Raw genomic sequence first — 72089 nt, forward strand, 5'->3', positions numbered from 1 at the left:
TGATGCTATCGCTTGCTCTATTTATTTACCTTATTTTAGGATATCTTATTGTTGTTTTACCTGTTCCAATTTTGACAACCAATTAAGCCAATTTAGACCAATCACAGCATGAATAGGTCTAAACAGACTACTAATCCCAATTAACATCTGATCAGGATCTATTAGATGTCAATCGAAAAAGACAGTGAAAACAATAGAATGATGACCACTTCGTACAATGCATACATTCATCTTCCAACAGTGCAAAGGGTGTCTCTCTCATTTTTGGCCTTTAGGATCAAGTGACAAACAGCCAAATCTGTTATAACATATGTATGGTCAAATCTGACTGATATCTAGCTGATCAGACCATGTTTCAACACTTTTTATTTTTCAGCTAATTAATACAATAACCTATTGTTTGCCGCACAGGAAAAAAGTGATAAACCAACAACTTGACTATTTGGGGCAGGGGAGTTGTTATGTCCTAGCACCAGGGTCCAAGCCTTTAGTGCAAGCCCTTAACACTTTTCAATTATTATTAATAATTTGAACTGATCGATAATATTTTATTTAATTTACTTATACAGTTCCACAACTCCAATTTCAGAAGAACTCTTTTATTAGTGTCACTTGTATCTTTCATACATGATAAGAGAAACTATGGATGCATGAAATTTGTTGCAGGCCTTCGTCCATGGGTATTTTTGTGCTAAATTTTATTCATGCAAAATACAAATTAAATAACAGCCTACATAACTTTATGTGTAAATCTAAAAGCAAAGTACATCTCCTAAATATAGGTTTATTTAATTTATATGTTTCGTCTTCCTATAACAACATTAAATGTATGCATGCAGCCATCCTGTGGCCCTTACAGTATTTGTTAAGTCTTTTATATACAGTATTCCTAAATTCTCTGAAAAATAGTGTTGGAAGGTTGAAAATGTTTTTTCTTTATGTGTCAGCAAATTTTAGTCCCCAGCCAACTCTGCCAGCTTTCTATTAATGATGCAACTGTCATTTAAAGCTATTTGTACATTTTGTAAATATATATATATATGTGTGTGTGTGTGTGTGTGTGTGTGTGTGTGTGTGTGTGTGTGTGTGTGATCAGCTTTCCATGTTTCCATGTACCGATAAGATGAGTCATGAATTAATGTTCTGCGAGGCTCTTAGCACAGAATTAAGTGGTTGGCTCACTTTGCAATCTATCAATACATGATGACACATCTAACAAATTAATCTTACGATTTTGCTGATTCAGACTTAATTGGGTAGATATTAAAATACATGTGGACTTCCAATCACCAGCTACTATCACTATGTATGTTAAACATATGATGAGAATTTTAACAGAGAAACAATCAGCCAATGACTGCAATCTAAGGCTGGGTACACACTACAGGGCTTTCAGTCGATTATCGAGCCAATCACCCGATAAACGACTGTTTGGCCAGATATTGCATTAGTGTGCACCCTGCAGTGATGAGCGATTATTGTTCCAAAGCTTATTATATCGTTTCATTTGATTTTTAAACCAAACTAAAAATCTTATTTAACAATATCATTCCAATTCTGCAGTGTGTATACACTCAAAACCAGATCTCTATGGAGTTTACAGAGTCATGATCTTTTCAGCTGATGGTTATGACAGATGAAGAGCACATATCTGAAGATAAATTGTATAAAATGTAGTGTGTACACATATTGATTGGGACTTTTTTTTATCAATTATCGATAAAATTGTTATATATATAACACATCAGAAGGAAATTTCTGTAGTGTGTACCCAGCCTAAATGTGTATGGACAAAAATTGTTCATACTGCTCAGTCCCTGAGTGATCTGGTTGCTTTGTGGTTGAGTCATGTATATTGTCCAATTGGAAGCAGATCTAATTGATTGCCAAGCAGGCCAATGTGAACATGCATAATTGACTTAAGTCAGTTTTTGAAGATGATTCTCCCATGCAAAATATAAATATATCAGAATATAAATATATATTAGCGCTGGAACTAATTTGGTTATTTATTAACAATATGATGTCATTTTATTTTAGTGATTACCTAAAGATGATAGACTTTCTTCTGTTTCTATACCTCCTGCAACCCTCTGCTGCTATTCCTGTAAGTCACCTAACATTCTTATAATTATTATTACTAAAATAAATGAGCCTTGTATTTTGTATCTATAAAACAAATCAATATACTCTTCCAGATGCAGTTTCCATTCAGAGGCAGTAACAGTGAAGAGGTAAGAATATTCCATTCAACAGTAAAAAATCAGTATAATTACATGATGCACCTACTCATGCTGCATTACCTCATATTGTTAATAATAATGAATAATAATATAATATTCATGCTGCAATTTTCAGGGAGCACCTTATGGATCATACAACCATCTAAATTTACAGGTAAGAGAAAGCACCCTAATTAAAAATAAACATTGGGACTGCACAAAAGTCATGCCCGGTTATATTAAGTCTCCTTTGCAAATCGTAAGAAATGCGGCACAGCACTGTTTCTTTATTTGTGAACGTGTGCCTATATGTCTGGAAAATTAAATGTAATATCACTTTAAAGAAAATGTTAGCTTTAAGTGATATGGTTCATGTACGACCAGCCCGAGAGTTTGACAACAATTCTCTTCCTCACCGTCCTTCTTCCACCCCCTGCCAAAACTCCATCCCTCACTGATAAGGAAATGATTACGTGAAATGGTTTTGAGATGCCACAAGCAACCAATCAGTTGCGGTCGCCTATCACTGATCACCATGAAAAACAAGAAATCGGTCTTTACATTGAGTATGTGTAATGTAGTAAGATGATGTTAAAGAAAAAACATTTAATTAATTTAAGGAAACAAAGAAATATGATGAACATATGTGCTGCCAACCTAAATCTCCAGGTGATAAATATTGGAAAACGCTGCAACCTGTTCCATAAGAAGCCATATTTCTTTGGTGATAAATATCAGAGACACCTGTCAGAATAAACAATGCTGGTACTACTACCATGATGTCACAGATAAATCATCATCATCATTTATTTATATAGCGCCAGAAGATTCTGTAATGCTTTACAATTGGGAGCAAACAGTAATAAAACAATACTGAGTAATTCATACGTACAGAGAGGTAAGAGGGCCCTGCGTGCAAGCTTACAATCTATAAATACAAAAATAATAATTTTTTTACTTTAGCTTTACACAAATGAATGAAATACCATAACATATTTCTTATATTATAACACCTTTCTTATTTTTTATAATGTGCAAGTAAATATTGGATTATGTTGAAAGCATCTTAAAAACAGCTAAAATGCAAAGCAAAAGAGTTGCATAGGTACATTCCTTGGAGTATTATAAATAGCTCCAGACATACTATGCTTTATCACTAGGGAAGTGGAAAAAGAGAAAAGGTGAAGAAGATGAAAGAATAGGGAAAAAAAATTGAAAATAGGGAAGGAACGTTTAATTCTACAGTAACTCATTACAGGAAAATGCAGTAAATGCATGTCCATTAAATATAATAGCAAATAGTGGGTATTAATTCCCATAACCTTTTTGATTAATGTATTTTAATTAAGCAATACTCATAAATTACTATATCAGGATTCTATAAAATAAATGCCATTTATTGTGGGTAGTCTGTCAATCACATATGACATTTTTAGTCAATAAAACTTTACCAACAGTTGTCATACTTGTAATTAATGATTGACTGGCTGTCATTACTTGTTACAATTTCTTAGATGCCTCATGCTGGTTCTATGTACGGATATGGTCTTCCACATTACTCACAGATGATACAGCTGCAGCAAGCGTTATCAAGACAGCCTTTTCCATGGCAGCCACAGGGCAAAGCCCAGACTCAGCAGAATAATAAAGAGGTCATTTCCCCACAAGTGCCACGGTACCCGATCATACCACAACTCCCACAGCAACCATCTATTGCAGTGCAGCAGCCACAACCAAACTATCAACCTGTAACAAAACAACCTCTACAGCTACCTCCAATACCTGATCCGCAGATACCACAGGTACACATTCAATGTTGCATGTTGAATGTTCTTTTTATATGTGTAATTCAACAAATAAATAGTAATTGTGCATTACAATGTGGTGAAATATTTGGTGAAAGGTGTCCTTTATAAGTTTTAGCATATTTTCACTAAGAATCAGTAAAATGCACACTTGACCAGGGGTGCCCAAAATTGAACATACTGCAAATTGAATTATATATATGTTCAGAGTACACGTGACTAGCTCAGGTTCTATATCCCTGGACTCTGCGGGTGGAAAGTTGGAAAAACGGACCTTATACATGCAAATTTGAAAGTGGACAGTGGGACATTGTCAGTGGTGCATCAATATAGTTCATAGCATAGTTAGTATAATCATGGTCACTAGACAATCTCTTGATAAAATCCACTCTTTCTTGAATGTCTCCTGACCCAAACTTCTCAGTTGCAATAAAATTTGACATAATATCAATGTTGTTACCCAGGAGCTGACATTTCATGCATTGAGAAAAATCACTCTCATTCTTGTCTTATCTATTGTCACATGTAGCAGCTGTCTCTCTCCTGCTTTGTCACTGTCAGGTCTCATATCCTTCACTATAATTTCTCTTTTCCCTTATTCTCTGTCATGTTATGAGACCCCATGCTCTGTTCATTATATTGGGCACCTGTCACCATGACTATTCACAGCTGATTTAGCAATTTTGGGCTTGGTGCGCTATCAGTCCCAGCAAGACCATATATGCACTCAATGTTCTTTCTGCTTGGCTCTCACTTGTCTCTCCCTTGAAACTCTGTCTAGCATATCTAGGCAAATGTTAGCTCTCCTCACAAAATATTTAATCTCAAGCCTATCTCGATGGTCTTCAGCTTGGACTCGACTTGGACACTTGTTATGCACTTGCCCTTAGAAAAGCCCTTATGCAACATGGTCAGCACTATTTTAATGAGATCCCATCTTGGATCTCTGTTTAGAACTTGCCCTTATTCAAGATGGCCAGGACTGTTTCATGAGATTACATCTTGGATCTCATTTCCTGTTTCGGCCTATAAATGACACTTTGTGACTGAAGCCTTTGCTTGTGTAATGTGTTGGAATCTTAACTAGATTTTTTCACTAAACCTTGCTCACCTTTGTGATCATGATTGCACTTGTTTGATATTTTCACAGGTCCTTTCTCTGCCCTGTGATTATAGATTTTATTTATCAGATACTTTAGATTTGGCTTATTAAATAAATCCTATTTACTTTTGAACTTCCTGGCTACTGCACTTCCAACTGTGATCCCAGTAGTGTGACAACACTGATCATTCTGTTGTTAACCTTGCAGACCTCAGTTAAAGTTAGATAGTTAGACTACTTGAATGCCGATCTTTGTCTATTAACGAGGGTCTCTGTTCTCTCCACATACATGTTCCTCACAGCAATATATCAATTTCCCCTCTGTCACAAAGACCCAGCCTGTCCCAGATACAGCAATCTGAACAGCTGGCTGTGACTGCGTCACTTTAGTCACTTAGCAATGAATACACCTTTTCTGCCACCATGAAGGATTTATTATAGTGTCCTTACGTTCACCAAAACCACTTATTAATGTTTCAAACTTAAATCACATACACATGTAGCATGATCCTCCCTGGGCTTCGTAAATTCACAAAGAATTACGGAGAACACATTAGAATGAATTTATTTAATCTGAAAAAATTTCCAAGGCTTATTTACAAAAAGTAATAACAAGGGCATACAATATGTTTCACAAAAGAGTTTCAGAAACTAAAATAGGAAATAAAATCAGAGTACTACTTATGAGGTAGACTAGCTGTGTTTGAGGGAACACAATTGAAAAGGGTGAGACATTTCAGTCTTGATAGACCCCTCATGAAATGCACAATCTGATGTCTAAGGCAGAAGATTTTAAACCATTTCTTGTTGGATCTTCATCCCCCACCTTAGGAATTTAGCTGTCAAAAAAGATAGATTGATCTCCCAAATGTCACAGGGCATTCGACGTGAGCTGAGATCGGAATGTCCACAGGACCTTGAAGTCTCACCTCTGCTCGTTGTTTGGCTTGGCTAAGTCTAACTCCTCTGCATACACAAACTACTCAGAGATTTATCTGGGCCTGGCTACTTTCACAAGACCATTGGCACTTGCCTAGGTCAGACTCAGGTCAGTTAACAAAATACATGTGAAAGGTTACATAAAATATTCACAGTGTTATACATAAATTCATCAGAAAATAACAATCAGTCATTAGATATACTACATTTCGTCACACCCTCTATATACTAAAGCACGTAAACATATAATTCAACAACACTGGTTGTAGTAAAAATATGGTTTTATTATGCTGGATGCAGGGAACATCACAAGACTATATGCAAAATTATAATTCTATACATAATCATGAATCTTTCATATGCAGACTGGAACATAAATGAATACATAGAACACAGCAGCATGCATCAGCCAATATAGCTGTGGGTAGAAACAAGTTCATATACAGGATAATGAGCATGGCAAGGATCTTTAGTATGCAGACTGGAACACAGGGAAGCAACTTGATGCCAGAGTGATTCAATTGCAAAACTTCTGGTGAATCATCTAGTGCTGGATTCAAGGACTAAAGATATTGAATTCATAGGTTTTCAGTGGTAGCAATAATACTTATCAAACAACAATGTGATTCAGAAGCAAAGTCAAAACTTAAGGTTAACCTTGTAGTACTGGATTTAATGATTACAGGTATTGCATTTCCCATGGTTTCAGCAGCTGCAAGACACTGATCAGATAATCTAGCAAGTGTGGATTGTCTGAATGAGGCTTTTAGAACAACTCCCAATTAGCTTGATGACATCATCGCTCGCCTGTAGCCATGAGCCCATATCTGTCTGCTAATACTGCAACAGTAGAAGACTTGTATGTCACTGACAGGTTTCTATAGTAAGAATCTCTTAACACTTAGCACTTTTTACTGCCTTGACGACTAGTCGGCTTCTCAGTTAACCCTTCTCCTGCTGAATCCCTGGCTTATCTGCATCAACTGATCTACTGTGTACCGACCCGGCTTGTCAATTAACCCTTCTCCAGCTGAATCCCTGGCTTATCTGCATCAACTGATCTACTGTGTACCGACCCGGCTTGTCAGTTAACCCTTCTCCTGCTTATTACCTGGCTCATCCAAATCGGCTGATCCACTGTGTACCGACCCGGCTTGTCAGTTAACCCTTCTCCTGCTGAATCCCTGGCTTATCTGCACCAACTGATCTACTGTGTACCGACCCGGCTTGTCAATTAACCCTTCTGCTGAGTCCCTGGCTTGTCTGCATCGACTGATCTGCTGTGTGCCTACCCGGCTTGTCGGTTGACCCTTCTCCAGCTGAATCCCTGGCTTATCTGCACCAACTGATCTACTGTGTACCGACCCGGCTTGTCAATTAACCCTTCTCCTGCTGAATCCCTGGCTTATCTGCATCAACTGATCTACTGTGTACCGACCCGACTTGTCAGTTAACCCTTCTCCTGCTTATTACCTGGCTCATCCAAATCGGCTGATCCACTGTGTACCGACCCGGCTTGTCAGTTAACCCTTCTCCTGCTGAATCCCTGGCTTATCTGCACCAACTGATCTACTGTGTACCGACCGGCTTGTCAATTAACCCTTCTCCTGCTGAGTCCCTGGCTTGTCTGCATCGACTGATCTGCTGTGTGCCTACCCGGCTTGTCGGTTGACCCTTCTCCTGCTGAATCCCTGCCTTAACTGCAACAACTGCATATAAACATTATTTTATATGCCATTATTTTGTTTTTCCTGATTGTACATTTACAAGTAACTACTTTTTACCTGTTATTATTCTACTATTTATATGCCTTTATCTTGTTTTTCCTGATTTTATATTTACCAGCATTTACTTTTACCTGTTATTATTCTTGCCTATTTCCATTGTCCTTATTACCTCTCCTTCTGTTATTCCTTGCCTTCCACGCCCTAATTGGTTATTGTCCTCCATCTTGCTATTGTCTCCCTGATTATTCTTACCTGTTATCCGCTGTACTTATTATCTTACTGTTCTGCTATCATTCTTACCTGTTTTCATTGTCCTTATTATCTCACTGTACTGTTGTTCCATGCCCTCCACGCACTAATTCGTTATTGTCTTCCACCTTGTCATTGTCTTCCTGCCATTGTTCTTACCTGTTTTTCACTGTCCCCACTATCTCACTGTTCTGTTACTCTCTCTCCCTACTATGCCTCCCCGCTCTCACTCCATACCCATACTCTCCCCCCGCCCTACCTCTCCCGTTCCTCCCTGCCCTCCCCCGCGCGCTGCTCATCGTTGACTGCTATCCACGACCTCTTTCTATCCAACTCCTTTAACCTTCTTGCCGTTACTGAAACCTGGCTCTCCGATTCTGATACTACTTCCCCCGCTGCCCTCTCCTATGGTGGCCTCTCCTTCACCCACTCCGCCAGGCCTGGTGCCCGCCCAGGCGGTGGAGTGGGCCTCCTCCTCTCCTCCACCTGTACTTTTCGTGTCATTCCCCCTGAACCCTCCCTCTCCTTCTCCTCCTTTGAAGCTCACTCCATCCGCCTCTTCTACCCCATCCACCTCCGCGTCATTGTCATCTACCGCCCCCCTGGCCCCACCTCCCTCTTCCTTGACAACTTTGCTAGCTGGCTTCCTCACCACCTCTCCTCCGATCTCCCCTCGATCATTCTCAGTGACTTTAACATCCCCATCGACAACCCCACCTACCCTGCTTCCAGCAAATTGCTCACCCTCTCTTCCTCCCTTGGTCTCACCCAATCGACTTCCTTCTCTACCCACTGCCTTGGTCACTCCCTTGATCTTGTCTTTCCTACCTATGTAGTCTCTCCGACTTCTCCATCTCTCCCTTTCCTCTATCCGACCACAATCTCCTCTCCTCCTCTCTCTCTTCTCCTGCTCCCCTCCCCCTGTCCAAACCTACTCTGTCCATACGCAACCTCAAAGCTCTTGACCCTGCCTCTCTGTCCTCCTCTCTCGATACCCTCCTTTCTCCCCTTTCCTCCCAGGCCTGCCCCAACCAGGCGGTCTCCCTCTACAATCACACCCTCACCTCCGCTCTGGACGCGGTCGCCCCTGCCCATTCCGTCCACCCCCACTGCTCCAAACCCCAACCCTGGCACTCCAATTTACCCGCTTCCTCCAAAAATGCTCCCGTACGTCACTGGAGAAAATCCCGCTCCCTGGCTGACTTCCTCCACTTTAAATTCATCCTTTCATCCTACAGCTCTGCCCTCTCACTCGCTAAACAATCTTTCTTTAAATCCCTCATCTCTTCCCAGTCCTCTAACCCCCGCCGCCTCTTTGCCACCTTCAGCACTCTCCTGGCCCCCTCCCCTCCCCTCCCCGCCCCCTCCCTCCTCCCTGACTGCCTCCGATTTCACCTCCTTCTTCTCCTCTAAAATCAAGGCCATCCGACTTGAAATCTCCTCCTCCACTCTCTCTTCCACCCCTCCCACTCTTCCGTCCTCCCCCCCCAACCACCTTCCCCTCCACTCCTTCCGCCCCACCACCGGCAAGGAAATCCACTCTCTCATTTCACCCCCCCCCGACTACCTGTCCCCTGGATCCCATCCCCTCCCACCTTCTTTGCTCCCTTTCCCCCACCACCTGCTCCCACCTCACTCACCTCTTTAATCTCTCCCTCTCCACTGGCATCTTCCCCTCCTCCTTCAAACATGCTCTCGTATCCCCCATTCTTAAGAAACCTAATCTCGACCCCACTTCTCTCTCGAACTATCGCCCCATATCTCTTCCCCCCTTTGCCTCCAAAATTCTCGAGAGGCTCGTCTGCAGCCGTCTCACCTCCTACCTTTCTGAACACTCCCTCCTTGATCCTCTCCAGTCTGGTTCCCGCCCCCTCCACTCCACTGAAGCCCCCTCCACTCCACTGAAACTGCCCTGGCTAAAGTCACCAATGACCTCCTCTCTGCTAAAGCCAGGGGCCACTTCTCCCTTCTCATCCTCCTTGACCTCTCTGCAGCCTTCGACACCATTGACCACCCCCTACTCCTTCACACCCTCCAGTCTTTCGGCCTCTCCGGCCCAGTCCTGTCCTGGTTCACCTCTTACCTTACTCACCGATCCTTCTCTGTCACCATCTCTGGGTCTCTCTCCCCCCCGTCCACCCTTCCAGTCGGGGTCCCTCAGGGCTCTGTTCTGGGACCCTTACTCTTCTCTCTATACACCTCCTCCCTGGGTGAACTCATCAGCTCCTTCGGCTTCAGCTACCACCTGACGACACTCAACTATACTTCTCCTCTCCTGATCTCTCTCCCTCCCTCCTCTCTAGGGTGTCCGCCTGCCTCTCTGCCATCTCCTCCTGTATGTCCTCTCAATTCCTCAAACTTAACCTTGCCAAAACTGACCTCATAGTTTTTCCTCCCTCTCATACCTCATCCCCTTCTGACCTCTCCATCACTGTCGACAACACCTCTATCTCCCCTGTCCCCCAACTTCGCTGCCTTGGTGTCATCCTCGACTCCTCTCTCTCCTTTGGCCCCCACATCCTCTCTCTTGCTAAATCCTGCCACTTCCAGCTGCGTAACATCGCTCGCATCCGGCCCTTCCTCTCCCAAGATGCCACCAAATGCCTTATCCACTCTCTGATCATCTCCCGCCTGGACTACTGCAACCTCCTCCTCACTGGTCTCCCCCACTCTCATCTCGCTCCCCTTTAATCTGTTCTTAACGCTGCCGCTAGTCTTATTTTCCTTTCTCGCTGCTCCTCTTCTGTCTCCCCCCTCTACCTAGCCCTTCACTGGCTCCCATTCCCCTTCAGAATCCTCTTTAAGCTCCTCACACTCACCTACAAGGCCCTCGCCAACTCCACTGCACCCTACATCTCCACCCTCCTCTCTATTCATGCTCCATCCCGCCCTCTCCGTTCTGCCTCTGACCGTCGCCTCTCTTCCCCCCTTATAACCTCCTCCCATGCGCGTATCCAAGACTTCGCCCGCGCTGCCCCTCTCCACTGGAACAAGCTCCCACCCTCCATCAGAACTTCCCCTAATCTATCCAGTTTCAAACAGGCCCTAAAAACTCACCTTTTTCTTAAAGCCTTTCTGTCTCCCACTTAACTTCCTACCTTATCTTCTGCCTCCGTCCCCCTACTCTCTCTCTCTCCCCTGCGTCTCTCTGTCTGTCCACCTCTCCCCTTAGATTGTACGCTCTTCTGAGCAGGGCCATCTCTCCTCCTGTTTCCACCATTTCTAACTCTGCTCTCCAGCTACTTAGCCCTCCTCTTTGAGGGTCCTCCACCCCACGTCCACTTTCGCTCCCTCCTCCTCCCTGGGGGTCTCCCTGTCTTCCGCGCCCTCCTTCTTGGGCCCCGTCGTTTGCGGATCCTCCCTCCCCCTTCCCCGCCCTCTCTAGCTGTGCATTGAGCTTATTGAGTTACTGTGCTTACTGTTTACTGTACTGTGCTGTCTCCCATTGTATTGTAATTTGTTTGTCCCTGTACGGCGCTACGGACACCTTGTGGCGCCTTATAAATAAAAATTAATAATAATAATAATAAATAGTCAAGGCAACATGTACTGCGGTTCGCAACGCCTTGGACGTTACATGAAATGAAGTGAATATAGCTGTTTGTATAGATCCATGTAGGTTTGAGCACCAATCAATATGGAATAAAGTCATTGTGTTTCAAAAAAGGACATGCATGCAGTGGACATTAATTGTTTTTAAGAAAGGGGACTGACCACCCACCCTTTATCATTATAATCTCTTGAAAAACACATTAATAGAGATACAGATTATTTTTTCGACAATATATATTTTTGTTAAAGGCGCATGCATGAGTATGCTGTCGTTTCTAAATCTATTTGTTAATTCTTGTATATCTATTCAGTAGTATTTAAATCTAGTTTTTTATTATAAGTTATGTTTCAGATATCGATATTTGTTTATATCAAGTTTTTTAATAATTATTTTATTTGTGTAATAAAAAAATCTTTTTAATGCATAGAAGCACACGATTTTCATCATATCTCTGAAGATTCTTTCTAGTTTTTGGCACACCATTCTTATTATTTCAGGTTTTGTTTCCATGTAGGGATTGGCACCCTTAAGATAGGTAGCGACAATAGGTCCTTATATTATATAGTGTGAGCGCCTGAGAGATCATTTTTATTTACAGAATCAAAGATCAGGTGGCTACTGCTGGCAGCCTAACAAGGTATTTTATATTGAATAAGAACCCTGACACACGTTAGGCCAACTGTATTTTTAAAAAACATTTTTTTTTAAATGATTTATTTCTACCTAAAGGCAGCAGAAAATTGACAGATCATCTTATTATTTACTGGATGGAGTGTCCTTTCAACAATTAGGCAGGGTTGTCTACTAAATAAATAGTAATTTCACTAATTGATAAGTCTAAAACACAAATTTATTTTATGTGTTTTTTTCTGCAGATGTTTCTTCCGTTTCTAAATCCAGGAAACCCATTCTGGCCGCAGGTGTGTTGCAATAATAAAATGTTTGATTTGTGGAAGATTAACAAAAGGTCTCAGTAAGGAGGATACTCTATGAATACCGTTGCACTGATTAAATTCCAGCCTGAGATGTCATTCCCACTACTTACGAAACAGTCATTGTGAGAGATCATGTGGATTGCAAATAATTCTGAATGCTTAATTAGTTTTAACAAATGTGGGTTTGCAATTCCTATAAGTATCGTAATCAACTGAGTCATGCATTTGGGATATTATATATTTGGCATATTTGATGGAAAGCTAAATCGCTAAAGTTTCTTAATAAGTGTATATTAATAATATAGGTAAATGCATGCATATACGTTAGATTGTAAGAGCAATAGAACCAAAAAAGTGTCATTGCTATACTTACTATTTGATGAAAATATTATCTTCTTTGTTGGCTGGTGCCAATATGAGCAGAAAATAAATTATTAATTAGAAAAATTAAAATCCAACTTTCACAGATTTGAGATATTTCTTCAGGAATGTGTATGGATCCCATCTAAAGATGGTGTAAAGTGATTATCAACAGACACTTAATATTAGACAATGTATTTTTTAGATAAAAGCAAAAAGAGAAAAAAATAAAAATTGGATTAAAATCACATCCAAATCTCTTAAAGACTAATCACTTTATTCTAGACAATACAGTACAATGTTACATCTGAGGTTTAGAAGTTTGTGTGAATACAGTTCTGATTCATTGTCTTTACATGCACTCATTGTGCCAATATGCACACATCAATGATGGTGAACAAAAGGAACTAATATTCCTTTGGTTTCAACCACAAAAGTTTGGGTGTGTTCATCTGCTCACATGAGAAATCCCCATATTAACAAAATTGAAAATGCTTTATTCTCTGTTCGCGATGTGTTCTGTTGCAGCCAGGTGTGGATAGATCACCTAATTAATGTTACATTAGTTCACTGTGTGAGCAACAAATGAAACCCACATGTATTGATTCAAGTGCGAATAGGATCTTAAACCATGTACTGTCCCTGCTAGATATTACTATGAACTGATAACAAGTTCATTTATAATACTACTTTATTCGCTTTAATAAACATTTTTGACACCTAAATGGAAGATAATGGCTTTACTGAAGTGAGCAAACAACGGGTCATAGATACCTTGTGGTTTTTTTTAATTAATTGAATACAATTCCAGTCATCAGTAGCAATGATTTTCTTTAAATACTTGTAGATCGATAAAGCAAACTTTTTGATTACTATTAAATGAGCCTTCAAAATTTCAAATTTTCAACAGGGCAATTACTTTGGATACTTCGGAGTTGGAGGCAGACCACCCTATAATTCTGAGGAGGCCAATGAAGATGAAGAAGCGGCTAAAGAGAAAGAGCCACCAGCAGCAGAGCCTCCAGTTACTGAGTCCAGCAACACAACAGTTGACACTAATTCAACAACAGTGGACCATGGTCTAGGAAACAGTACAGCACAGAATGAGAGTTTTGTTGGAGAAAATCCACAAAGTACCAATGTTAGGTTAGATAGTCAAAACATATATTCAGCAGGTATGCCTATGACACCTTCTATCCATGGGAGACATGTAAACATATCACCAGGTGCAGCAAAGCCATCAAACCACTTCATAAGGTCACCACAGCATCAGAATATTTTGAGAAACCAACACCAGAAGTATTATACTGTTAACAGAGTTTTTACAGGGCGTGGAGACCATGCCAATGGCATTCATCCCCGTGATCACTTTGTAAATACATCCCCTCCTGTGCATCATCTACCATCTGAGAAAAGGTTCTTTACTGGAGAACACACTTCTTATGGAGACAAATTCTCAGGAAGAGCACCTATGCAAGGAGAAAGTGAAGTAAGAGGAATATTACACAGTCCTAAACTAAGTATCACAAGAAATGGTGATCAACAATACAATGGGAATAATTTGGTAAACCAAAGAGATTTCTCAAAACACCTGGAGAATGGCCAACAAAGAGAACATCCAATTTGGCTGGGAAATAAAAATAATGTGCCCAACCGCAATGTTATCATTGTCCAACCAGAACGAAATGAATATTTTACAGAGTATTCCAGACATCCTCTTGTTGAAGTAAAGAAGCAAAACATTCCCAGGGGTATCTTTTCAAGACATCACAATAGTCAATTTCAACCAAAACAAAGTGAGACAGTGCAAAAAAGTAATCTTTATGAAAATAGAGGTACTACTGTAAGCCAGAACAGCAATATACTTTTAAAAAATGACAACCCCTATAAACAAAGTGGAACATTTGACACAGGCAGTACGTGGAGCAACAGACACATTTCAACACAAATCGACAGAGGAGATACTGGACCACTGCAAGAGACTATTTATTTAGTAAGTAATTTACCTTCAGATAGTGCAGCAGTATATACTCATCACAACCCAAAACAAAATCAATTTGAACATCCTTCAGAGCAACAAGGAAGTCCAGACTACTCAGTGGGTCAAAGAAAAAATATTTCTCCAGAAAATGACCTTCATGGTAAAACTAGTACTTTACCTCATTCAGAAAATCAAAACTGGCAAGGCAATGATTTTACAACAACTCAATTTGACAATTTTCAACTCCAGCCATACAGTTGGGTAGGTACTTCAAGGAATATACAAGCCCCTTTAGCAGAACAAAATAAGAGAAAAGCATACATCAACAATGATAGATATCAAAACAGTCAAAGAGAATTCTTGCTAATTTCTAAACCTGGGCCTCTAAAAACCCAAGAGCAACTGCAGTTTTCTACTAATGGACCTTTATATCAGTTTAAGGAAATGTCTCCAGGTTCCCAGAAACCAATTAGTAGTTTGGATCATACTGCGTACTATCCAGAATATGAAACTGACTCACCAAACCTAAATAAAAATACACAGTACAGTGCAAGCAGAACATTCGACCCAACTGAAGGTGCTCAGTACACCCATGGAGATGAGCTGCATCTTGGACAAAAAAGTCCCATCCACTTGCAACTATCACCCTTCCCTGAAACACAACCTTGGAGCTACAATCCAGAGGAGATTCCATCAGAGCAGAATGAACATGCAAACTTTGGTAGCTATCCTTCCGGTATGAGAGGCCAGTCCCCCTATCAGAGAGAGGTGATAACGGACTATGGAGGTTCTCAACTTTATACTTGTACTTTACCCTTTGCAGAGTATGATTCTGGAAGAGGACTGTCTGACTCTCTACTATACGTTTGTTGTAAACTCAGTCATGTAGAACAGGGAAGACCATCTGGGGCTGTAGACAGTACCCATGAATTCAGACTAACTTTAAAGGAATATAATGATTGGGTGCCATATCAGGACAGAACACACAGACAACACACAAGAAATGTGATAGACCCCCCAAATATTGGGTACAACCAACGAAGCAACAGTGTTATGCCAAACTGCAATGTTTCAAACATCAATGACAATACAATGACATCTGGAAGAGAACATTTAGAGGGTATACCCTGTGCAAAAAAAGCATGTGATACGAAAAACTTAGAATACCCATATCAGGGTTTTGATGTTGTTGCTACAACACCATGCCAGGCTAGGGGAGATGCAGATAATTTTCTACCCCCTAAACAGGAAGTATTGAGCTCACAGAAGAAAATCTTAGTTGGTAGTGATAAAGCAGAAATACTACCAATAAATGTCCAGGAAGATGGGTCAATTCATGGGGGGGTGGAGAATGACGTGAGAGTGAAAAAGGGTACTGGAAAATTATTGCGAGTACTGACATGTCCCCAAGTGCAAATGCATGCATCTGATCTACCAGCAAGCTTAGACAGAAATAAACCAAATGCGTTTTCCTTAAAACATGAGATTCCCAATGGACAGCCAGGTGTGGACACACAGGATGGTTCTATGGTGTTGCACCAACCCCCAGGGAATGATCCTGAGAGTAGTCCGCCAGACTGCTTAATTCTTAACAAATAATATCTGCAAAAGATAGTGTTATTTACACACAAGATTTTGCAATAAAAGTAATACAACTAATGGTCTAGTCCGAGTGAATACTGTCAAGCTTATTATCAGTCTGACACATGAGAATAGTTCTCACAATAAATAAATAAAACAGGAGGAAAAAAATATAAAATAAAATTGAAGTGTGCAATACTTGATAAATGTATTAGGATTTACAGTATAACTTGTAATGATACAACAGTAAAAGTTGAGTATGAATAAGCGTATTTATTGTAGATTCAAATTGATAAAATCAGAAATACATATACAGTACATATTTCAGTCAAATATGGTAAGATCGGACAAAACACTTTTCACCGCACCAAGCTTAACCCCAAATAGATTTATTTAGGAAATCTTCTCATCTCATCATGGGGAGGTGCTCCTACACAATATAGGCATACTGCTTAAAAAAGGGAAAAATGGGGAAAGGATGTGAGAGATGTGTATAAAGGGCACTCTTTTATATCACGATATAGATTAGGTTTCTGTTAAGAATAATATCTTTATTAAATTAATTCAATTAGCGAAATATTAAAAACACTGAATGAATGAACATTTTGATTAAGCATGACAGCATATTTTTGGAACAGTATACTAGAGAAATAACAGTACTGGGGGAAAAATTAAAACAACATGAGAATTTAGATAGCTTCCAAAAAGCATATGTGAAATTTAAAGATAATTTGGATCAATTTGAAAAAACTTTGGAGGATAAAAAACGTGTTAAATTCATCAGGGATCGTAATGACTATTTAAACAATACAGTCTTTAGATGGCATTTGAAAAGACCAATTAATAAGTCGGTCTCCTTTACCAGTGCCTCCGAGGTGGATTCATCCGAAGGGGAGGCTGGTGAACCCTCTACATTAACTAGAGAAGACCCCACATTGAGGAGGGATTTTTTAGGGTTACGTATAAGAGATCGAGAAATCAACAACACCACAAAGCGAGAAAGATACGCAGGGGGGGGAAGAAACATAGACAAAAAGAGGAAAGCTATGGAAAAACAAGAGACCCCCTACACCACACGGAGGAACTACAGGAGAACGAGATATTAGATGATGAATTGAGAATCATCAATCTCACAGATAAATACCTTAGTTCTACCCACATTAAATTATTGAGTAAAGGTTTGTCTTTTTCCCCTTCACAGCCTTTTGATAGGTTTGGATGGGAGAGAGATCTTATGCTCTTCTCTAGAAAGCTTCTCTTGAAGAAATTCTTCTCGAATCGCTCCAGTAATATAGACAATCCTACTGGATTACAGCCGGACGTAACTAGTCACATTTTTAACACGGAAGAAGAAATGAATGCACTTTAGATATTGGAAGAACTCGATAATGATAATCAATCCTCCACTACACAATTTGAAGTTCCGAGGTTCAAGAAAAAATCTACATTCTTACCAGATGTAGCTATCTGTCCACAAATTAAGATCTTTAGAGAGCTGGTCTCAAAAGATCTAGATCAACTCCTTCTCAAATCGTCTAGAAATAGACAATACAAAAGCAATATCAGTAAGGCTGAGAGAACAACATTAAGGGAAATTCAAATGTGGAAAGACACTATTATAAAACCCTCGGATAAGGGAGGGAATATTGTCCTCTGGCCTAAGGCGCAGTATTTGAAGGAAGTCTATCGACAGTTAAATGACCCAAACTGCTATCAATGCCTTATATTTAATCCAGCAGCCAATTACTTATCATCGTATAATAGACTCATTAAACACACTTATGACGAAGGAGTCATTACTAAAGAGGATTATGAATTTTTGGAGGTTTTACATCCCAAAACACCAGTCTTTTATATTTTACCTAAAGTCCACAAGAACGAACGGAATCCCCCAGGGAGACCGATTGTATCGGGAATAAATAGTTTTACTGAGAAAGCTAGTGTTTTTGTGGACCTTCACCTACGCAAACATGTATTAAGCCTAGACTCTTATGTGAGAGACACGCTTGATGTACTATCTAAAGTAAGTAATATCACGGTTACCGCATCTACTAAGCTGGCCTCTTTAGACGTCGAATCTCTATATTCAAATATAATACATAAACAAGGAATTAAAGCGGTACGCTATTTCTTAGAAATGGAAAAACATGAGAATTTTAATGACTTTCTAATACTACTGTTGCAATTTATACTAACGAAAAACTACTTCCTGTTTGAGGAAAATTTTTTCCTTCAAATACGTGGGATGGCAATGGGGACAACATGTGCCCCAATGTACGCAAACCTATTCCTAGGATGGTGGGAGAGGGAACATGTCTTTAATTCCCAAAATGAAGAATATACACAACATATCATCTTATGGCTGCGCTACATCGATGATGTCTTTATGTTATGGGATAGACATGATTCCCTCTTCCATGAATTCATTACATGTCTCAATAAGAACGATTTGAACTTAAAATTAACCTCTGAGATTAATGACACTAAGATCAATTTCCTGGATCTCACCATTGCTAAAACTGAGGATGGTAAACTTAGTACAGCTATGTATAGGAAAAAAACTGCAACTAATAGTCTGCTTCACTTCACCAGTTCCCATTTTCCCCCAGTTATCAAGGGGGTTCCCAAAGGGGAACTGTTAAGAGTTAAAAGAAACTGCTCTGATGTAGGGGGTCTACAAACATAGATCCAATGAATTGAAACAGAGATTGCTCAACAGGGGCTATGGCAGACGCACCATTAGGCAAGCTGAAAAGGTGGTTATAGCAAGAGATAGAGAGTCTCTCATACATATTCCACCAAAAACTAGGCAACAAACAGCATGTGTACAGACAAGGATGATAGGCACCTTCTGCACAGAGTGGAAAGACATCAATAGGATCTTTCAAAAACACTGGCATGTTTTGATGTTGGACGAAGATTTGAGAAACACCTTACAAGATAGAGTATCCATCACATGGAGGCCCTCAAAAAATCTGAGAGACAATTTGGTACACAGCCATTTTCAAACACAACGAAAACCAATATCAGACAGACCGAAAGGCTGTTTTATGTGTGGAACATGTAAGGCCTGTAGATACATTGTGCAGACAAAAGAATATACGGATAAATTCTCCAAGATTTGGAGGATCGATCAGTTCCTGAATTGCAATACATGTAATGTGATATACTGTTTAATTTGCACATGCAAACTACGGTATATAGGGATGACCAGTAAAAAGGAGGATCCTTGAACATGTTGGTAACATTAGGAATGCTGGCAAGGATAAGATCAATATGAGGCCATTATCTACAGTAGCCACACACTTTTATAAATTTCATAATAGCGATCCAAGATTTTTGACGGCTTTTGCTATGGAACAAGTTAACTTAGGTCTCAGAGGAGGAGATATACATACAGAGCTCCTCAAACATGAGACTAAGAAAATATTTCTCATGGGAAGTCTAATCCCTCACGGCCTTAATGACAATAGCAACTATATGGTCTTTACCTAATTGACTTATATATATCTAACCTAACAATGTAACGATACATCATAGATATCTCAACCCACATAAAAATCTTTTACTATTATACATAATATATAAAAGTAACTATAGGCGCCTTACCTAACTGATTGCCTTGTGTATGGTGAATCAGTAATAATGCACTGATGATATTTTAGCTTATTTTACAGCACACAACTTTATAACTCACTAAGATAACAAATTCAGATATGACTATAACAATGGTGAGTAATGGAAATTCTAAATGATCCCACTGGATATAGGTGAATGGCTATTTGATATTATATAATGTGGGAATATAATCTATGTCCTCATAAGGGTCAATCCCAAAGGAGGAGGATAATGGGCATAGAATCACAAGGATAATAGGTTTGTGCTATCCGAAACAATAGAATAACAGGTACAAGCATAGGGAGATTATAGGTTAATTTTATTATGATTATAACACATAAGTCATTTATATACATTTTGAGTATTTGGATGATCACGGTGTACTATTACCTATGACAGGTATAATAGTTATTATCACTAGCTTATATAGCTATTTAGCTAGATTTAAACCTCACTTTTAGTTTTCGGGTTATTTTGGTTTAGAATTTATTACTTTTATAGAGATTAATATTATAGTTTCACGTATATATATGGTATTGATGGTACAATACCTCATAAAGTTTACAACAGTCACGTGGTTTATTTTTTAGATATATGAAGAATCATCATTATACTCAGACCACACTATTGCATACATTACTTATGTATATAAGCTCACTTCTGGGCCCAGGGGTAATATCCTGTAGGATCCTACTGAACGCTAATTATTTTCATTTATTGTCAGCTTTCTCACCTTGCACGTATTCACTTTGATAATTATTTAGGTCTTCTATAGTCAGTTTATATATCTATACTCTCCTGTTAGAAAGATGGATTAAAGCTTGAACGCTATACTCAACATGTAGACCTTGGGGTCTTTATATGTGTGCATGTATTTTGGGAGACAAGTAAAAATAGTGTACTAAATACATTATTTACCATACTTACCACAGAGATTCTAGGCTCTCAATATACATGTGTTCGCATTTCAAAAGGTAGATGATATTAGCATATCAAATGCATCATTTATTATATCCGTTATAGAATAGATGTGTAGGTATTATGAGAGATACCAGTTCATTGTTAGACGGTAACTATAGTTACCCTTTCAGAACGAGGCCAGTCTGGGGCTCGTTTCTGAGCTGGGTCACGTGATAGGAAGAACCGTTTTTGATTGGCTCTAGTGTGAACGGAGCTTCAATTGGGAATAGATGCTATGTCATTTAGGGCCGTGGCCACACGCTTAAATACCCTATCGTTGCCCCACATCGGGTTGCCTTGACAAAGCTCTTAGCGAAACGCACGTTTGCGTTAGCTGAGCTCACTGTTCGTACACATTCAATGCATATTTTATTTTAAACCTACTAAAGCCCTACTCCTAGATATTAGCGGGGTAACGTAGCATACTATCTCAGATAGACGGAGACAGACCAACAGGATAGAACAGCGACCTATACTACCATTTATTATCGAATAGATAGTTAATGAGCCTGCTATAGATCAGAGAGTACTCACACAGTTCATTAGCTCCATAGTAATGGATAGACCCAACTAGGTAGTTCCTTTAGATTTTAGAGCGAGTCCTCAGTGCTATACTAGACAATAACATTATACCAGATAAATATCCAGCATTAAGTCTAATATAACACATTTCTCAGTTAATCTGAGAGAGATGACGACAACATTTAGATATCCACGCCGTAATGAGCTCCTAGCATAGCTGCAGACAGGCTTATAATAGCAAATCTAATAGCGGCACAGCTGAAGGAGAAAGGGACAGAGTTTAGGAGGCGTGTCTGACATCAAGACACTGAATGAATTGTGTGTGTGTTACCCAATTATATAAGACAAATACTAGGCTCAGAGGTTATTACAGCACTCAATTTTACTAGCCCCAAGGGGTCACGCTTTATACTATCCAAGTCTGTCAGAAAGAGATTAGAATAATAACTAGCGTCTCACGCTATCTGATACTCTATATTACAGTGCACATCCAATAGCAGATGAACTGCAGGATAATTGATATTATCTGGTAGATGATGCCTGATATTTAACCACCTATACACTATAAGATAGAGGAGAGTGGTGGTGAACATACATGATAGTATATGGAATTACCAGCCTATTGGGTTAATCTGTGGCACACCAACAGGAGATAATATAAGGCTCTGAGAGGATGTACACAGAGGAGTAGGACGATATTCATAGTGTCTTATTGTCCATATAAACAAGTTTACCTGAACTAAGGGTTTGACTCAACATTCAATAAGACATTTAGAATTATGTTAATTGAGAATAGTAGGTGTACATAGTGAACGTGATAATTTTACCATATCTAAGCGCTATTATCTATAATTACTAGAACAAGTGAGACAGCACATTAGTATTTTTACTACTTCTTAACAGTTTGTTCATTTTGTGTAATCGGTTATTATGTTCATTCATTCAGTGTTTTTAATATTTCGTTAATTTAATTAATTTAATAAAGATATTATTCTTAACAGAATCCTAATCTATATCGTGATATAAAAGAGTGCCTTTTATACAAATATGGTAAGATACAGCCAGTGTGCTTTGTGAATTTCCATCAGCAACTCTGTAAATGAATATCCCTTGTAGTACATTAATAAATTAGTAGATTTTATGTTGTCCCATATGCATACTAACTAACAGTAGTAAAAAAAAAATATTTGGCACTGAATTAATGGTCATTCCGTGAATATTCACCAATTGAGCACATATTAGTTAAATTAAAATAGCAGTAGTAGCATTGATACTAGACCTAGTAAAGTCACTCTTTCGCATTAATATTTACCATATGCTGTGTGTAACTAAGCTGAATAATATACATGGAGAAACTTAGGTGTTTAAGTGGTTACTAAATCTGTCCATCATGCTCTCTTTTACACCTACACCAGTATTCTTCTCAGCTGTATACCCATCACATGATTCCTGTAAAATGAATGAGATAATTATTGTCACTAGCTGGTGTGTCATCTCTGAGTGGTTTCATTGTATAAGTCTTTCACAAGTACTGCACACAAACTTCCAGGAAGGTAACATGCCGTATGCCATGTTTGTCACTCTAATAGTTCAATCCAAAAACAACACCTCTAAAAATAGGTGCTGATCTTGTGGACTGTGTCCAAGGCAAACTTGTGATTGTAAAGAGGGTATGGTGGTTCCATCTTTGAATATTTATATTTCTTTTACTATACAAATATCCATATCATCTATAAAATAAATGGTACAAATATAGATATTGTTCCTGCTCGGTAAAGTCTGCAAATCACACTGCCTAGCAAAGAAGAGACAAAGCAAGAAGCAGTGCATCAGTCCTTTCCCCACAACCTATTTATGTACTCCAAGGACCAGAGAATTTTAAAGCAGTGTCAAGTCCAAAGCTAATATCAATAGAAGGAGGACATCAAGGTATAAAAATTGAATGTGATCCCGGTGCTGAGAGCCAGAGATGGAGCCTGACACTGGCTGAGACACCATGGTGAGCGCGGGCTGCCGGCTCTGGGGAGATATTTAACTTACAGATAAAAGTTGCTCTTATAAAGAGAGAGCTCTGTACATTATGATGCTGCTATTACCTGCCTGTGTATTTGTTAAGTGTTGAAATAAAAATCACGTTTATACCACGGTGGCTCAGTGGTTAGCATTGCTGCCTCACAGCACTTGGGTCATGAGTTAGATTTCAGACCATGGCCTTATCTATGTGGAGTTTGTATGTTCTTCCCGTATTTGCATGGGTTTCCTCCGGGGGCTTCGGTTTCCTCCTACACTCCAAAAACATACTGGTAGGTTAACTGCTGACAAAATTAACCCTAATCTGTGAGTCTGCATTAGGAATTGACCTTAGTCTCTCTCGGGGTGTGTGTGTGTGTGTGTGTGTGTGTAAGGAATATAGACTGTAAACTCTAATGGGGCTGGGACTGATGTGAGTGAGTGCTCTGTACAGCGCTGCAGAATTAGTGGTGCTAAATAAATAGCTGATGATGATGATGAAAATCAGAATCCAAAAGAGGCAAAGAGAGCTAAAGTTCATTAAACAGACAGAGTCAATCACAAGAGTCCACTCAAGACTAATTGCATCCAGGTATATGCAGAAGGCATAGATGGAATGACAGGCATTGCACTATATAAGCACATGGCACCTAACTTGTTGCATTACATAAAGCCCTGTTGTTACACTCCAGTAAGGAGTTCAGAAGCACACTCATGCTTGCCTATGTCTCACATGCATTCATGAAAGCTCCTCAGACACTCAGGGTGATAAAATGCAACCAATGTACACATATTACAACAGAAATATATGCAGCCCAAGTATTTCTGGTCTGAAAAGGTGTTCCAGAGAATTGGAATTTACACCATTCAGTGCCCCTTTTCTTGCATTTGCTTATATATGTAACAACATTATTCAATTATTATTATTATTATTATTATTATTATTATAACAAACTACTCGCATTTCCAGGATATTTATATGTAGCTTTCATTCATGTTGACTCCTGGAAACTCATTACATTTGTGAGTTCAAATGTGCCCCCCCAGCCCTTAGGTATAGAATAAGCCATTCTGGTTTTGAGATGGATGTTGCCTAGCTTATCCTTATGGGTTCCTTCCACCAATTGAAAGACTGTAGCTCTATTCTGATGCTGCTGAGTCCTCAGGGGGTCCCAGAAACAGGTAAGTTGGAGGGGATGAGCAGAGTAAATAATGTTGTCGTCTGTGGCGTCACATAGTATGGAGTGGGTAAGCGAGGTCTGCCAGCTTTTAGGCTTCTGGACTCAAATTGTATAAAACTTTTTATATAGAATTTTCTGCCCTGGACAACAGACTCTGGGAGCTGATTTCCCTCCGAGTGATTGGAGATTAACTGGCCCAAATCTTCTTTCTTTACCTCTAGTACCACAAAAAGAATGCCTAGACACATTAGTCCCTAAATATCTGAAGTACTGCCTACCAGGCTGATAACTTCATACTTGTATAAACTGTAGGCAAGTTGACATTGATCTCTTGGTGTCTTGTGGCAAATAGTGTGACTTCCTTCCAGTTACTTAATTGACCATGGAATCTAGATTATCTCCAAACAATAAAGAGCCTTTAAATAGAAGCATGAACAATTTACTTTTTGTATAAGGATAAGCTGACTAAGGCATTAGCCAGAGCACACTCCTAGCCATCCCTGTTAAAGCTATAGCTCTTGTGATAACGTAACCATATGTAAGGAAGCTTTAAATAGGAAATCAATACCATTCTTCATAGTTTACAGAACTCTTAATAAAAATTATCCATTAATTTTGCCCCAGGTATCTTTATATAAAGCTTCCAATCAAATCCTAAAAGCTCTAGAAACAGACACTTCTCTTATTTCAGACTATCAGGCGCCGTCCCCGCTGTTCCTCTATGAAGCGTGGACAGCCGCCTGATAGTTCTGTTCGGGGGCGTCCTGCTGCTAAACAACTGGCACACAGCGTCCTCTTCCTTGGAGATGAATATGAGGTGTAAATATACTTGGAGGTTCACTCTCTTCGTGGCAAGACCCAGTTCCTTGTACAATAGAAGGTCTACGGCCCAGAGGAAAGATCTTGCATAGGCGAAGTTGACCTCCATGCTCCTCATCTCCTTGCTGAGTTCCTGGATAAGACCAATCATTCTTTGGGGAAGAGAAGGGGAGGGGGTACTGTTGGCGCCGTCCACGCTGTTCCTCTATGAAGCAGGGACGGCTGCCTCATAGTTCCTGCCGGTGGCGTCCTGCTGCTGTTACCGGGACCGTGCATGCCGAACAGTGTGTTGTCTCCCGGGTGCTCGGGCTCGGCATATTGCGGATCGGGTGGACAGATTGTTGGGAGGGGCTGGGAATGACCCAGCGGTTTTGGTGCATGTTGGCACCAATGACCGAGTTAGAGGAAGAAGGGGTGTCCTAAAGAATGATTTCAGGGACATAGGTCGCAAACTTAAGGCAAGGACATCCAAGGTAGTATTTTCGGAAATACTACCTGTGCCACGCGCTAGTCCAGGGAGGCAGCGGGAGATTAGGGAGGTTAATGCGTGGCTAAAAGATTGGTGTAAGAAGGAGGGTTTTGGATTCTTAGAGCACTGGGCTGATTTCTCGGTCAGATGCCATCTTTATTGTCGTGATGGATTGCACCTGAATGAGGGTGCTGCAGTGCTAGGGGAGAGGATGGTTAGAAGGTTGGAGGAGATTTTAAACTAGGCTCCGGGGGGAGGGGCAAGCAAGTATTTATGGGATAGACATTGAGAGTAGTAAGGAGGAATTTAACAAGAGTAAAGTGAGTGGAGAGGGGGGAAAGGGAAGCATAGCCGATAAGGAGTGGCCCTTTTTAAAGCAAAAAGAAATACCTAAGGGAGGCAATAGACTTAAGTGTATGCTTGCAAATGCAAGAAGCCTGACAGGTAAAATGGGGGAGTTAGAACTAGTAGCAATGAATGAGCAGTATGATATTATAGGTATTACTGAGACCTGGTGGGATGATACACATGACTGGGCAGTCAACTTGGAAGGCTATTCTCTCTTCAGGAGGGATAGGATAAATAAAAGGGGAGGAGGAGTATGTCTTTATATTAAGCCAGAATTAAAACCAAGTATTCAGGAAGTTATATACGAGAATATTGGTGATAATATAGAGGCATTGTGGGTGGAAATATCCAGCGGAGGAAAAAGTTCAGAGAAGTTTCTGATAGGGATATGCTATAAACCGCCAGATATTAGTACGATTGAGGAAGCCCAACTTCTACAGCAAATTGAAAAGGCTACACAACTAGGTCAAATTTTAATTATGGGGGATTTTAATTATCCGGACATTGATTGGAGTACTGAGACCTGCGGTACAGATAGGGGAAATAGGTTTCTGAGCACGCTAAAAGACCATTACATGTCCCAATTAGTTGAGAAACCAACTAGGAACCGGACTATACTGGACCTAGTAATAACAAACAATGTAGACGTAATATCAAATATTCAAGTAAAGGAGCACTTGGGAAACAGTGATCATAATATGGTCTCATTTGAAATTAGTTTCCAGAAACAACAGTATAAGGGATCAACTAGGACTTTAAACTTTAAAAAGGCAAATTTTAATATGCTAAAGGAGTCTATAAAGAGCATAGACTGGGACAAAGCCTTTGAAGGACAAAATACGGAAGAAATGTGGGCTGTCTTTAAAATGTTGTTGGAAACATACACGTATAAGTTCATTCCTATGGGAAATAAATGTAAAAGAATTAAGTCTAAACCAATGTGGCTAAATAAAAAGGTAAGGGAAGAAATGCAAAGGAAGAAGCGTGCATTTAAATTGTTTAAGTCTGAAGGGTCAGAGGAGTCCTTCCATAGGTACAAGGAATGTAATAAAACATGCAAAAAGGAAATTAGATTGGCTAAATTAGAAAATGAAAGGCACGTTGCAAAAGAAAGTAAGACAAACCCCAAAAAGTTTTTTAAGTATATAAATGGCAAAAGGATTAAAAAAGATAATATAGGACCCCTAAGAAGTGAGATGGATGAATTGATAAATGATACTAAGGAAAAAGCAGAGATATTAAACACGTTCTTTTCTTCAGAATTTACCAGAGAGGAACAAATAGCAGGAGTAATACATAAAAATGGAAATGAAACCATGCCATTAATTAATACTTGGTTGTGAGAGGAAGAAGTCCAAAGGCGACTGAAGAATATTAAGATAAATAAAGCTCCAGGTCCAGATGGCATACACCCAAGGGTCCTTATGGAGTTAAACTCGAAAATAGCTAGACCGCTATTCTTAATTTTCAGAGATTCAATCTCATCAGGTTCAGTACCAAGGGATTGGCGAATAGCAGATGTGGTGCCGTTGTTTAAAAAGGGGACGAGATCACAACCAGAGAATTATAGACCTGTAAGCCTGACATCAATAGTGAGGAAACTACTGGAAGGTATTTTAAGGGACAGTATTCAGGATTACTTGGTACGCAATAAAATTATTAGTGGGAATCAACATGGATTTGTGAGGGATAGGTCATGTCAAACTAATCTAATTAGTTTCTACGAGGAAGTTAGTGGGAACTTAGACCAGGGCAGGACAGTAGATGTGGTCTACTTAGATTTTGCAAAGGCCTTTGATACAGTGCCACACAAGAGGTTGGTTTACAAAATAAGGGAACTGGGTCTAGAAATAAAAATTTGTACTTGGATCGAAAACTGGTTAGAGAATAGGGAACAGAGAGTTGTGATAAATGGAACATTTTCTAATTGGTCAAAAGTATTTAGTGGAGTACCTCAAGGTTCCGTGCTGGGACTACTCCTTTTTAATATATTTATTAATGACCTTGGTGATGGTTTAGAGAGTAAAGTTTCTATTTTTGCAGATGACACTAAACTCTGTAAGGTAATAAAATCAGAGCAAGATGTAGCTTCTCTACAGAGGGACTTAAATAAACTGGAGGATTGGGCGGCTAAATGGAATATGAGGTTTAACACAGATAAATGTAAGGTTATACATTCAGGAATCAAAAACAAGAACGCAATCTATAAATTAAATGGAATTAATTTGGGAGAATCTATAATGGAAAAGGATTTGGGAGTGCTCGTAGACAGTAGACTTAGCAATAGTGCTCAATGTCAAGCAGCAGCTGCAAGGGCAAACAAAGTATTGGCATGCATAAAAAGGGGCTTAGATGCAAGGGAAGACAGTGTAATTATGCCACTGTATAAATCGTTGGTAAGACCTCATCTTGAATATGCAGTACAGTTCTGGGCACCACTCTATAAAAAAGATAATTTGGAACTAGAAAGGGTTCAAAGAAGGGTGACAAAATTGATAAAGGGTATGGAGTCTTTAAGTTATGAGGAAAGGTTAGCCAGTTTAGGCATGTTTACTTTAGAAAAGAGGCGTCTAAGGGGAGATATGATTACTATGTACAAATACATTAGGGGTCAATACAGAGAGCTTTCATGGGAACTTTTTACCCCAAGGACCATACACAAGACACGTGGTCATCCCCTAAGGTTAGAGGAGAGGAAATTTCACAACCAGCAAAGGAAGGGGTTCTTTACAGTAAGGGCAGTCAAGATATGGAATTCATTGCCAGGGAAGGTTGTGATGGCAGATTCAATAGATATGTTTAAGAAAGGGTTACACAAATTTTTAGGGGAAAGGTGTATCGACCGTTAATTTAAAATAAAGGATAGTAGTGGATATAGAGTAAAAATTGGATTGCAATATTGAGTCTGGGGGGATTTTCAAAATTGAAACAGATGGGCGGTTGCTTACTCTGGATTTATTTCAAATATAAGTGCAGGATCGCAGGAAATCCAAAAAAGGGTTGAACTTGATGGACTGGTGTCTTTTTTCAACCTCATCAACTATGTAACTGGCACGCAACGTCCCCAGCCGTCCTCGCACCATCGGATGCATGCCCACTGACATGTTCCGTTGCTAGGCAACGGGACGCTTCCTTGTTTCCGTGGTCAGCGTGTCTGACCACCCTTCTTCTCCTCCTATCGCGGCTTGGCTGCCTATATTTAAACCCTGCTCTGGCACCATTAGGGTGCCAGAGTATCAGTATCTGTTTTCCCGCATTGTTGTATGTTCTTGCTCCTGTATAGTTCTGACCCGGCTTCCCCTGACTCTTCTAGATTGTTCCTATTGCCTCTGTTATGACCCCGGCTTGTCAACCTTTCTTCTGGATTCTGCTATTAGTCCTATTCTTGTGACCTCGACCTGTTTGACTTTTCTGTGGATCTCTATTCGGTACCTCCTGTTCCAGTTTGGATTTTGACCCAGACCGTTCTGACCACTCTCAATCACTATTCTGGTAACTGTCTAGAAGGACCACGACCTGTGTACTCTGTGCAGCTAAGCCCAAACCTCCTTGTGGGGGTCCCTGGTGAATACCAGGGGTACGTTAGACTCTGCACCTCCTGGTTCAGTGGCGCTAATACCAGTTAGTGGTTTCTGAGCATCTTTAGTCCACAGCACTCTACAAAGCCTAACACAGACTTAACTGCAGTCCCTACAAAGATATGTTATCTCTTAAAACACTTTTCAATCTTCCTATCCATGGAGTCTTTTAAGGGACGGCCATCCTCCAGTGGAATGACAGTTCTTGCTGAGAAGATTAGCTACCACTGCATAAACTTTCATAATAAAGTTCTATTTTTCTGCCCCACTATCTAAAAAGAGGATACATTCTTTCAATCATTTTAGGGTTTAACTGATATTTGTCTGATTGTTTCCATTCTTTACTACTAAGATAACCTTGCACAAAAAACATTCTGCATTTGTGGTGACTTTCCTCAAAGAAAGCATCCTGTAATGTTCTATGGCTGGTAAATCTTGAATTCCCATCACTTTATTAATCTGTTTCAGTAATATTTTAACTACATCTAAATTTAAAAATCCTTAATGCTCCCATCTTCACTGTCTGAGGATCAATTCTCTACTTCCATAGATTCCCCTACATACATTCACAGAGGAGAGGGAAGGTCCAAAAAGTTGGCAAGTATGACATTTACATACATAATGTCTATCTCAATAGTATAATTACATAGATGCAATGATATGTAGCCAGGTTATACTGTCATGTCTTTATATTATGAACATGCAAACGTGATAACTGGATGCATACAAACATAACAGCTGTAGACATTTTTAGCGTATATCATGCATTCAGTTATTATTACATAGCTTCTAATACAAAAATAATTAACATATGTATGTGTAGTTAATGTATTTGTGGATATTTGAGTAAGAACCCCTGTCCACTAACCCCACCCTCAACCTTTGTGTTCTTCTGTACCAAATTGGAACATGAATTGTTGGCCACCCTATCTCCTATTTGGGAGTCTCCGGGACGTTCCAAGAAACTAGGCATGCAGGATTTGCTTGGGTTTTGGGGCCAAGCAGTGATGTGGCCTGACAAGAAAGGTCAATACTATAAACTGGACTGTGTAACTTATGAGGGTATTTTTTGTGTTTTGGTTTCGTATTGTGAACAGAAAGAAACCTTTGTGTTGCAATTTTACATGTCTAGACTGTCCACAATGAATCTATTCTTTCTCACAAAATGAAATGAGTCTTTCAATATTCACAGAATTTTGCAATCACTAAGACAATAATCCCATTTACGTACTATAAATCGTATCCTGCTGGTATATATAAACTCACTTAAACGCATTAATTGTTAACAGTCTCTGACAATCATTTGCCTTTGCACAGAGGTAAGGTAAGGTAAGGCTGCAGTGTCAAACTGCTGAACCGGAATTTTTACATTTCACTACCTCTGTACTCATTTTATGTTCTACAACATGTGTGTTCATATATATATATATATATATATATATAAATACATATATGTATACATATATATATACGTATGTATGTATGTATATAAATATATATATATATATATATATATATATATATATATATATATATATATTTACGTACTGTAGCTACTTTGAGCCCTGAGTCCTTCTTGACCAGACTAAATTTCACCTTTTTCATGTGCATCAGTTTATATGTGAACAACTTTTTTCTTTGTCTACTCACATGAGTTTATATTCTTTTTTGGGAGACAGATATGGCTTACATTTGGTAGCAAATTGAAACAAATATCTTCTTATTTTATAAGGAAAAGCAGGCAAATGGCAAATATAGGAATTAAAGTACAGTTTTCCACGATTGTTCTCCTGGCTACTGTACTGTTATTAGTACAACCCCCTAAATTTACCAAAGGCGTGTACTGTGTTCCAGGTCGGATTTTGTTATAGGGCCAAGAGAACATTTCAGTTTTAAACGTTCCTCCCTCACAGATCATAAACCACATCGACACAAAGATGCAAAGCACACAGTGGACAGAGAGAAATTGGGGAGCATGAATTTGTCGGTTTAATATATCATATGTTCTGAGTGACAATTACATATTACTGCATGAGTGCATGACAACCATGAGAAATGCATACTTGTAATGCAGAATGGATTGATGCAATTTGGATGAGCTGCAAATGTGGTTTGGTTAATCTTTTTATTTTTTACTTTTTATAAAACTTTGGCCAAAGAGGAGAAACTTGGTCTAGCAAGCTATTGAGCAATGTTAAATAACTAATAATAACACTGACCTATTGCTAGGGAGAGGAAAAAGACATACATTGTGTCTCTCCTCTCGCTTGAAAAAGATTCTGCATTGGAAAACACAGTGCTCATACATTCATACATTGTGCTATGTTATTCAGACCTTGTAACAGGGAACTGCCAGAAAGTATATATATATATATATATATATATATATATATATATATATATATATATATATATATCATACTTGCCTACTTTTAGAGGCAGCTGTCCGGGAGGGGGTCAGTCAAAGGGGGAGTGTGGCCACGCGTGTTCCACCGTTAGGCTCCACCCCCTGTCAATCTTAGGCAATCGCAGCAGGGGGCAGGGCCACGATTGCCCCCCCCCCCCGCTATCTTCAAAGGCTGCGACTTCTGGATCCGGGATTTTTGCCTGCTCTCTCGGGAGTCCGGGAGAACTCCCAAAAATTCGGGAGTCTCCCGGATATTCCAGGAGAGTAGGCAACTATGATATATATATATATATATATATATATATATATATATATATAAATAGTGGCTGCATGGCTAGGGGATTGGCAAATAAGGTATATGTTCTGGGGAACACATTTCAGGGATCAGCATAGAAACATATTTAAGTCAATTTTATTAAGATTTTTTTCTCAATAAAATTGCACAGTAAGGGGTGTTGCATTTAGGGGTAGCATGGGCATGACCTTACTCACTGGTGTTAAAAAATTTATTTGTACAATGACCGATACCCGCTTGCACCTGCAGTCAGAAGCAGCAGCAGGATGGCAGCATCTTTTGGGTGCCCTCCATTGACAACCCCCCTGACTGTAAGAACAAGTCGTGCATGTCAAATGTGATCGTATTTGACATGTGGGGTCACTGGTGTTTTTGTAATGCTTTAGAGTAACCTGCCAAAGAGGACACAATTGTTAAGTTAGGGCATATTCACTTGCAATGCATAGGGCAGAGTCAACTCTACATACACCCTTTTTATGAGCATAATCTCTGGCAAACAGATTTATGATTTGCTCAATGCATGCCAGGGTTTCTGAATCATCACTCACCACTATCTCTGTTCATAAATACGCACAATTAAGTTGATTTTGGAAGTTTGCAAATAAATTTATGTGTTGTCTTTAACAGGATTATAAGATGAAGCTGCTGTTTATTTTTGCTCTTTTCTTGGTGGCAGTTGATTGTTTTCCCGTAAGTATATTTCAGCATTTACAATGATTCAGCACATTAGGAATTATATCTAGTTATTTTGTATATTTTTTTCTTTTGCTCTAATGTTACACAAACAATAGCTATTTCTGAACCATACAATGACCTTAATCACAATGGATGCACAAGAAAAAAAAATGTAACCCACAACAATCAGGCTTTTGAATTTCTATACTGTACTAGAAAATAACAAATTGCTTGGTATGAGTTACAGCCATTTTCCTTTGTACCAGTTTTCTTACATTTTCTCAAAATAAATATAATATTGTAGAGGTTTTGTTGCTGAACACAAGAGAATCCATGAATATGTATAACTGAATCTAGGTTCAAAATTTATGGAAGAGCTGATTCATATTCAGTCTTTGATAGTTCAGACACTAGGGGCACTGTTTGTATTTCAACTTACCTTGCCCGTAGGAGACGGCAGTCCCCAAATGTAATCACTTTCTAAGTGACTTTTGAAAAGATAATTTACTGGTATTATATAAAATCTAAATATCAAAGCAGATCAAACACTAATTCCAACACATGCAAATCACTGAACCCCAGATCTCCTACAATACACTTTTGTACTCATTGAAGTTCTCCATTTGCACCCCTGATAGTTTCTCCTCCCACCAAACTCTCAATACTTGCTGAACTCAAACCAGAGCACCCGGAGGAAACCCACGCAAACACGGGGAGAACATACACTCCACACAGATAAGGCCATAGTCAGGAATCAAACTCATGACCCCAGTGCTGTGAGGCAGAAGTGCTAACCACTAAGCCACTGTGCTGCCCCAATATCAAATTCAAGTGGATTTAATAAAATAGGGCATCAGCCAACTTGTGTGCTCACTGCCTGAAGGTAAATATGGAGCGTCTGTGATCCATTAATTATGCCTGCCTACTCAATGACTAGACCTGCCCAAACTGGCCAAAGGGCCATAGTTCTTCTGAATGATGGGGCCAAATGACTGTTTGCCATATATGTTGCTAGCTTAACAGCAAACCTGACCTGATATTTGTGTTTGTTACTCTATGGACGCTTTGATCCTACATATTTCTGAAAGAGTTATCCTCATTTTGCTGGGCAGTTCCATTTAAGTCCTGAAGATTTAATCTTTAAAATTTTAAATTACATACATTATTTTTACATTATAAATTACACATTGTTTTCTTTTTCACATGTGGAATACGTAACAAACGGTCAATTTCATATGCACAATGTGTTCTTACTTACATTCATTTGAAACATACTAATACTATAGTTATTTTAACAAGATATGTTATACTCACTCATATTGTTTTCCTTTTTCATATTGTAGAAAAGAAAAGCTGATCCACAACATGAATATAAATATCTACATAAAAAGGTATAATGCTTACTTGTGAGCAATTTCATTTCTCTCTTAAGGAATTCCAGGGATGTCATATACATGTCAGCCTTTTGAATCAATGCTCTGTCTAATAGACTTTGAAAGCATGATATAGGCCAGTTCTGTGACAGGAACCCACCTTGAGGCTGTTTTGCTCTTGTTTGAGCTCATCATTGCAGGATAGGGCTTCTTGCTAAGCACATGAAGTGCTATAGAAGCAGTCTCACAATCTATGTAAATAGTTTCAAACTTGGGAAAAACAAGCATGTTTGGAGTAATGAGTTCTAGGTATCCCATTTGTGCTTAGTTTTGCTGAAAACTCTCCAACAGGATTGGATATTATCATGATTTGCTAGGATGATTGGCGTGATCAAGTGACCATCCCACCATGTGTCAATCCCATAATTCCAGCTTAACCCCACACATACAATTGAGCTCCAAATGTTTTATGCACTAGTGCCCAGTGAAAAAGGCATTCATGTCATTTGCTTCAGAATGAAATTGCTGTTTCACAAACGCTAAGGTCATCAAGAAAAAATCCATCCAATCATACAAACCAGTAACATAGTGCATCAAGTAAATATGGATACATAACTTTTGCTGGCAGGATGCAAAACATATATGTGTGCTAACATGTACCTTTGTGTGAGTCTATTTATATACAATGCTCTTCCCTGTTATTGTCTGTAAATATATATTATTTTCTTCTAGCACAATCCCAGAGATGGCAATTTCAACATATGGCGATACTGTGTAAGTTATCCACAATATATTATTCAATGTAGCTTGTGAATGAATGTTTGCATAATTCAGCAGAAAACACAGTCATTAAAAAGATATATAACCAAATTTAAAAATATATTTTTTTTTTATTTCAGAAAAAGACTCCAAAATTGAGCACAACTACCAAAACACCTACTACAATACTGAGAACAACTGTTCAGCCTACTCAGCAAACAACAATTCAACCAGAAATAGCAGTGACTTACATAAACACACATACGGCGGAGGACTTGTCTACACTAAATTATGATGTCACGGCAAGAGGAGACAATTGAACTTTCAACAATTTACTTTTTATATTGTGTCATTAAATGAGCACCATGGGAATGTCTACTGCTGTGTGACATCTTCACATATATATTTCTTACTCAAACAAAAAAAAAAACAACAACAAATATTGCATTAAAATCTATTAAAAAAAAAAAGTCTGGATTACATTTTATACTGCAGTATTTATTGACATGTAAAATGTGAAATCAATTTCTTTAGACCACTTTATCATCAATATGTTTAGCCACAGTGCGCAAACAAAAATATTAGAATCTCAAAGAGTACCAAACATACACAGTGATTGAAACTAAGGGTGTGCACCGGCCACTTTTGGTGTTTTGGGTTCTGATTAGCTTGAGGTTTTGGGTTCTGATTTGTTTTGCCAAAACACCCCACGAAAGGTTTTGGTTCTGATTTCGGGTTTTGGGTTCTGATTTTTTTTTAAAAAAAAGCATAAAAAGTGCTAAAATCCATTATTTTGGTTTTTTTTTCACTCCTACACTATTATTAACCTCAATAACATTCATTTCCACTAATTTCCAGTCTATTCTGAACACCTCACAATATTGTTTTTAGTCCAAAAGGTTGCACCGAGGTAGCTGGATGACTAAGCTAAGCGACACAAGTGGGCGGCACAAACACGTGGCCCAACAACTGGCAGGATCAGTGAACTTATATAGCAGTACCGCTGGACTTATACGGCAGGATCAGTGCCTTGCTTTCAGTCTCCTAGGTAACGCAAATAATCCGGTGAGGCTACTTGGTGGGAACAGTTATAATTGAATTGGGAATATTAAGTAAAACTCTATTTTTCTCCTAAAAGTCATGTTCTTCCTAGACTAATGTGGCCTTTTACCTAATGCAAAAATAAGATATCAATGTCACATATGCTGATTAAAAATGTATAACATCTTTTCTAAAAGCCTGCGTGACTGCGGGAAGATGAATTAGTCCGGTATACTTATGTCAGTAGAAATAGAGTAATTATAAAGAAAGAAGCGCTTTCCCTATGGATGCAATCGGGGCTGCCTCACATTACAATATAATCACCAAAGGTTTCATAAACTGTAATGCTAGAGATTAGTAGCAATATCCAAGCTACCAAAATTTCATGAAATGTTTGTTGTATATATAAATATATCTCAGGCCCCACACAATGCACTCAAAATGACCATAAACAAAAAGACAAATAGTTGTCAAATACATTATTTATTCTAAAATAGATTGAAATGTATATCGCCACTTGAAATTGAATTCATTAGTATGAATTGTAGGAAGATGATCATCCAAAAAAGTGGTAAAGATTTTTAAAAATAAAAAGTTAAAAAGTAAACAATGTTCAAAAAATATGAAAAACTCTGCAGTGTGAGTACTCACGTATCCTGTAGTTGTTTATTAGATGTTTATCCGATACTTGATAGAATTCATTCAGATCTCCTTATCCGGACACTTATTGTATGTATCTTCCGGCTGAGCCACGCTGAAGATACTGAGTGATGTATTAGTTTGAACTTCCTGGTTTGTGCGAACGCATATGCGTTCCAATATGCGAACTTCCGGTTTCGCCGATTCTTAATATTATTTGTAGATGTTCTTCATAGCCTTTTTTCTTTATATAAAGGGCTGTCAATTGGATTTCCCGTAATATACTTATAGAATGGCCATTTCGATTGTCACTTCAATTTAAGAATAGTGTTTGGAACGCAGCAGGTATTGCAGTTCTCAAACTTCCGGTCTAGCGGTCTAACGCCACGGCTTCCAGAATGTATAGATCTTCTACATTCTGGAAGCCGTGGCGTTAGACCGCTAGACCGGAAGTTTGAGAACTGCGAGATCCGATGGCTTGATGATGAGGTTTTGCCTCGTTCTGAGGTTCGTGATCGGCGGGAACCCCCGAACAGTGCTCGGATCGGCACTGTTCGGGGGGGTTCTGATTTGCTAATTCCGGACCCGCTCATCTCTAATTGAAACCCAAGATGAGTTGACACTTACAAACCCTAAGATGGACTATAGGCATTAAAAAGTGTCAGTTCCTATTTCCACTCCCTTTCTTATGTGATAAAAGATAACAAGGGACAGTTTGTATAGCATCCTGATCGCCAACACGTGTTTTGATTTCAATATGTTGTAATGGCATGGCTGTATGTGACCGGGTAAGGTTGTAATTTGGGGAAGGGGAATGGAGGTAAGAGTGAAGCTATAAACAGATAGCGAAGCCAGAAAAGAGTTACAAGATCACAGAGTATCAATGTGAGGCTCCTGACAATGTTTATATCCTTATATATGATGATAAATAAAACATAAAATAGTTGTATATACAGAATGTGTCTTTGGTGCAAATTTCCATTCTGGAATTACTAAGCAAAGCTATAACACAAACACCAGCAAAAAAAAAAAAACAATGCATCATGTTATTCTATGGCATGAATGCTAAAGTAGTAGTAAATGAGTAACCTTTCAGTAATGTGTGTATTAGCAATGTAATGGTATAATAGCTTACTGTGAACCATAAGGCCTACAATTTCTAGTGATTAAAATGCCATTTAAGTGATGTCAGTGTAGCTGTTCCTATAGCAATAAAACATATTAATTTGGTAAATGCTTCATTTTGTGTGAAATTTACAAAATTGCTCCACCTGGTAATGGGTAAAATGTACAAAGTTAAAGCATGCTTTAGACTCATTGGTGTGTTTACCCATGCTTTGTGCTTTTAACAGCACAATCACTTGTACTGGTACTACATATTGAAGCATGTGAAATAGGCCATCCTGCCTCCGAAAATTTTAACTGGTGTGGTCCCAATGGTGTGATCATTCATCCCATTTTTAATGCAGTTTTCAGGTGTCAGTGACTAAAAGTGTGAGCCCTAAGTATTGAGCAAAAACAAAGCCTCAAGTTAGGTACACATGCACATTTGCTTTTTTTAATGCTTTTCAACTAGAGCATGTAACCACCACTTACAAAGCCCTCTCCCAGTCTACTGCCCTCAATATCTCCAACCTCCTCACCATTCACACCCCTGCCCGCTCCCTGCGCTCGGCCAATGACCGTCGCCTCTCCTCTACTCTGATCACCTCTTCCCACTCCAGAATCCAAAACTTCTCCCGAGCTGCTCCCCTCCACTGGAACGACCTCCCTCGCTCCATCAGTCTCTCACCCAGTCTGTGCTCCTTCAAACAGGCACTCAAAACTCACCTGTTCCTCAAAGCCTACCAACAATCCACTTAACCCTTACCTTGTTGCACCTTCGCAAACATCCTTCTCTCGTTCTCCCCTCTCTCCACCAGCCCCGCCTTTCTCTCCCTTACTTTAATGACTCCCTCCTGTGCCTGTTTGTCCACTCCCCTTCTGTCTCCATACCTGTTCTTCTACTCCATCTTCGCTCATATGTCTGCCCGGAGTTCTGAACTAATGGTACTTTGTGTTTATTGCTCTGTACTATGTCACCCTGTATGGTCTCCTGTTTGTATTATGTACGGCGCTGCGGAAACCTTGTGGCGCCTAACAAATAAATGATAATAATAATAATAATGTAAAAAAAAAAAATTAATATATTGATGGAACATTATCACCAAATACCACAAACAAATCCCAAAAAATCCTTTCTAACATATAGCCAAATAGTGCTAAATTAAATGGGTTACACTACTTTTGCAAGTGGTTTATTCATGATATTAGTTATAAATAGTTATTAGATGGACATTAGTATATTTACCTTACTATTAGTCCCACAATGCTGTCAGAGCAGAAATAGCATACTTTTTTTTTTTCAACTCAAATAATTTTTATTGAACTTTTTCAAAAACACAAACAATAACATACAGCACCCCAAACATAAACCCCACAAATAACAGTATACAGAAATTGCATGATTAATTAAATAATTGTAAATATAGTCAGTAAATATAAAGAGACCTTGTAACGCAATTCCAAAACAAATATTCTTAACCTATGCAAGTCAGTGTATATAATACATAAACTATAAGGGCCTGATTCATTAAGGAAAGTTAAGTAAAAAATTTAGTAAATATTCTCCTGGACAAAACCATGTTACAATGCAAGGGGTGCAAATTAGTTTTCTATTTTGCACATAAGTTAAATACTGTCTGTTTTTCATGTAGCACACAAATATCAACTTTAAATTTCAGTGTACAAATAAGCTATCAAGTATTTGTGTGCTACATGAAAAAGCTGCCAGTATTTAACTTCGGTGGTAGTCACCATCACGATGTCAGTAACACCGACAACCAGAATACATTATAGAAGAGCCGGGTCCACCCATTGCCGCCTTAAAAGCAGCAATTGCAGTGTCAGCGTCAGCAGTGTGAATGACGTCCTTCCCAGTCGCTGCCTTTTGTTTATTCGGAATTTACAGGTCACGGGTATAAGAGCTGTCGGAGATGCGGTACATCTAAATTTTGCTATATACATATATATACTCACTGTCGCAGTCATGTTAATCATTATTTTTATGTCGCTATCTTTGTTGTCGGTGTTACTGTCATCGGGTATACGTACCCCACCCTTTAACTTATGTGCAAAATAGAAAACTAATTTGCACCCCTTGCATTGTAACATGGTTTTGCCCAGGAGAAAACTTACTCAATTTTTTACTTAACTTTCCTTAAGGAATCAGCCCCTCAATGTGTATAGTGCACAGAGAAAAGGCAAACATTGCCAAATCTCTGTAACACACACCAAGGGGTAAATGTATGAACATGCGGGTTCTTCAACACCCGCGTGTTCAGCATGTTCGGTGATTAAATTTCAAGCGGCGCTGCATTGTAAAGGGAAACTTCCCTTTACAATGCAGCGCCGCTTGAAATGTAATCGCCGAACGCGCTGAACACGCGGGTGTTGAAGAACCCGCATGCTCATACATTTACCCCTATATCTTGAAGTGTACCACCAGGACCAAATCCTATGGTACTTATGCACCGCATCCCTACTGGTATACATATATCTTTCATGTTACATAGTGTCATTAAAAAGAGCTCTCCATTTTTGGATGTCTGGGAGGTCTGTAGCAAGTCAAGATCTCGCAATGATAACCTTTCCAGAATCATCAAGTTAAACATATATTTAGAAGTGGTTTTACTTGTTATAAATTTCAGGGATCTACCGTATAAACACATTCTGCCATCAAGAGGGGTGGGGGGCTGCAGGAACAGTATTCATAACAGATTCCCAACTGGAGAATAATAAACCCTATGGAGAATATATGAATGTATTTGCTGATACAGGAGACACAATGTGGCATATTTTATACTTTTAAGCATTCTTCATCCGGGAAGGGTCCCAAATCAACTTCCCATTTGCTACCCTGCTACTGTATAGATGTGTTTCTGCCAAAGTTACATTTCTGAATTTAGGATAAAACAAGTGAGCATTTGACCTTATCATTGAGGCCTCTGGTGTTCCAAGTGAGCCAAGTGAACAAATGGAGCCCCCCTCCAGCCAGTCTAATTACTGCCATGATGATTCAAGTCAAGGTAGAAGTTTCCCAATAACGGACAATGGCTGAAGATCCAATGCCTGACGGAAGGACTCAGGAATCCAACCCTGTGCACACCACAAAAAGTCAACACACATTGGTATACACATTGATAGGGGGTGTGGCTTGACGTCCAAGCAGTGCAGATGTGTTTCGGAGAAGCTCCTGCTATCCCTTAAATATTTCAGACTCCAACACCCCGATACTCAACCCTACCTTGGATGACTTTTTCTGCAGATACAATCGGACAATTCGCAGCTCTCCTGGCCACCAATAGTGAGTGCTTTTGACCGCCATCTGCAAGATAAGTCCTCCAGCCTACTCCTACAGGGACGTTGCCACCGTTTGGCCCCTCCGAGCTTCAGCACAGGCGTCATATGCTTCTACAAGGCTTCCACCCACCATCGATGTTTCGCCTTCTGTGTGCAGTCAGTTGTCCCCCTGCTCCCCTCTCTGGACTGGCTAGACGGCGGTGTATCTGGGCTTGGTGCTACAGGACTGTGCTACACCAAGGCCACACTCACCAGTCCGACAATCGATACTCCAGCCAGACCACAGCAGAAGTTGGGGACTTCAAAAGCTCAGTGTTCTCACGTGGCTCCAAAGCAGCAGTACATCCCAGTCACCTGACTCTGACTTAATTTCTGTGCCTGTCCTCATGCTTCAATCTCCCTGCACACACAGCCCAGTCTCTCTTCACCAGCTCCTGCTCCACTCATAGTGAGATACCATTCAGAGGGTTACGTAGGCCGGAGACACGGTTACCCGTCCTCTGAGTCCATATCTCTCTTGTATCTGGGGGTACTGATGTGGCACCATCCAAGTACGATCTGGGGCACTGGACCCTGCCTAAAATTACCTACATTCTTGCACCTATACTCCCCTACATCAACGTTGGAACATTTACTCAATTTAACCAGCAATTTGAAGACATGAATCTCTCATCTCTCAATATCTCTCATTGGATCTTAATACAAATAGCACCTTTAAAAGCTGCAGGACCCAACTTAGCTTGTTTTTCAACCACTGTATTTGCACTTGTCTTTTACTTTCAGTAAATCCTGTTTGGGCCTACCCTGCCACCCAGTGGTGAGCTATTATTATAACAGTCTAGATAATTATATCAGCTGCCCTACTCATTACCTGTGGGGATCTCACTTGCTTCCTGTTCCCCATGTGCCACACAAAAAGCAATCTCAGTTGCAAACTCCCAGTATGTTTTCCAAGGGAGGTAAATCAGCCTTACCCCCTCATCTTTGGCCCCGGCTTCTCTTTGTCCTGACTCGGACATCCCTCAACCTACTATGGCTAAAATCATGAAACAGGTCAAAACCACCATCAAGCCAGAGTTCCGGTCTCTGGTGTCAGAGTTACGGTCAGAAATCGCCTCCCTTGGATCACAGACTGACTCTTTGGAGAAAAAGACTGTCTAACTCTGCGCCTTTCAATCTTAAACTGACCAGGAATTTGCAGCCTTAAACACCGAACTGGATGACCTTAAGGAGCAATTTGAAGATGAAGAGAATTGCTCCCGTTGCAAAAACATCAGACTTTAAAAATATACCAGAATCAATCATGACTGATGACTTGCTCTCCTACTTGGATGGCCTCTTCAAAACCCAAGTGCAGAGGTCAGCAACCTTTTTCAATCAGTGTGCCAGATAAAATCTAATGGTCATGATAATATTTTTAGTAATAGGAACAATGTAATGCATATTCTTAAATTATGTAATTAGTACCTACAAAATTCATAGTTGTGTGGTTTGAAATGTATTAATGTATTGCCCCCAGTTCACATTTAACCATATACTACTGCCCCCAGTTCACATTCATCCACATAGTATTGTCCCCAGTTCACATTCATCCACATAGTATTGTCCCCAGTTCACATTCATCCACATAGTATTGTCCCCAGTTCACATTCAGCCATATACTACTGCCCCCAGTTTACATTCAGCCACATAGTATTGTCCCCAGTTCACATTCAGCCACATAGTATTGCCCCCAGTTCACATTCAGCCACATAGTATTGTCCCCAGTTCACATTCAGCCACTTAGTACTGTCCCCAGTTCACATTCAGCCACATAGTACTGTCCCCAGATCGCATTCAGCCACATAGTACTGTCCCAATTTCACATTCAGCCGCATAGTATTGCCCCCAGTTCACATTCAGCCACATAGTATTGTCCCCAGTTCACATTCAGCCGCATAGTATTGTCCCCATTTCACATTCAGCCGCATAGTATTGTCCCCAGTTCACAGTCAGCTACATAGTAATGTCCCCATTTCACATTCAGCCGCATAGTATTGTCCCCAGTTCACAGTCAGCCACATAGTATTGTCCCCAGTTCACAGTCAGCCACATAGTATTGTCCCCAGTTCACATTCAGCCACATAGTACTGTCCCCAGTTCGCATTCAGCCACATAGTACTGTCCCCAGTTCACATTCAGCCATATACTACTGTCCCCAGTTCACATTCAGCCACATAGTATTGTCCCCAGTTTGCATTCAGCCACATAGTACTGTCCCCAGTTCACATTCAGCCACATAGTACTGTCCCCAGTTCACATTCAGCCACATAGTATTGTCCCCAGTTCACATTCAGCCACATAGTACTGTCCCCAGTTCACATTCATCCACATAGTATTGTCCCCAGTTTGCATTCAGCCACATAGTACTGTCCCCAGTTCACATTCAGCCACATAGTACTGTCCCCAGTTCACATTCAGCCACTTAGTACTGTTCCCAGTTCACATTCAGCCACATAGTATTGTCCCCAGTTCAGATTAAGCCACATAGTACTGTCCCCATTTCACATTCAGCTGCATAGTATTGTCCCCAGTTCAGATTAAGCCACATAGTACTGTCCCCATTTCACATTCAGCCGCATAGTATTGTCCCCATTTCACATTCAGCCGCATAGTATTGTCCCCATTTCACATTCAGCCGCATAGTATTGTCCCCAGTTCACAGTCAGCTACATAGTAATGTCCCCATTTCACATTCAGCCATATACTACTGCCCCCAGTTCACATTCAGCCACATAGTATTGTCCCCAGTTTACATTCAGCCACATAGTATTGTCCCCAGTTCACATTCATCCACATAGTATTGCCCCCAGTTCACATTCATCCACATAGTATTGCCCCCAGTTCACATTCATCCACATAGTATTGTCCCCAGTTTACATTCAGCCACATAGTATTGTCTCCAGTTCACATTCAGCCACATAGTATTGTCCCCAGTTCACATTCAGCCACTTAGTACTGTTCCCAGTTCACATTCAGCCACAAATACTGTCCCCAGTTCGCATTCAGCCACATAGTACTGTACCAATTTCACATTCAGCCGCATAGTATTGTCCCCATTTCACATTCAGCCGCATAGTATTGTACCCATTTCACATTCAGCCGCATAGTATTGTCCCCATTTCACATTCAGCCGCATAGTATTGTCCCCAGTTCACAGTCAGCTACATAGTAATGTCCCCATTTCACATTCAGTCACATAGTATTGTCCCCAGTTCGCATTCAGCCACATAGTACTGTCCCCAGTTCACATTCAGCCACATAGTATTGTCCCCAGTTCACATTCAGCCACATAGTACTGTCCCCAGTTCACATTCAGCCACTTAGTACTGTCCCCAGTTCACATTCAGCCACATAGTATTGTCCCCAGTTCAGATTAAGCCACATAGTACTGTCCCCATTTCACATTCAGCCGCATAGTATTGTCCCCATTTCACATTCAGCCGCATAGTATTGTCCCCAGTTCACAGTCAGCTACATAGTAATGTCCCCATTTCACATTCAGCCACATAGTATTGTCCCCAGTTCGCATTCAGCCACATAGCCCCAGTTCACATTCAGCCACATAGTATTGTCCCCAGTTCACATTCAGCCACATAGTATTGTCCCCAGTTCACATTCAGCCACATAGTATTGTCCCCAGTTCACATTCAGCCACATAGTAGTGCCCCCAGTTGACATTCAGCCACATAGTATTGCCCCAAGTTCACATTCAGTCACATAGTTTTGTCCCCAGTTCACATTCAGCCATATAGTATAAACCCCAGTTCACATTCAGCCACATAGTATTGTCCCAAGTTCACATTCAGCCATATAGTATAAACCCCAGTTCACATTCAGCCACATAGTATTGTCCCCAGTTCACATTCAGCCATATACTACTGTCCCCAGTTCACATTCAGCCACATAGTACTGCCTCCAGTTCACATTCAGCCGCATAGTACTGTCCCCAGTACTGTGTTTGGAGACCTTGGACTGAGTACCAGGGGACCTCTCCTCCTCTGTTGGTCAGATGTCCCCTCTTTCTCTTATTCATCTCTTCATCGAACAGCGACTACGCCCTTTCCCAACCTCCCTCTCCTTCTTGACTCTATTCTTTCCCCGTTTCCTTTTTGATGTACAATGTCTCTGGCCTCTATCTTTTGTTTAACATGTTTCCCAGTCAGCTGCAATAGTCTGTTGCTGTTTGCCTATTGTACTGATTTTGCATACACTCATTTACATTTTGTTCCCGTATTACGTTCCCATTTTTTTTATTTCTGTACCCCTCTCATTTTCCATATCGGTCTTCTTTATATTTTTGTAAAATCCAATAAAAAATGTTTTGTTGAAAAAGAAAAATACACACAGATAGCAATCCCATAAAAAGATTGTAAGTCCTAAGAAAGAGAAAAAAAGCAACAAATACATAAACATATACATATCCCATATTAAAACCAAACCCTGTATATGCTCATTTACATTTTGTTCCCATATTACTTTCCCCGTTTTATATTTCTGTACCCCCCTCCATATCTATACCTCAGATAATATAACATCTAAAGTTAAGGAACGTCAAAGTTAGTCAAAGTCATCAACATCTCTCCCGGGCCCATGTCTCGGGTCTTCCATCCAGCCAATCCACCACTTCACAAGGATTATTGAAGGAATAAGAATGACAATCAGATATCACTCGAATCATCTGATATCACTTGAAGTCTGGCAGGAAATAACATTGCATAGGGAAGTTGTAAGTCTTTAATTCTTTACAGAGTACACTCAGCAAAATCAGGGAAATTGATACATTGTTTTTCAAATTTAAGAGGGCCTTTAACTCTAGTCAGCCTGAGAATAGTGTCCCAATCTCTAAAATGGAGCAATATCTCAATAAAAGTACGAGTTGGAGTTCCCGCTTGAGGAGACTGAGATAGGAGTCAATGCACCCTTTCTTCAGCAAATTTAGGAATTAAATAGTCTTTCCCGAACATTGTATGAGCCAATTTTCCAAGACAGATTCCTGATTGGAGCCCTCAGGCTGACCCAAAAATCTCAAATTGTTTCTTCGAAGCCTGCCCTCCAAGTCAAACATTTTTTGGTTGCATACATTGATTCAGCCAACTCTGAAATTTAAATTTTCATGGGATTTGTAATATCTTCGAGTGAGGAAATGCGATGCTCCGCCTCACCAACCATCTTTCTCATCTTCTGTAGATCTTGACGAATGAGAGACAGATCCAGTGGTACCTCTCCAATCCTGTCCATAACTCTTTTCTCTGAAGAGGTGATTGCATGTTGCAATCGTTGGAGATAAGGCGAGTCCTCTGATACCTGGGCTGGTAAACAGTGTAGAGCCACGAGAGTCACTGAGATTGTTGACAGAGGATGAGCTGGCAAATTTTCCGATTTTGCTGCTGCTGTAGCCATATTAGTTTTCCCCATAATGACAAAAAAGATAAAAAGTGAGTTGATATTATAGACCCTTTCTGAGGGTGGGAGCAAGCAGCACTAGATTTATTCCAGAACAGAGAAGTAGAATACAATGCCAGGTACGCCCACTAAATACAGGAGATAACAAACCAGATGAGCTGAGTAGATTCAGGGGTAAAACACTTAAGTCACCAGATGGCTGCACTTGTATTAGTCCAAGTCAAATGTATATATCCAAAGTACTATGTATTTTTGCAAACATACATGAGCTTTCAATTCAATAAATGTGTCAGGCAATCAATATACTTTAGTTAAACAGGCAATTAGCGAGTCAACTAAGAGCCTGATATGAGGAGATAGACTAAACTAAAATGAAACTAAAACCTTAGTTATATGCTCAAAAATATTGCTTTTTCATTAAACCTGGGGTGCAACCACTTAAATTCAAATGTGGTGCAAAAAGAACTCCCCTATGTTCATTATTACAGATATATAATACATCTCATTGATGTTTAAAATATAACCTTTATTTTTTTCTGTTAAAATAAATATGATATAAAAACCAGCAAAATATAAAAGAAAATATATGTGAACAAATAAACCAAAACGTGTGTTTAAAACTGCTAGATGCACCTGATTCGTCTCCTATATATTTATTGAGGATTTTATAACCAAATTACGGAGGTTTTGTAGTTTAGATATTGATTTTAATTAATCCCTAGGAATAGAAATTTTCCTAAAGAATTATTTATTCAATAATATAAATAGAATCTATTCTGATTTTTCCTCTCCTGACTTCTGTTCAATCATACATGTGCCTGGCTACTTTCCATGTTGCCATTACAATTTGTTACAAGTATCTTTAAGGTATAAATTGCTACCTCTGGATGTTTGTAGCAATACACATAAAATTTGATACAGTCTCCCCAGCACTCCGTTCGCACTGGAAGTTTAGGGAAATCTAAAGCAAGTCTGATTGTAAGCGGAGGATCCTCTAACTGCCTCTTATTTGCTCAATTGTTTAATCCACTTTATCTATTTGATTATTTGTAATCAATAGTTTATTATTACATGTATGTGAACTCACAAAATGTCTGTTTCTAAATATTTGTAGCGATACAGGGGGATGTCTCTTTAATGGCCATGGCACTACGGGTGCCTCCCTGACGGTTCAGAAAGGCCACCGCTGTCGTATTGTCCGACTGGAACCTCAGAAACATGCCCACCAAAAACGTCTGTGCCTGGACAAGCACGCTGTAAACTGTCCAAAATTCCAGCACATTTATGGGGAGAAGAGCCTTTTGGGATCCTAAAGACCCTGAAACAGGAGAGTGGTAATGACCCCTCCACACTGACAAGCTGACATCCGTGGTTACCAGCGTTCACTCCCATGTCTATAATGAGCGACCCAAAGATAGAATGGTTCAGCCACCATGTGAGAGAGGGTAAAACCTCGAAAACCGAGACCATGGTGCCCAACAACTTCATGCAGGAGGAAGACTTCTCATCTTGCAGAAGGTCCCTGGTCCTGGACTGAACCGAGTGGACTTCCAGAAGTAACACCCTCTGGCTCCTGGTGTTGAAATCAAGACCTAAGAAGTGCATCCTCTGAGTTGGTGTTAAGGAGGACTTCGGCAGGTTGATGATCCAGCCGTGTTGACAAGTCAAGATTTGGGAAGAAGATAGTCATCCAAGTAAGAGAAAGTCATCCAAGTAAGGAACATCTGTGACTCCCTGAGAGTGGAGAAGGCCTGCCATGACAACCATCGCCATGGTGAAAACCCTTGGAGCAGTATGTAGGCCAAAGGATAGTGCCCTGCACTGGCAAAGCAGAGGAGGCACTAATGTCTTTGCCAAATGGGAACATGGAAGTAAGTATCCTTTATGTCCGGTGAAGCAAGTAACTCTCCTGCCTAGGATGACAGACCGTAGAGACTCCATCCATAAGCCCTGGACTCTCAACTGTTTGTTGAGGGTTTTGAAGTTGAGGTTGGGCCTGAAGGACCCAACCAGCTTCGGAACCAGAAAAAGGCTGGAGTAAAATCCCAAACCTCTTTCCAACAGTGGGAGTAGTGTAATAATCCCGGAATTCAACAGTTTCTGGATCGCCACTCGGAGTGCTCTGCACCAGAGACCGTGGGCTGGTAGGCCTGTTGTTAAAATCGCCAGTGTGGAAAGTGGAGCAGGTCAGTGATATATCCCTGGGTGACAATGTCCCGAACCCAAGAATCAGGGGATGATTTCAGCCATTTTATCTGACACAGGCTACCACCACATACCTGTGGCTGGGAGTCACATCATGCAGAGACTGACTCTGTTGGCCTAGGGATCCCTCGTCTGGTGGGCCCACGGCCCGGACAGAACCCTCCCCTGGTGGGAGCAGACTGTCCTCTTGCAGGAGCTCCCCGGGATCTGCTGAAGGGACGAAAGAACCGAAACCTGGGATGTTTAGGTTTGGTCTGGGAAACTGCCAAAAACTGGCCTTTCGGATAAGCTGGTATAACCAGGCAGCGCTGCCAAGAGGAATTCAGGGCCCCGGAACAACAAACTCATGGGCCCCCCTCAAAGTCGAGTAACCAAAAAAATTAGGCAGCGCAAATTTTTTTGGGGGTTTGGTCATACAATTGGGGGCGTGGCAATGCACCATTGGGGTGAGGCTAGCACATAAAAATCACTAGGTCCTGAATTCACCAGAGCGTGACATATGTCCAAGCACTCCTGACTTTCAAGACATCTAGCACCACAGTGTAGATAGAAAGAATGCAGTGTGTACAAAAAGAGTTCAGTCTTGGCCTGCACCTTACATTGGGCACAACACTCATTGTCGCTACTAGAATCACAACATTTCACACACTCCGCTGCTCTCTACCTGTTCTCCCTTTCACCACCTGCGGCTGCTGGTTTCTTTAGTTGCAGCTTGTCTGGATCCTGGAATGTTGGAGGACCTATTTGGAAAAATAAATGGCTACATTTAGAAAATTACAGCCAGACCCAGCGTTAAATCAATAGCACCCACGATTAATAATTAGGCATTCCTCCAGCCCCAACATTAAAAAAATAGTATTCACATTTAATAAATAAACCTATTTCCCTTCCTGCAAACAGCCTAGCAATACCTATTTCCTGCAACCATCACTGCCATTAAATAATTCACATTAGTCACATTTAAAAAAAATAGACCTTATTCTCCCCAAACTCACCCCCACATTCAATAGCCCCCAAACCACCCCATCTTAAATTAATAGTCCCCACTATTAAATTGCCTCACCATCACCCTACAAACAAAATAGCACCCATTAATTAGCCACCTACCTCACACACACTACATTGCAACAAACCCCCTCCCTGTGCAATCACACACACACACACAACCACAAGCCCCCTGTGCCATTACACACACATTACTATGCCCCTTTATCACAACTACACTGCGCCCTCCATGCTGCTCTCTCCCCCTTCTTTATTTAATCTGTGCCTCTCTCCCCCTTCTTTTTTTAATCTGTGCCTCTCTCCCCATACTTTTTTTAATCTGAGCCTCTCTTCCCACTTCTTTATAGAACTGTCCCTTTCCTCCCCTAGCCTCTCCGTTTCTTTACTTACCTTTTGTTAGCTTCTTTCTTTTCTTGCTTGGTCCTGTGACTGTCTGCGGCGCTCCTCACTGACTGACTGGAGAGGAAAGGAGGGACGCGGCGCTGTGATCATGGCCGTGCCCGGGTAATTTATTCCCCCCCCCCTCCCTCGGCGGCCCTGTAACCGGGCTCCAAAGAGGGACATACCACTAAAGGATAGTGCTTCTAAGGTCCGCTTGGAATCTACATTCACGGACAAAGAGCGAAGCCATAAGGAGCGCCTAGCTGCTATAGTGAGCACTGATAGCTTGGATGTAACTGATATAGCATCCAAGGATGCCTGGCCAAGAAATTAGAATGATTCTCTGTTATGATCTGTTAACAACAGTAACTCATTCCGTGGGCTGTCATAGCGCTGGCTCTTCTCCAAATGTTCGGCTCATGCCTGAATCACCTTGTTTATCCAGGCTATAGACATGCCCAGTCTGAAAATGCTACTAGCTGTTTCATAAGTGGAGTGGAGCAAGAAATCACATTTCTTGTCCATAATGCCCTTAAGTGAGCTATTATTATAACAGTCTAGATAATTATATCAGCTGCCCTACTCATTACCTGTGGGGATCTCACTTGCTTCCTGTTCCCCATGTGCCACACAAAAAGCAATCTCAGTTGCAAACTCCCAGTATGTTTTCCAAGGGAGGTAAATCAGCCTCACCCCCTCATCTTTGGCCCCGGCTTCTCTTTGTCCTGACTCGGACATCCCTCAACCTACTATGGCTAAAATCATGAAACAGGTCAAAACCACCATCAAGCCAGAGTTCCGGTCTCTGGTGTCAGAGTTACGGTCAGAAATCGCCTCCCTTGGATCACGGACTGACTCTTTGGAGAAAAAGACTGTCTAACTCTGCGCCTTTCAATCTTAAACTGACCAGGAATTTGCAGCCTTAAACACCGAACTGGATGACCTTAAGGAGCAATTTGAAGATGAAGAGAATTGCTCCCGTTGCAAAAACATCAGACTTTAAAAATATACCAGAATCAATCATGACTGATGACTTGCTCTCCTACTTGGATGGCCTCTTCAAAACCCTAGTGCAGAGGTCAGCAACCTTTTTCAATCAGTGTGCCAGATAAAATCTAATGGTCATGATAATATTATTAGTAATAGGACCAATGTAATGCATATTCTTAAATTATGTAATTAGTACCTACAAAATTCATAGTTGTGTGGTTTGAAATGTATTAATGTATTGCCCCCAGTTCACATTTAACCATATACTACTGCCCCCAGTTCACATTCATCCACATAGTATTGTCCCCAGTTCACATTCAGCCATATACTACTGCCCCCAGTTCACATTCAGCCACATAGTATTGCCCCCAGTTTACATTCAGCCACATAGTATTGTCCCCAGTTCACATTCAGCCACATAGTATTGCCTCCAGTTCACATTCAGCCACATAGTATTGTCCCCAGTTCACATTCAGCCACTTAGTACTGTCCCCAGTTCACATTCAGCCACATAGTACTGTCCCCAGTTCGCATTCAGCCACATAGTACTGTCCAAATTTCACATTCAGCCGCATAGTATTGTCCCCATTTCACATTCAGCCGCATAGTATTGTCCCCAGTTCACATTCAGCCGCATAGTATTGTCCCCATTTCACATTCAGCCACATAGTATTGTCCCCAGTTCGCATTCAGCCACATAGTACTGTCCCCAGTTCACATTCAGCCATATACTACTGTCCCCAGTTCACATTCAGCCACATAGTATTGTCCCCAGTTCGCATTCAGCCACATAGTACTGTCCCCAGTTCACATTCAGCCACATAGTATTGTCCCCAGTTCACATTCAGCCACATAGTACTGTCCCCAGTTCACATTCAGCCACTTAGTACTGTTCCCAGTTCACATTCAGCCACATAGTATTGTCCCCAGTTCAGATTAAGCCACATAGTACTGTCCCCATTTCACATTCAGCTGCATAGTATTGTCCCCAGTTCAGATTAAGCCACATAGTACTGTCCCCATTTCACATTCAGCCGCATAGTATTGTCCCCATTTCACATTCAGCCGCATAGTATTGTCCCCATTTCACATTCAGCCGCATAGTATTGTCCCCATTTCACATTCAGCCACATAGTATTGTCCCCAGTTCACAGTCAGCTACATAGTAATGTCCCCATTTCACATTCAGCCACATAGTATTGTCCCCAGTTCGCATTCAGCCACATAGTACTGTCCCCAGTTCACATTCAGCCATATACTACTGTCCCCAGTTCACATTCAGCCACATAGTATTGTCCCCAGTTCACATTCAGCCATATACTACTGTCCCCAGTTCACATTCAGCCACATAGTATTGTCCCCAGTTCGCATTCAGCCACATAGTACTGTCCCCAGTTCACATTCAGCCACATAGTATTATCCCCAGTTCACATTCAGCCACATAGTACTGTCCCCAGTTCACATTCAGCCACTTAGTACTGTCCCCAGTTCACATTCAGCCACATAGTATTGTCCCCAGTTCAGATTAAGCCACATAGTACTGTCCCCATTTCACATTCAGCCGCATAGTATTGTCCCCATTTCACATTCAGCCGCATAGTATTGTCCCCATTTCACATTGAGCCGCATAGTATTGTCCCCATTTCACATTCAGCCACATAGTATTGTCCCCAGTTCGCATTCAGCCACATAGTACTGTCCCCAGTTCACATTCAGCCACATAGCCCCAGTTCACATTCAGCCACATAGTATTGTCCCCAGTTCACATTCAGCCACATAGTATTGTCCCCAGTTCACATTCAGCCACATAGTATTGTCCCCAGTTCACAGTCAGCCACATAGTAGTGCCCCCAGTTGACATTCAGCCACATAGTATTGCCCCAAGTTCACATTCAGTCACATAGTTTTGTCCCCAGTTCACATTCAGCCATATAGTATAAACCCCAGTTCACATTCAGCCACATAGTATTGTCCCCAGTTCACATTCAGCCATATAGTATAAACCCCAGTTCACATTCAGCCATATAGTATTGTCCCCAGTTCACATTCAGCCATATACTACTGTCCCCAGTTCACATTCAGCCACATAGTACTGCCTCCAGTTCACATTCAGCCGCATAGTACTGTCCCCAGTACTGTGTTTGGAGACCTTGGACTGAGTACCAGAGGACCTCTCCTCCTCTGTTGGTCAGATGTCCCCTCTTTCTCTTATTCATCTCTTCATCGAACAGCGACTACGCCCTTTGCCTACCTCCCTATCCTTCTTGACTCTATTCTTTCCCCGTTTCCTTTTTGATGTACAATGTCTCTGGCCTCTATCTTTTGTTTAACATGTTTCCCAGTCAGCTGCAATAGTCTGTTGCTGTTTGCCTATTGTACTGATTTTGCATACACTCATTTACATTTTGTTCCCTTATTACGTTCCCATTTTTTTTATTTCTGTACCCCTCTCATTTTCCATATTGGTCTTCTTTATATTTTTGTAAAATCCAATAAAAAATGTTTTGTTGAAAAAGAAAAATACACACAGATAGCAATCCCATAAAAAGATTGTAAGTCCTAAGAAAGAGAAAAAAAGCAACAAATACATAAACATATACATATCCCATATTAAAGCCAAACCCTGTATATGCTCATTTACATTTTGTTCCCATATTACTTTCCCCGTTTTATATTTCTGTACCCCCCTCCATATCTATACCTCAGATAATATAACATCTAAAGTTAAAGAACGTCAAAGTTAGTCAAAGTCATCAACATCTCTCCCGGGCCCATGTCTCGGGTCTTCCATCCAGCCAATCCACCACTTCACAAGGATTATTGAAGGAATAAGAATGACAATCAGATATCACTCGAATCATCTGATATCACTTGAAGTCTGGCAGGAAATAACATTGCATAGGGAAGTTGTAAGTCTTTAATTCTTTACAGAGTACACTCAGCAAAATCAGGAAAATTGATACATTGTTTTTCAAATTTAAGAGGGCCTTTAACTCTAGTCAGCCTGAGAATAGTGTCCCAATCTCTAAAATGGAGCAATATCTCAATAAAAGTACGAGTTGGAGTTCCCGCTTGAGGAGACTGAGATAGGAGTCAATGCACCCTCTCTTCAGCAAATTTAGGAATTAAATAGTCTTTCCCGAACATTGTATGAGCCAATTTTCCAAGACAGATTCCTGATTGGAGCCCTCAGCATGCTCAGGCTGACCCAAAAATCTCAAATTGTTTCTTCGAAGCCTGCCCTCCAAGTCAAACATTTTTTGGTTGCATACATTGATTCAGCCAACTCTGAAATTTAAATTTTCATGGGATTTGTAACATCTTCGAGTGAGGAAATGCGATGCTCAGCCTCACCAACCATCTTTCTCATCTTCTGTAGATCTTGACGAATGAGAGACAGATCCAGTGGTACCTCTCCAATCCTGTCCATAACTCTTTTCTCTGAAGAGGTGATTGCATGTTGCAATCGTTGGAGATAAGGCGAGTCCTCTGATACCTGGGCTGGTAAACAGTGTAGAGACACGAGAGTCACTGAGATTGTTGACAGAGGATGAGCTGGCAAATTTTCCGATTTTGCTGCTGCTGTAGCCATATTAGTTTTCCCCATAATGACAAAAAAGATAAAAAGTGAGTTGATATTATAGACCCTTTCTGAGGGTGGGAGCAAGCAGCACTAGATTTATTCCAGAACAGAGAAGTAGAGTACAATGCCAGGTACGCCCACTAAATACAGGAGATAACAAACCAGATGAGTTGAGTAGATTCAGGGGTAAAACACTTAAGTCACCAGATGGCTGCACTTGTATTAGTCCAAGTCAAATGTATATATCCAAAGTACTATGTATTTTTGCAAACATACATGAGCTTTCAATTCAATAAATGTGTCAGGCAATCAATATACTTTAGTTAAACAGGCAATTAGCGAGTCAACTAAGAGCCTGATATGAGGAGATAGACTAAACTAAAATGAGGATACACTGTCGCACCAATTGTAGGAGTTCAAAAAACCTTAGTTATATGCTCAAAAATATTGCTTTATTAAAGTAATTCTATCGTTTTAAAATAAGCATTGCCCAATCAATTGTATGTGTATCCAAAGCACATGGTGGTTTATTTTAGCAGATGTAAATAGTCAACAATTCAATACATTATTATATTATGATACAGTACAGTACAGCACAGCCAATACCAAAAGATAAGTACATACCAATGCAATCGCTTGCGCACGCTGCGCACCCACCGGACCCGATGGACAATATTCTGTATAGAATATTGTGTCAGAGTTGACTGAGGCCCCAGTGAGATGCAACTAATATATATACAGTCAGTGTTTCATTGTGAACAATAGAGATGACGTAGATTGTTTCTATAGGTCCAGACGTTGGGTGGGTCCAGGCCAGACAGGTAATAGGTTGATTCAATCTAAGGAATCCAAAGGTGGGGGTCTTCTGTCCAGGGGGTCTGCTCCTTTTCATAGCCAGTATCATACAAAGGTTTACTCTCTAATATCAATAACTAAAGTATGCAATGTGCGATCTCTTCGCCGACTGCACCGGACAGCTGCTGATGATTAGGGCTTCAATATGATATCAGGCATGACACCTTTCCTATTACCTAAACCTTTAATAACACTACAATGTACATATAATCAACATATATATATATATATATATATATATATATCTATATATCTATATATATATATATATATATATATGCTAATAATAAACCGAATACTATCTGCTCCTGAATTACAGTGTAACAGAACCAATATGAAATTATATAAATAACTAACTGTTGTAATGCGAGTGTGTGCGTGCGTATTTTACCGTGCGAACGCACCACGTCACGTAACACGTGGCGTACGCTTCGCAATACACATGGCAAACCAATATTAAACCAATATACTTTCGTTCATTCAATTATACGACTTTGACAGTCCACCCTTTGATAGTACAATAAACTATCACCTTAAAGATGTTATAAGCAGGATCTCAGTACCACGTTTCATTGTTATGTAATACAAATCCCCCTTGGTGTATGTCCACGCTGTTTTTAGATCTAAACAAGTTATCATAAGAGAGAGTCTTAATCCTCTAAACGACTTCTTCTTTTACTATAAACCGTACACTTCTGGAGCTTGGAGATAACTTTTTGTATGCCCTTCAAGGGTGCAATAAAACACTTAATACATTATTTGGAAAGGTACATGGTACAGTAGAACGTGTATCAGCTATACAGAATTCTCTACTACAGTTCTTCAGGTTTAACAGGTTCTTCTGTCCAACGCATGTCTTTAAGCTCAGAATACATTTAAACACTCCATGTTCATCAATAGCATCATCCTATGTCTATCAATAATGTCATATGCAATCTCCTTCAGCTTGCGTTAATATACACACATCTAATAATGTCACCAGTTCTTTTCATCAACACTTGTGGGCGGGCTATTGTCTGTTCGTACTTCCCAGTCTCTCAATACTCAGATTTAACAGTGATTGGCTTGCAAAGCATTGGGAGACTTCAGACTAAGGGACCTAGGTGTCCTACTTTTTCCCTTAGTGACCTCCCGCCTATAGTTCGGGTACCTCAAGAATATTTAGTGGAAAGAGAACTAATCCTACTTGATATAATCACTGAGGCACGTGTGAGCACGCCCAGCACTTTGTTTGGTCTAAAACCTTACCCTCCCAAGAATGATAATCATTCTCAAGGATGCCTGCTCAAGTCCGAATATTACTGGACTGGCATCGCTGGGTGTGTCTCTTTTTTTTTTAACTATGGGGTCGCCGTACTTACGGACGTAATGCTACTCAGACAATAGCCCCTCGCACTTTCTCCAAGCTCCAAGGTTTCCAAATTTTCCTTTACCCCTGAATTGAATAGAGTAATTGACTGGACTGATTATGCTACTAACTTCTTCCTCCCCAATACCTCCTTATCACTACCCGAACCAGTCTCTGTCACCTGCTAATAATTAAAAGAATTAACCGCCCTGAGAAGAGAATGAAATGAGAGAACACAAAAGAGGATAAACTACAACTTCATGCTGGACAACAGTCTTAGCCTTTGGCTCAGGTGCTACTAACTGCATTCGAGGCCTTTCAGTACAGACTCATGAGTGCCCTTGGACCCTTCTCTGAGTGTTGGCCCCTCTGCAGTGGGTGGTATGGGCACCAGTGTGTCTCTGCTACCCTTGAAGCCGTGAGGCTGGTAGCCTACACCTGGTACCTGTCTGGCAAATAACCTAAGCTTAAGAAATTTCTGCTCCACAACTTACTCTCCCGATCCAACATCCTGACAGTTAGTGTGACCTTTCAGGAAACAGTGTTTCGGACGTTCTTGATTACTGTCTCGCTATTTACCTTCTCTCAGGGTCTAACCTAGCCTCCCAGTTACAATCTCATCTCACGAGGGGTCAAGAACATTTCAAAAACTGACAGGTTAGGAGTCTGCCCAGGGGTGATCTCTTGGTAGCGGGAAAGGACTAGTGGCACTTCAATCAAGTTCCAACTCTTATTCTATTCAATTCATTCTACCGAGTACCACTACTTTATGTTCACACTGGTTTATGGCTAATTGAAAGTATGTGATTTGTTACCACTACTCATACATTATACATCTATTATCAATAACATGAATACCCCTATCATCTATTATAACTCTAGGACTATCACATTAAATAACAAAAGCTTTGAGTATGAAACAGTAATACATTAGACACATTTCAATACACCTCTACCTAGACATATTTCATTGGTACACCTGTGTATACTTGAGGATCCTGCATGGTGGTAATTGGATGACGTGTATTTGTTTTACCTGGAGGAAAACCCATCAGCAGGAGGGATATGGGATGGCTCTATTGGTCTACCTTGTCCATCTCTCCAGAGTCCACCAGACTCCTCACCACATCTCTTCACCTTCCAGACAGTTTATCCCTCGGGTAACACAAATCTTCCTATATTAACCAATATGTGTATGCGTGCATGTGTGTTCACCTTTTTTAAAACTAAAACAATGCAACGAAAAACAAACAAAACATAGATTTGTTAGCTGTCACATAAAACCCTGTTGTCTATTTGACAGCTATGTTCTCCCTGGTGTGACAGCCCTGTATGGTTGTGCGTGTAAGTGTGGACCTTACTAGCAGCTACTTCAGTTGGTAACTGTGTCACTGTATAAAGTCCTCTATGTAGTGTCCTAATCATGTGCTGGTATTGCTGTAAAACAATTTCTCAGTCACCTCAACATCGCCCTCTAGACTAGAAAAATGCTAAAGACCAATGTATATCAATCGATTTTCCCTCTGCCAACTCACATGTCATTCTCAGTACCTCATATTCAGCTACTCGACTAAGTGGGAAAGGCAAAGAGGTCACTTTCTATAACACTTTCTTCAAATATAACAGTATCCAGTACATGCCTGTCTAACAGTGAAAATTATAAAACATGAAAATTCTACATTTTCTAGGGTTTCACATTATGTCGTATCTTGTGGTAAAAATCCTACTCCAATGTTCTACACAGAGATGCATATCTGTATGCCTATCCTCTAGCAATCTCCTGTCTCCACCCTTTGTGCATCCATAAAAAGGCACATTTTTGTACAGGAGGCACGAGCCAAAACAAAAAACAAAACAGATATGCAATCTATAACACATGAATTGCAAGTAATTACAATGACATTGGAGGCCCATGTCCTAGTAAAGTTCTCTGTTGCATCTTGCAAGTATTATGGTTTCTTCATTGGAAACAAAAGTAGTGCGATGCGTGCCTCCTAACCACTTAAAACTTTTGGTATGGAAAGAACTAATGGTTAAGCACTCGTCAAATGCACGCACGAACGATCTCCTATCACGGTTGTAAGAACCCAGAATAGAAGCTTATAAGATGGTGGCATCTGTGTGTTCTGCCACAAACAGCCTGGTGCAAACCATATCAAAAGTTAATTCTCTGGAATTAATTTTAATTCTGAACAGAACCTTTCTGCTTAAAATCAGCAGTTTCTATACACATGAAAACAAAACCCCTGACTGTTTCTGTAACTTATGTCAATCTAGTGTGTGTATCTCTGAATTTGTCTTATGTAAAATCATAAAAATATGTTTTAGCCCCATTGTTGAGACTGTGTCTGATTTTATCTCTACCAGAGCAGAGAGAGAGAGAGAGAGAGAGAGAGAGAGAGAGAGAGAGAGAGAGAGAGAGAGAGAGAGAGAAAGGTGGAGAGGTAGAGAGAGAGAGAGAGACTAGCGTTTGTGTAAAGAATGAGAAATAGGAAAGCAATGAATGATGGGAATACAAAGGTTTGAATAGAAACATACATGTAGAAAGGGAGATTTTTACAACAAAATGACAGCTGGATTGGACTCTGACTCTATGGGGAAATGGCTGTATTCATTCCACTGTTCCCCTTAGCTATTTGCTAACTATGACCCCTCCCCATACTTGACTAGGGGTTCTTAACAGTGCAATCCAGTGTCGTCCGTCATTTGTTCATTAAGAACTCGGTATCTCATTGACTACATACCTTTTCAACGGACTTTTCTAACTTATAATAGAGAAATGTAAAAATGTACTCTTAGTGACTCATATTTTCTCTGACATACATAAAACGATATTTTGGAGCAAAGTATGTACATACTTCATTGTTGGATAATGATTCTCAGCCAAACAAATTATCATGAGTCACTGCAGCCTAAAACAAAAGAGTGTTCCAATTGTCTATTGTTAATTAGTCTTTCAAGAGTAATTCTTCTATTTCTCTATCTCACCCCTTTTAAACACTTGTCTATACTTCTTTTGTGTCCCCTCTATCTGTGAAAAGAAAAACAAGATAGTTATCTTAAAACAGCAAACACAACAAACATTTCTATTCTTTGCCGTCGCTTAGCAATTTAGGAAAACAAACATGTGACAACATAAAACGAACAAACAAAATCAACAAAGATTACTTTTAAAAAAATAAGTTTGTTTCTACATTTTGCACCTTAATGCTCACCACAGATTAACTCTAGAGTTGGCTATATTTCTCCCCCAGGAATTGGCTGCTATGAGGTGCACAGGAAACTGTTGAGAAGTCTCCGAGACTTGTGTGCACCGTCTCTGTGGGTGTCTATGTGATTCCCCCTTAGATGGGCCAAGTCTCTTTGCTTCCACTCTTGTCATTGTACAGTCCTGTGCTTGGTGTCCCATTTTAGTGCATCTAAAACACTTTCTCAACTCATGTTGTTTCTCTTCTTTTTTACAATCTCTTGCGAAATGGCCTTCTTCGTTACACTTAAAACACCTGATTTTTCTATGTTTCTTATTATGTGGGTTGTATGCTGGTGGTCGTGTGTGCAATCCCTCTAGTGCTGGGATACTTACCATCATTACCCTATCACTTAGTGCTTTTTCCTCTTTACATATATTTTTATCATGTCCTATAGCTGACTCCCTGAGAACACTTACAGTGATTCCTTTCCAGTTTGGTAATGAAGTTTGCACCCTTCTTTTCAAGTTTTCCCTGAGGCCATCCATTAGAACTTTAACAGCAACCTCCCTGTAATATACATTATCTTTTATGTCTGGTACCCCAGTATATTTGACCATCTCCATCAGAGCCCTGCAAAAGTAGTCTGTTGCATTTTCACTATCTTTTTGCTGGATACTAAAAATTTTACTCCAGTCCACTATCACTGGGAAATATATGGCCAACTGTGTGATTATATTTCTAATATTGTCCTGATTATCATCCTCGGTTAAGGATTCATCCTCCTCCAACATACAATCATTAATGAACTTTTGTATATCAGTATTGAGAGGAAGACAGGCCTTCAATAATACTCGCCAATCTTTATTAGTTGGCTCATACACATTACCATAATATCTAATAAACTGCTGACATTTGGTCAAATCTTTCCTAGGATCAGGGAAATCAGACAAAATTGAAAATGTTTCTGACCTAGTGCATGGATCATGCTTTGCTACATGTTTTAAGGGAACATCACTATTCCTGTCTGCTTTCCCATTGGGAACTGCTGCTGTGCAGACAGGATGTAAGTCTACCAGATCACTAAAACTAGTTGCTGAAATTGCTGCTGCAGTACAATGGATGTCTCCCCCTGTGTTAACCTTTTCATTATTCTCACCACTTTCAGCAGCTGCCCCTGCTGGTGGGACCGTTCCTCTTCTTTTTCCTGAAACATTACTTTTAACTTTACTTAAAACAACATACAACTTACTAGTTACAGTTTTTACATTTTTGGTATTGGCTGTACTTCCCGCCCCAACCGAATTTATCGGGGGCGTGTTTGCGCTCAGTTCGCCACGCTTTGCAACGCACACTTCCGGAATGCTTGTTTCCGGTACGCTTACTTCCGCTGAACACGTGTTTTTCCTTACACTCACTTCCACTGTGCGTTCGCTGCTCTGCCACGTGTTACCTTCCATTTGCCACAATTTTAAACAGTCATCATGTTTAATTCTCGTTTTTGTTGATTTAATCAACCGCACTTTATCTCTAACATTATTTAACACCTCTGAGTCAAGAGTACCTATGTTTGGGAAAGGTTTCACACACTCCAGGGTCATCTTGACCCATTTGTCGCAGTATGCTGTTGCATACGCACCATATTTATTAAACATACGGAACCTTGCGGAATCAATTGGTCCTTCCTTAAGCAGCACAACATCACCCATCTCTAGCGTTTGCTTAGCACCCATTGTGAAAACAACCTATTTCTCAATGCTACGCAAAAAAAGACTTTTTACCTGTTCTCCTTTCAAACAGAACTTACTAGAGATTTTTTATCCGTGGACGGTTTCACAGGCTACGCCCACGCACCTCCTAACCCAGAAATATCACTATGGACAACAGAAATATCAGCTCCTCGATATCCTGGCTCTCCACAAAATTCTGTTGAGTATTACTGAACTGGTAGTACCGGGGTTTTATACCCGTTTGTACCAGCGTAATTCCTCTCAGCCGTTCAACCCAAGTCACAAGCACGGTTGTACAACCATGCGGTCCGATCGCACCGCTTAGCAATACTAACTATTACTAAACTTTGCGATTACTCTTGGGGAGAAAGTTTCCAAAAGCTTTTTAACTGTTCTCTTTTCAAACAGGGCTTTTGCTGCCAGTATACCTGCCTTGTATACTACCTCGGTTGCAAGCCCGCCTCGTCAAGCGGCAACCGATATCCCTGTCTTTTTGACAGTAAATCAACTTTCACTTCAAAATCATACAATCACCAAACATATACACCTTAGTTTTCTGCACAGAAAATAACTTTCCCAAACAATGGCACTATCTTTTCAGAGACTTTACCATGTGCTTACAGTATGCACATATTAACTATCAAAACTATTGTTCAACCACGTGGCAAATCTACCGGAAGTTCGCGTACGCACAGCAGGAAATACACATACGCTCAGCAATGCGATACACTTAAAACATAAAACGACAATAAAAAGAAACATTTTTCTTTCTTGTCCCTAGATTCTAATTAGCGTTCCTTCAGTCTATGCAACAACGGACATTCGGTTTCGCAACACACAGTGAACCACAGGTCTTAGACGTATTACGTTCTTTCCTGCTTTATACGACGCGTCCGTCCATCCACCCTTTGTTGAGGAACCGAATATCGTAAGCGTTGCATACCTGCTGGTAACGTAACTCCTAACTCAAAAGCCCCCAAATTATTAAAGTAATTCTATCGTTTTAAAATAAGCATTGCCCAATCAATTGTATGTGTATCCAAAGCACATGGTGGTTTATTTTAGCAGATGTAAATAGTCAACAATTCAATACATTATTATATTATGATACAGTACAGTACAGCACAGCCAATACCAAAAGATAAGTACATACCAATGCAATCGCGCACCCACCGGACCCGATGGACAATATTCTGTATAGAATATTGTGTCAGAGTTGACTGAGGCCCCAGTGAGATGCAACTAATATATATACAGTCAGTGTTTCATTGTGAACAATAGAGATGACGTAGATTGTTTCTATAGGTCCAGACGTTGGGTGGGTCCAGGCCAGACAGGTAATAGGTTGATTCAATCTAAGGAATCCAAAGGTGGGGGTCTTCTGTCCAGGGGGTCTGCTCCTTTTCATAGCCAGTATCATACAAAGGTTTACTCTCTAATATCAATAACTAAAGTATGCAATGTGCGATCTCTTCGCCGACTGCACCGGACAGCTGCTGATGATTAGGGCTTCAATATGATATCAGGCATGACACCTTTCCTATTACCTAAACCTTTAATAACACTACAATGTACATATAATCAACATATATATATCTATATATATATATATATATATCTATATATATATATATATATATATATATATATATATATATATATATATATATAGGCTAATAATAAACCGAATACTATCTGCTCCTGAATTACAGTGTAACAGAACCAATATGAAATTATATAAATAACTAACTGTTGTAATGCGAGTGTGTGCGTGCGTATTTTACCGTGCGAACGCACCACGTCACGTAACACGTGGCGTACGCTTCGCAATACGCACGGCAAACCAATATTAAACCAATATACTTTCGTTCATCCAATTATACGACTTTGACAGCTTTTTCATTAAACCTGGGGTGCAACCACTTAAATTCAAATGTGGTGCAAAAAGAACTCCCCTATGTTCATTATTACAGATATATAATACATCTCATTGATGTTTAAAATATAACCTTTATTTTTTTCTGTTAAAATAAATATGATATAAAAACCAGCAAAATATAAAAGAAAATATATGTGAACAAATAAACCAAAATGTGTGTTTAAAACTGCTAGATGCACCTGATTCGTCTCCTATATATTTATTGAGGATTTTATAACCAAATTACGGAGGTTTTGTAGTTTAGATATTGATTTTAATTAATCCCTAGGAATAGAAATTTTCCTAAAGAATTATTTATTCAATAATATAAATAGAATCTATTCTGATTTTTCCTCTCCTGACTTCTGTTCAATCATACATGTGCCTGGCTACTTTCCATGTTGCCATTACAATTTGTTACAAGTATCTTTAAGGTATAAATTGCTACCTCTGGATGTTTGTAGCAATACACATAAAATTTGATACAGTCTCCCCAGCACTCCGTTCTCACTGGAAGTTTAGGGAAATCTAAAGCAAGTCTGATTGTAAGCGGAGGATCCTCTAACTGCCTCTTATTTGCTCAATTGTTTAATCGACTTTATCTATTTGATCCCTCGTCTGGTGGGCCCACGGCCCGGACAGAACCCTCCCCTGGTGGGAGCAGACTGTCCTCTTGCAGGAGCTCCCCGGGATCTGCTGAAGGGACGAAAGAACCGAAACCTGGGATGTTTAGGTTTGGTCTGGGAAACTGCCAAAACTGGCCTTTCGGATAAGCTGGTATAACCAGGCAGCGCTGCCAAGAGGAATTCAGGGCCCCGGAACAACAAACTCATGGGCCCCCCTCAAAGTGGAGTAACCCAAAAAATTAGGCGGCGCAAATTTTTTGGGGGGTTTGGTCATACAATTGGGGGCGTGGCAATGCACCATTGGGGCGAGGCTAGCACATAAAAATCACTAGGTCCTGAATTCACCAGAGCGTGACATATGTCCAAGCATTTCTGACTTTCAAGACATCTAGCACCACAGTGTAGATAGAAAGAATGCAGTGTGTACAAAAAGAGTTCAGTCTTGGCCTGCACCTTACATTGGGCACAACACTCATTGTCCCTACTAGAATCACAACATTTCACACACTCCGCTGCTCTCTACCTGTTCTCACTTTCACCACCTGCGGCTGCTGGTTTCTTTAGTTGCAGCTTGTCTGGATCCTGGAATGTTGGAGGACCTATTTGGAAAAATAAATGGCTACACTTAGAAAATTACAGCCAGACCCAGCGTTAAATCAATAGCACCCACGATTAATAATTAGGCATTCCTCCAGCCCCAACATTAAAAAAATAGTATTCACATTTAATAAATAAACCTATTTCCCTTCCTGCAAACAGCCTAGCAATACCTATTTCCTGCAACCATCACTGCCATTAAATAATTCACATTAGTCACATTTAAAAAAAAATAGACCTTATTCTCCCCAAACTCACCCCCACATTCAATAGCCCCCAAACCACCCCATCTTAAATTAATAGTCCCCACTATTAAATTGCCTCACCATCACCCTACAAACAAAATAGCACCCATTAATTAGCCACCTACCTCACACACACTACATTGCAACAAACCCCCTCCCTGTGCAATCACACACACACACACAACCACAAGCCCCCTGTGCCATTACACACACATTACTATGCCCCTTTATCACAACTACACTGCGCCCTCCATGCTGCTCTCTCCCCCTTCTTTTTTTAATGTGTGCCTCTCTCCCCGTTCTTTTTTTAATCTGTGCCTCTCTCCCCATACTTTTATAATCTGTGCCTCTCCCCCTCTTCTTTTTTTAATCTGTGCCTCTCCCCCCATACTTTTTTTTAATCTGTGCCTCTCTCCCCATACTTTTTTTAATCTGAGCCTCTCTCCCCACTTCTTTATAGAACTGTCCCTTTCCTCCCCTAGCCTCTCCGTTTCTTTACTTACCTTTTGTTAGCTTCTTTCTTTTCTTGCTTGGTCCTGTGACTGTCTGCGGCGCTCCTCACTGACTGACTGGAGAGGAGAGGAGGGACGCGGTGCTGTGTTCATGGCCGTGCCCGGGTAATTTATTCCCCCCCCCCCCTCCCTCGGCGGCCCTGTAACCGGGCTCCAAAGAGGGACATACCACTAAAGGATAGTGCTTCTAAGGTCCGCTTGGAATCTACATTCACGGACAAAGAGCGAAGCCATAAGGAGCGCCTAGCTGCTATAGTGAGCACTGATAGCTTGGATGTAACTGATATAGCATCCAAGGATGCCTGGCCAAGAAATTAGAATGATTCTCTGTTATGATATGTTAACAACAGTAACTCATTCCGTGGGCTGTCATAGCGCTGGCTCTTCTCCAAATGTTCGGCTCATGCCTGAATCACCTTGTTTATCCAGGCTATAGACATGCCCAGTCTGAAAATGCTACTAGCTGTTTCATAAGTGGAGTGGAGCAAGAAATCACATTTCTTGTCCATAATGCCCTTAAGTGAGACCCCACCCGTCACTGGGATCCTCTATTGGAATGCCTTCCTGTGGAGAAACAAGGTATTCATATCACCCTAACCAGCCTGTCCCTCATTTCTCATTGGATTATAGCATGTACTTTTTATAGTCCTTGCTTTTGTTCCCCAGCTCAACAAAGTACAACAGCGTTGTCTAATTATATGTGGAAAAGGGGACATTGTAGTCAATTGTAAATATGTATATTGTTTATTGTACATTGTTGATGTGGTAGTGAGGATGTTATTCATTCTCCTTAAAGTGAAGACAGGGGGTGGTTATGGGTAGGGATCAGGTTGCAAGATACTGGTGAGGGGGGAGGCTAATTTGTATCCATTGTTCTCACACGACTACTCCAGACATTTGGTTTACAATCTGGCAGGAGAGTTTCTGTGGAAATTAGACCCTAGATATAAGGAGCCACTCCAGGGCGGGAGGTGATATTCATTCTGAGAATTGATTCATGGAAGCTGCAGTGTAGTTGGTTTTGAGTTTTCGTTGTCTACCAATGAACTACAGCTGCAGCTAAGAGAAGAACTCCATGGGTATTTAAGTCAGGATATCCAGGTGACTGTAGCTCCTTAAGCTAGTGTGGTAAGGAACAGATGATGTGGTAAACCTGCCTGGCATATATTTACTGTGTGTACATAATATTCTAGTGTTGTTTTTATTACAATAAATGTACTGTTGTACCTTTCTTACTGCATTTGCCTGAGTGACTAATAAGAAGAACCTCAGAAGGTACTAGGTAGGCTTTCCTGGCTTAGGAAGGCACCCTGTGAGTGGCCAGCCAGAGTGAAGAGGGTAGAATTGGGCCAGAAAACCCAGTATATTCACACTTCCCATTTTGCAGATTCCTCTGCTGGAGGGGGATAAAGAGACCTGTACTTTCTTGGCATATGACAACGGCTCTTTCAATGCTTTAGATATCACATCCATTAATTGGGGAGATGGAGGAAAACGGATACCTTGTTTAATCTGCCTCTCAAAGAGGGAAAATCCAACTGCAATAAGATCTTTTGGTCCACAAATCCTAAAGTCTGGCGAACCCCTTAAACCAAATCATCAACGCCCTGGGCAGCGGCCGATTCCTCCACTCTACCTGAGTCTTCCCTCCCTAGAGTCTATTGGTATTTTGCGTTCTTCCTCTAATGAGAGAGCAGATGTGGACTCTATTGCTTGAGCCGCCTGTGGGACATTATCTTTGCTCGTTGTAAGAGGCCCTAGCCAAACCCTGAGCGAAAGGTAGATTCCATGTGGGACACACCCAATGCGGGGAGTACCAACTGTGAGCTTGAAAGCTGTTGTTCAGAAATAGCACTGGAAGAATCACTTACCTCACGATGAGACATTACCAGCATGAGTTCAGCTATGGATGTTGTCTGGGGACAAATCCAAGCAGGTTCTTCTAGAACTGCAGGCAGAGACATACGCAGGTGCTGATCACGGAACTCCCCATTACACACTGTACATTGGGCCTCCGGGTCAGACTTCAAGTAAAAAGTATACCAGTACCTCATCTGCAGTGCATCAGAATTATAACGGAATTTATATACATGTAAGTGTGGAACCTCGCTGTCACAAGTATTTTGCTCTGGGTTCTGAAACCCCCAAATTGCCACACAGTGGCCATTCTGACTATAACAGCATAATCGATTGTTTCCCTGCTAAACATTTCTCAAGCAAGCTGACCACCTGTGTAACAATTGCCAACACAACCCTACTTTGTGTCTATTTGAGAAATATTTGAATTTAAAAATAATAGCCTTATGAAGGGACTTCGTCCAAGTTCCCGGGCATTTGTCACCTGACTGACATAAGCAACCATAGTTACACTCAGGTAAAAATCAAATCTGAACGTGAATCATATAACAGTCACAGTGAATGAGGACCCTTTTTTTTCCCCATTCACATGCAAAAAAAGCAAAAATGGAAAGACAAATATGGTTTTGTGCATATCGTTTGCTTCTTGTGCTGTGAATCTATTGTTGCATGCATGCCCAGTGTTCAAAGTCTCACAACACAAAACATGAAAGTTCTTCATTACATTCGGGTGTTGAAGAAACAGACAAATATTTTTTAAAAAAAGTGTGTAGCATCTTATGAAAAACAAACAAAGTGGTGTACTTAAAATATACACACATAATAACTTAAGTATAAAACTAATGCTGTATATATTGATACAGAGGTATATGAGAAAATGGGAGGGAATGTAACAGATTAAGGAATTGACAATTACTATGCAAAGAATTAATGATTTTGGTAGAGGTTACAGATAAGGATTCAACAGTGATTATTATGGGAATTGAGAATAAGGCTAGGCTATTGTTACTATAGAATATTCAGCTTCATTTGAAGTATGGATTACTGGCAATGCAGTATGTTGTGGAAATGCAGTGGAAAGGTAGTATGCTCAGGGCTGCCAAGAAGAATTCAGGGCCCGGGTACAACAAATTCATGGGGCCCCCCTCATAGTGAAGTAAGCCCCAAAATTTTTTTGCGCCGCCTTACGGCGGCGCAAAAAAGATTAGGTATATGGTCATATATTCAGGGGCGTGGCTAGCCAAACGGCAGTGCAAAAATTTTGGGAGGTGCGGTCATGCATTTGGGGGCGTGGCAAACGTGCCATTGGGGCGTGGCTAACATAAAAACCACTAGGCTCTCAATTCGCCGGAGCGTCACATATGTTTAAGCACTCCTGACTTTCAGGACATCTACCACCACAGGGTAGTATACAAACAATGCAGTGTGTACACAAACAGTTCAGTCTTGGCCTACACCTTACATTGGACACAACATTCACCAAAAATTGGTATTGTCCCTACTAGAATCACAACATTTCACACACTGTGCTGCTCTCTCCTACCTGTTCTTCTCACTTTCTCCACCTGTGGCTGCTGCTTTCTTTAGTTGTGGCTTGTCCGGATCCAGAAATGTTGAAGGACCTATTTTGAAAAAAAAATGGCTACATTTAGAAAATTACAGCCAGCCCCAGCGTTAAATCAATAGCACCCACGATTAATAATTAGGCCTTCCTCCAGCTCCAATATTACAATAATGTGCCCCTTCATCATCGCCATGCCTTATGATCACACTGTGCCCTCCATGCTGTTTTTGCCCCCTTCATCTGGCTCCCCTTCATCAGACTATACTATGCTGCTCCCCCCCTTTTTCAATCCCACTGTGCCATGCCTCCCCCCCCCCTTTGTAACCCCACTGTGTCATGCTGCCCACCATTTTTTAACCCCACTGTGCCATGCTGACCCCTGTTTATTAACCCCACTGTGCCATACTGCCCCGTTTTTTAACCCATCTGTGCCCCTCTCATTTTTTCACCCCCTCTGTCATGCTGCTTTCCCATTTTTTAACCCCTCTGTGCTCCCCCCTCAATTTTTAACCCCTCTGACATGCTGCTTTCCCATTTTTTAACCCATCTGTGCCCCTCTCATTTTTTAACCCCTCTGACATGCTGCTTTCCCGTTTTTTAACCCCTCTGTGCTCCCCCCTCAATTTTTAACCCCTCTGACATGCTGCTTTCCCATTTTTTAACCCCTCTGTGCCCCCACTCATTTTTTAACCCCTCTGACATGCTGCTTTCCCATTTTTTAACCCCTCTGTGCTCCCCCTCATTTTTTAACCCCTCTGACATGCTGCTTCCCCGTTTTTAACCCCTTTGACATGCTGCTTTCCCGTTTTTTAACCCCTCTGTGCTCCCCCTAATTTTTTAACCCCTCTGACATGCTGCTTCCCCGTTTTTAACTCCTCTGACATGCTGCTTCCCCGTTTTTTAACCCCTCTGTGCCCCCCCTTATTTTTTAACCCCTCTGTCATGCTGCCCCCCCGTTTTTTAACCCCTTTGTGCCCCCTCATTTTTTAACCCCTCTGTCATGCTGCCCCCCCCGTTTTTTAACCCCTTTGTGCTCCCCCTCATTTTTTAACCCCTCTGTCATGCTGCCCCCCCCCCCCCCCCGTTTTTTAACCCCTCTGTGCCCCCCTCGTTTTCCTCCCTTCACTTACCTTTTCTCCTCTCTTGGTCTTCTCTGCTGCTCTGTGCTCCATTGCTCCAGACTGACTGAATGCTGGGCATGACATGATGACATCACACCCAGCATTCAGACAGTCTGAATAGAGCACAGAGCAGCAGAGAGGAGGGATGCCGGCTCCGCGATCAGGTGAGTATGTTTTTTTTTTTTTTAAACTAGCCTGCTCCCCCCACCAACGACCAAGGCTCCCCCCACCAACGACCGAGCCCCCCCCCCGCCAAAAAAAAAAAAAAAAAAGGAAAGGAAAAAAAACGTTTTGAAAAAAAAAATTAAAAAATTAAAAAAAATCAGCAGCGCAAGGGCCCGGGCCCCCTGACATGCCGGGCCCGGGTAATTAGTACCCGCTCCCCCCCCCTCTCGGCGGCCCTGAGTATGCTCTGTGAGAATGCAGTGAATGAGTAATACTGAGAAGGGTATGTATGGAGGATTGTTTGTGATAAATATGGAGCTTGTGCATATAATAGAGTTTGTATTTGACACATTATATTTGGAATTTGATAGTTGATCTTATAAGATGTATGGGACTATGGATGATAAATACTGAGAATGAATGCTGCAGACTGATATATATAAGGTTATATGGAGTTTTTAATTTATATGGGTTAATATGAGTGCATAGGGGGTTACTATGGTGAAAATGCATTTAGTAGAGGCTGTGCTTAGTGAAAACTTGTGATATATACAGTTTGCATATAATTAATATAATAATGAAACAATTGTGGTAATGTTGTGTGTATAAATCTGCAATAGAATTTGTATTATGCAGTGATTTTGCACTAAGAAGTTTTACTAAAACAGTGCTGTTGCACTGGGAAGTTAGTGTCTGTAAAAGAAGTTGTACTAAGCAGTGATATTGCACTTGGAAGTTTGGGTCTGAGAAGTTTTACAAAGTAGTGATGTTGCCCTCCAAAGTTTTTATCTGTGAGAAGTGATCTTTTATTTGTATGGTGCCACAATGGGTTGGTGGTTCCATATATAGAGCATGGGACAAAACGGGACACGGCATACAGGGCAATACAGTAACAAAGTGAAGTAAATTATCAACCCAGTTGAGAGCAGGTACACCAGGCAAGGAGGTATAAGTGAAGGCCAGAACACTAAGAAACTAGGTAGGGGAAGGGGGAGAGAACGGAAATAAGCAGAACCTGTGCCCAGGAGTGGACAAGGGAGAAAATGAGACCAAGAGCAGGGGCCTACTGACGTGGTGCAAAAATTATGTAGGGGTGTCGAGGGATAAGGTAGCAGAAGGAGGAGGACATGAGGATAAGACGACCCTGCTTGTGGAAGCTTACAATCTAGAGAGAAGGGGCAGGCAAACAAAAGACAAAATGCGGG

At 40.5% G+C, this 72089-nt stretch overlaps 1 protein-coding gene across 1 annotated transcript; it reads left to right on the forward strand.

Annotated features, from left to right (window-relative positions):
* The first annotated feature begins 2044 nt into the window (after nt 1-2044).
* On the forward strand, nt 2045-16663 carry ENAM (enamelin). Its single transcript, XM_075202019.1, has 6 exons — nt 2045-2107; nt 2199-2234; nt 2359-2397; nt 3737-4024; nt 12473-12517; nt 13803-16663. The coding sequence occupies exons 1-6, from the start codon at nt 2054-2056 to the stop codon at nt 16470-16472; spliced, it is 3132 nt and encodes a 1043-aa protein (XP_075058120.1). The 5' UTR covers nt 2045-2053; the 3' UTR covers nt 16473-16663.
* The last annotated feature ends 55426 nt before the right edge of the window (nt 16664-72089 follow it).

This window comes from Mixophyes fleayi, chromosome 1, assembly GCF_038048845.1.
Source record: "Mixophyes fleayi isolate aMixFle1 chromosome 1, aMixFle1.hap1, whole genome shotgun sequence".
In the NCBI taxonomy this organism is placed as follows: domain Eukaryota; kingdom Metazoa; phylum Chordata; class Amphibia; order Anura; family Limnodynastidae; genus Mixophyes; species Mixophyes fleayi.

Bases quoted from the DNA above. Each gene is read 5' to 3' on its own strand.
- ENAM (XM_075202019.1), top strand. From the start codon at position 2,054: ATGATAGACTTTCTTCTGTTTCTATACCTCCTGCAACCCTCTGCTGCT. The intron at 2,235-2,358 runs GTAAGAATATTC...TGCAATTTTCAG, and splicing joins GAGGCAGTAACAGTGAAGAG to GGAGCACCTTATGGATCATA. The intron at 4,025-12,472 runs GTACACATTCAA...TTTTTTCTGCAG, and splicing joins CTGATCCGCAGATACCACAG to ATGTTTCTTCCGTTTCTAAA.